This window comes from Amblyomma americanum, chromosome 3 (assembly GCF_052857255.1).
Source record: "Amblyomma americanum isolate KBUSLIRL-KWMA chromosome 3, ASM5285725v1, whole genome shotgun sequence".
In the NCBI taxonomy this organism is placed as follows: Eukaryota; Metazoa; Arthropoda; class Arachnida; order Ixodida; family Ixodidae; genus Amblyomma; species Amblyomma americanum.
Window position 1 is genome coordinate 134,781,416 of NC_135499.1, and position 60,948 is coordinate 134,842,363.

The 60,948-nt window shown below is 46.2% G+C and overlaps 2 protein-coding genes across 2 annotated transcripts in view; both read right to left on the reverse strand.

Moving 5' to 3' along the window:
* The window catches only part of LOC144124146 (chitotriosidase-1-like), a 9,303-nt gene extending 6,115 nt beyond the window's left edge, over positions 1 to 3,188 (reverse strand). Inside the window, exons 1-2 of the mRNA XM_077656804.1 lie at positions 2,936 to 3,188; positions 171 to 424 (exon numbers count right to left, since the gene is read on the reverse strand). Coding sequence (XP_077512930.1) covers positions 171 to 424; positions 2,936 to 3,188 — 507 coding nt within the window. The remainder of the gene's footprint in view (positions 1 to 170; positions 425 to 2,935) is intronic.
* Positions 3,189 to 15,377: 12,189 nt separating this feature from the next.
* Positions 15,378 to 58,341, reverse strand: LOC144124147 (endochitinase-like). Its single transcript, XM_077656805.1, has 9 exons — positions 58,089 to 58,341; positions 51,517 to 51,741; positions 48,467 to 48,763; positions 47,204 to 47,457; positions 43,254 to 43,357; positions 42,288 to 42,405; positions 39,383 to 39,577; positions 30,271 to 30,393; positions 15,378 to 15,527 (listed from the first exon to the last, which is right to left on the reverse strand). The coding sequence occupies exons 2-9, from the start codon at positions 51,734 to 51,736 to the stop codon at positions 15,378 to 15,380; spliced, it is 1,461 nt and encodes a 486-aa protein (XP_077512931.1). The 5' UTR covers positions 51,737 to 51,741; positions 58,089 to 58,341.
* Positions 58,342 to 60,948: the final 2,607 nt, after the last annotated feature.

Genomic DNA, 60,948 nt, shown 5'->3' on the forward strand with positions numbered 1-60,948 from the left:
AAACGTTGCAGATACTATGCATTTACAATTATGCCACGATGCCATAGAGTTAAATAGATTTCGCATCTTAAATGACTCTGTGTCTGGCGTTCCTTAAACGCACCAAGTCATCACCACATTTTCGTCAGACTCATGCTATAAGTGTGAAATTTAATAAATGTCTCGACCACCTTGATGAACTGAAGTATCTTCTCAACGTCCTTTTCAACACTGATAAAAGGACCGGGCCTCTCCAAGTGGAAGTTGACACCGTCGAGGCCCAAAGAGTTGATCCACGAAAAGATGGTGTCCACGAGATGTTTCTCATCCTTGTCATTGCGCAGACATTTCAGCAGGCTCTTCACGTGTGCGCCACCGCCGTAGCTGAAGAGAACCTTCAGCCTTCGGTTGTCGTGCTTAAGGTTTACCAGCTCTCTTATTATATCTAAGAACACCGCAAAGCAATATACGTAGTCTGATCGCATACCGAATAAAATTTGCGTTTTAAAGGTGATATAACATCAACGTTCAACAGAAGCTACAGATAAAACTGTTGTAGCGGCGGGTGCCGCTCAAGTACATGAACTGCTAGCAACCAAAACCATCCCGGTTTGTTTCCACATACATTCATATATATACACATAGCGACACTGGTGCCTCTGGCGGCAGGTGATCCCCAAACCGAAACCGGAACCACATATACAACATATTCCCTTCCTTATAAAAAAAGACAGCTACATGGGTCAGTGATTTAGTAGTGGTAGAACGTTAGTACTCTTTTACAGAATTATATTTACAGTAACAACAATGTGCTTGTCTTATGCACTTAATACAAAAATATAAAACAAAAAGAGGAAAACAAGATACAACTCCATTTATGTCCATATTTCACAACGTCAGCAAACTCAACACTCGTGCAGATTGTGACACGTTCACGTTCACTGCAAAACGTGTCTTTCTGTACTTAGTGTCCATAGCGGTCTGGAGGTCGTCTATTCCTTGATGGCTGTACCCTACGCTGAGGTCCCGATGCTTCTGAGAAACCACTGGCGGCAGGCGAAGTTTCTTCCGGCTCACAGCCGGTCACTGGTGACATAGGCGGCTGCTTCGCAGCAGCCACAGCTGAAGTTCCGGTTGGCGCTTCTGAAACGGGTCTCTCCAAGGTGTGCGGTGAGCTGCTTTCCCTAGCGGTGTCCTTTGTATCACTCCTTTCCCCCCACCCACAGATAGATGCAGAAGCTCGTGGCATCCTTGACAACTTTGAAGCGTTCCACGTTTTTCCATCATCAAGTTGGAAGGACGATTGCCCCTGTTTTCTTATAACTTTTCTTGGACGGCTAAAAGCCAGGTCACCTTTAAAAGCAGTTTGTCTGCGTACTCGTACAAGGTCACCAACATTCACTTTGGTTTCCCTTGCGGCCCTGCGAGCATCTGTGTATAGTTTACTGGATTGCTGCTTTTGCTTCACCCGCTCGCGTAGGCGGTGAAGCTCTGAAGTAGGGTCGGTTGCAAATATTGCGGACGGATACCCAACGACATCGAACCGAGTCCTTGGTAGACGTCCATGCAGGAGAAGTGCTGGAGCAACTGCAGTTGTGGCATGCGGCGTACAACGGCTTTGCCCGCGTGGGTTCGAATCCCATCCTCGTCGCCAATGTTGTAGCGGCGGGTGCCGCTCAAGTACATGAACTGCTAGCAACCAAAACCATCCCGGTTTATTTCCACATGCAGTCATATATATACACATAGCGACACTGGTTCCTCTGGCGGCAGGTGATCCCCAAACCGAAACCGAAACCACATATACAACAAAAACAAAGCGATTTTTCGAGGAATGCCCAATGAACTTAAAAAACAAGCATCAGCTCTTGCTGACGAACAAATGTTGTACCTTGCCTTATTGAAGCCGCGCATTGACTCCAAATGGTATTGTTTCTTCTCAGGCGCTGGCAGCATTATTACTGCAACATGTGTAATACACTGTCAGACACAGTGAAAACAAAACTACTGTTCGGTACATCGCGTGACTTTCAGCGAAATTTTCAACTTCGAATTTCATGAATGTGTTGCACGTTTTTTCCTTCCAGGTGAATATAACATCAGGCGCATTGCTTCTAATAACACAACACAAGTGTTGCATTTTGAATAATTATGAATTCCTTAGGTATCTGGCTACTAACGAATGCGCGAGCTTTGAACAGACAACAAAAAACATGTTATCCTAACGGTTCATGAGAATGGCATAGCACCACTCACCTGTGAAGCTACTGCCTAACGAAACATTGAAGAGTGAAGAAAAACCTTCCCAGTTAAAGCTGTTATAACCTTGTTAGAGGACTTCATTTTTTCTCGCATATGTTCTGCACTTATGCAAGAGCCTCATGCCACGCTACCAAAGTCGAAAACTATTTGGGACAAGGCGTCCCTCATTGCACATTCTGGTGACGCTCTCTTACAGCGGCTGGTTGCTGGTTTTGCTGGTGCGAAGGAGGATAACATAGTGGCCAGTGCGTGACACTCACATGCAGGAGCTGCCCACGTATCCATCTTAAAAAACTCAAGCAGAAAAAACAACTGGCAAAATAGTAGCGAATTTTTCTTGTCAGCCTTCACACATGCTCGTTTCCAAGTTCATTTTCGAGCTGGTCCTTCTTCCTTCTGCAGGATCCCTGCCCGTTAGTGTTAGCGGTGCTGACTAGTGTCATCTCCGCGATGTGGGAGGTAAGGGAGGTTTTCTGTTTTTAGCTCCTTATTTTCTACAGCTGTGGTGCCAGCATGATATGGATAACACCAGAACTCCCACGATATTTTCTGCAATTTTAGCAGAAATACCTATAAAAAACAGCCTGTTTTCTTTCACACACTCATTCTTTTTCTCAGTTCTGGCGTGATTAGCGGCCAATCTGAACTACGGTTCTTTCTGAACACGCAAGGAAGGAAAAAAAAAACCACGCACCCTTCTCGTCCTTGTGTCCCCGCTTGTGGAACACAAACTCGCCGGTCTTGTTGTCCGTCTCCAAGTATGAGTAGACAACGTGGGTGCACTTGTCAGCCGGCACGGCACCCGCCTTGAAGCGCCGCGTCCCAGTGCGCTCGAAGCCGACGGCCCGCACGAAGCACACCAGGGGAGCCTCCTCCTGGCGTCGTGACAGGATACGGCGACGCTCGTCCTCGGCTAGCTTCTCATCCTCACCGTCATTGTCCGCCATCTCTGATGGCCACTCTACATTTGCCCCTTCAGTAGAGTAAGAATGTTGAACTACCAATAACTGTGTACAGAATACATATATAGCGTCTGATACGCTCTTGTCACAACGGTAGCTAATGAATAACATTGTGGCGGTTATAGTTACGGTCAGAGATGCGACCCGGGTCTGTAGTCTGTAAAATGTGATTCCTAGGCAATGAAAATATGCTCTCGGTGGCATTACGATCAAAATTCACTTGCGTCATGTGTGTTTCGCTGGTTGCGGAATGCGTGTTGATTGTTTTGCTATGCATCAGAGGTAGCCCGGAAGTCCGGGAGTTATGTCGGTTGCACATTCAAGCTGCTTTTGGTGGCGTCTGAAGACAACTTATGGAAAAAAATGATGGCTTTTTTACAATGAATCAAAAGAGGAATGTTGCTTGTAAGTTAAAATTTTTAAAAGCATGAAAAGCTTAGTCTTTAATTAAGTTATGGGACCTTAAGAATGCAAAATAAAATTTATCAACGCAAACAATTACTCGCAATCTGCATAAAGAAAATTCGTGAAACGTTAATTTTTTTCCTTCATGCTGAAGTAAATCTGAGCACACTCGATATGAGGCCGTCCACGATTAGTGTGCCTGGCTGTTATATAGAGGTTTTCGCACTAGTTCTCGTAAACAACATTTTAAGAGCAGGAAAATGGACTTACCGTCTTTCTCCATTTCGTCCTCGTTGTCGGCGTAAAGAAGCACTTTCGTGTGCTGCAATTTTTTCTGTATGCCTTTCCGAATGGCACCGTTGTCCATTGCCCCGCCATGATCACCCTTTATTCCGCCTGTTTTGATTTCTTTGCGGTCGTTCCAGCCTTCTACTGAATTTCTCTTGGCCTCCGCAAGGCCCATATGGAGGCCGACGGCAAAAAATGGCTGCTAGCAACAACCATACGAATGGCGCTGATACCATGGTGTCCTGCAGGAGATCGTGTTTAATGCTGGCGTACGAAACAGGAAAACTTCATGCAGAAATTGTTAAACGGCGTATATTGCTTCCGCTAACGAATACTGCTGTGTGTAGTTTGATGCCGTTGTGTTTAGGTTCTTGAACATTAAAGCACTTGCAGGGGAGGCCTCATAAACACCCCATACACTGAATCGGCCCCGCGGATCGCCATTCAATCCCGTACAAATTCCTAGCTACTCTCCCCATTTACACTCTGTTCTTGAACACCCAGGTGAGTATGGTGTCCGGTGTCCGAACGAAGGGAACGAACAGCCGTAGACGGCAACACAGGGTACACGGTACATTTCTAGTAGGAAGTGTGGGTTCCAGAAAAAAAGAGAGCTGCTGATGATGGTAGTGCAGCCAAAAAGGAAAATGAAACTGAAACTTGGATGAGATGGAACGTAAATTCCTGCTTGAAAGAAAAACGAAACAGACGTAAAGCCACAGTACTTATGTGGGGTGTCTGTCAGGTGGACGGCGCTCTCTTGCCATTTGGCGCAGCGCTTGTCCTTTGTCGTTGTACTAAGTAGGAGTTAAAGTGCTTGCCTCAAATGCTGGAGGAGGAGAACTTAGTATATATGTCGTCGTTTCGGCTGGTGCAGGTTCGGTGTGATCTCCAGAAGCATTTTAATTATTGTTTGGGGTCAGTGCCCAGGGCAGTGTAGTCAGACCTGTTTTATGGTGCGTTAACTAAATTGGGTGAATTCCAACAGTGGCCATCACTTAACAGAAAGGAATTCAAGGCACTCTTTCTATTTTTTATGGACGCATGCGTGAAAGCATTGCCTTGGTTGCAGCTGTGGGAATTCTCACCAGAACTAGGAGGAGGAGGAGGAAGAGGATGACGAAAGGCCGGGAGGTTAACCGGTAGATGTGACCAGTTTGCTGCCATGCACGGGGGTAGGGGATGAGGGGATAAAAAGGTGACGGAGAAAAGGAAGTGATGAGAAAAAGCCAAAGGCGAAAAGGCATCGGCAAAGTCAGAGCCTGTCGTGCAGGCCCTGAATGCTTTTCTTTTGCCGCTGGTTTTTGCCATAAGCCACGTAGTATGTATATAACACTACAAAAATGTGTTCCCAAAAGCATCAGTTTTCGAATTCCTCATCGTGGAGAATGTCTTCTCAAAATTTAGGCACAATAAAATATTATTAGCTGATCATAAACAAAACCTACATTTGAAGAGAGCCTGACAGAACTTTCGGGGCTAACAAGCAAGCAGACTCATCCAGAAGCCTTGTAGATGTTAATGAACAATGAGTGCTTTTCCTCTCACCGAGCGATGTTCCTACCACGAGTTCATTATGCGCAAGGCCTAGCACCTTGCGACTGCCCCGAAGCCAGTGCAGAAGGAACACGCGCTGCCATATACCTCTCCCTCGAAGGTAGGCATACATAATGAATCGTCTTGTTTCCGAACTTCACGATCTTGCTTCATACGAAGTCCCACTTATGCCAGCATATAAACGGAGCCTTTTCTTGCCCGTTCAGAGCCACGGTCCCAGCTGCCTCCTACATGCTGCCAAAAGAACTATTTTCATCCTGAGAATGAACGTCTTGAGGCAATATTGGCCTTTCATACACTTGCTCCGCTTACCATGTGCATCTGAACAACCGCCGGGAACCTTCGGTAAATAAAACCGGCAGCCTTTTTTCTCGAAAAGCGTTTGTTCGGATCTCGCGTAGATATCCGATAACTTTCATTTTCTTTTGCGCCACTGGAAGAAAACAAAAGCCTCCAATAATTCTCAAGCCACCAATAATTCTCTCAAAACAGATGCGTGTTTCCGTTATATGGAATCAGTCTTGTCGCCGTTGGAAAGTGTTATTTAGTGCAAGAACGTCTGTCAGCAATGGTGTGCGTAAAAAGTCTCCAATTTTATTCTCTGTGCCGTCCTCGAATTTTGTATCTTAAAACGCGCGTTCAGACCAGTGGTATTCGACAATGTTGTGTCATATTATTAAATTATTGTATGTTCTAACCGCTTAATTGCTGACATGGCTATGCCAGCAGCGTAATGCATTTCTGTTAATACACCTTAGGCCTGTAACGGAGCGTTAGTTGGTAAAAGCGCAGAGTTCTGTTATTCCGCAACATCTATGTATTTTTGAATACCATCACCAGCTCGCTCGTTGAAACAAGAAAACATTGCGTTGTGCCTTAATGAAAACAGTTCAGAATAATGCGTAAATTTTATTTCATTGTGGGCATGGAAGCACTGCAATGACGCACGCTGACCAGACGCCTTTTCGCTTTCTCGCGTAGATTACAACAGTACTCGGAATCCTGGACTCATCTTGCGCTGAGCATGAAATATTGCTACGGCAATATTTCCGTTCTTGCCAGGCAACGTCCTCTGGCTCATCCCGTAGCCGTCCTCCGCATGTAGATGCATCCTCATTGGAGTATTTAAAGCATCACCAGTTCGGCAACCCCTTCAGTGGACATAGATGCACAGCAGTTAAGCACATCAACCAGACTCCTATCCGCTTTCTCGTGAAGGTAGACACCGCACCTTCGCTTTACTCGAGAAGGTCGAGCAATGTTTGCATGCTGCTGCTTTCATGCTCGCAACTCTTGTTTTCGTTGAGTCGCGACTGTTTTCAGGTTGCAGACTTGCTAATCATGATTAATGTAAGTACCTACCGCATTTTCCGGAAGTTGCCAGCAGCCGCGTCGGCGGCCGGAGCGGGCTCGTATCCGAGCGGCGACGTTACAGGCTCCGGCGCTGGCCTGCTGCGAGCGTAATCTGGCTGACGTAAGCCTGCGCCCTCGCTCAGGATGAGAGCGCTCCGAAGACTCGAAATATCTTGTCGCAAACGTTACCCGCTTACTTATCATCCAGGGAAAAAGAGCGAGGGCGAAGACTTACGTCAGGCAGTTTACACTCTTAGGGCCGTTGTACGATCGTTTCGGAGCGCCTTCCGCCTCGTCCGCTTCGGGAGCGCAGCTGGCGGATCCGCCTCGTTCGGCGAACGGATGGAAAGTTGGTGAACTTCAACTTTCTGGCGGACGAGCGCATCCGGCCGGGGACCGGAGTGCAGCTATTGGCTGCTTTTCCCGTGACGTCAGTGACGTCCGAGCCCCTCCTCCCTCCGCCTCGGTTCTGCTCTGCCCCGGCCTGCCGGGGCAAGATGGCCATCCGTCGACTGAACTGGGGAGCGCGGCCTGGGCAGTGGCAGCGATGTCGCGAAGCATATTATATTGTACACATCTTGATATTACCAGTGTTCAGAGCGACTGCAAACTTCGCCGCGTTCAGCAGTGGCGAGCGATAGTTCCACTAGTTGAATTCTGTAATCATCTACGTTGACGGAGATGACAGAGCGCCGCTTCAAACCGATGCAAACCTGTGCAGTGGCGGTGTCACGAAGTGTTTATTTCGAGCTGTTTTTGGTTTTTGCATGCGTTTGTAATTCCTGCTGCGGCTCTGCAAACCGACGCAAGACCTGTGCAATGGCGGTGTCACGAAGTGTTTATTTCGAGCTGTTTGTGGTTGTGGCAAGCGTTTTGAATTTCTGCTGCGAGTTATTTTCCTGTGCGTGCGCAAGTTTCACAGCATAGCGACAAGTGTCCGCGTAGTGAAAGTGATTATGGTCGGTGCGAGTGCTTTCCCGTCAAATCAGCGATATGTTCATCTGCGAAAAACTCGCGACGCCCGCCGTTTTCCGAATGTTGAAATGAACTTGGAGCTGTGCAGCTGGTCGCTTCCGTTGCGATGGCTGCAGTGATCGTGACCGAGGTGAGCCCACGACGTTGTTTCTGCTACATAGCAAACTGCTGCGTGTGCGACTTGACACGATCTTGGCTGCACGGCCGTCGCAGTGTTTTTTGCTGCGACAACAGCAGCGTCGCCAGTCTTGTGCGTCTTGGTGCACGATACAGTGGTACGTTTTATGATCATGGGTGCGCAGGTTGAGACAGTGTGCCAGCGGCATTATGTAGCCTGTGTGAAAAAAATCGGTGCGCAGTGCAAATGTCAGTTCGGGGGCACCGTCATTTTGTATGTGTGTGTGTGTGCCACACGTCAAACAAAGGTACCAAAGTGAATTAAGCTGTCTCTATGCTTTTGTTGGAGGCCTGTTTGCCAACATGATTTTGTCAGTGCCGAGCAGTTGTTGAGCAGCAGCGCTTAATGCTATCAGCTGCATTAGTTTATTTGATGAGGCATTATCGAAGCCTTCAAGAGATGTAATCCATGCACATTTGCATGTTCATATGCTGCCTTCATTTGTTTGTGACTGCCTATGAACACGATTATTTGCCTGCAGGGTGATGATAACCCTGGTTGGCCTGCAAGAACTTGTGTCGGCAATGTAGTATGTTCCGGGATTTTCTTAGCCCTCCTCGCATTTTCCACGAGCAGAAATTTATTTGCTCATCAGTAAATTCATAATTGAACATTCCTGACTTATATAAGTTGCCTGCAACACTTATCCGATCCCATCTGTTTCATGGTCATGACAGCACTATTCCTGCACATGTTATCAAACAACAGTTACAAGGCTTTTTTAATGCCTTGAAATGTGCTATGCACTGTTGCGTGGCGGTTGGCTTTGCAATACCAGTCTGCACTCATTCCTGCGAGCCCTGCAGTATTGACGCAACTGTGCATCAGTTGAGGCTGACACCAGATATAAATTGAACCCATTTCTTTTTTGCTTGGATCGGCAGAAATGGTTGTGGTCATTAGCATTCACAGATTCTCCACTTTGCACTGGAACAAAGTTCTGTTTCTGCCTAACGTGCATGCCTGAAACCAGAGCATTGCATTTTTCGTCTCGTAGTGCGCAAAATCTCTACACAAGGGTCGCTGACGAGAGCCGCCGACAAAAGCAGGAACTTAACACGCACACCATTGCGATGCCGAAGCGCAGCCTACTAAGCCTAGGTGCAGGTCGCCGAGGAACGGAAAAAAGTACCACGTGACCACGAAAAGAGGTTATTATTTGGGGGGGGGGGGGGGCGCTCGTACGGGAAGTAGGTAGGGAAGGGGGGGGGAGCGCAGTGTGCAGGGATATCGGGGTTTGGAGAGGGGGGCGGGAAAGGAGGCAAGGGAGAAGGTAGTCGGGCGCATACCGATCTGCCCCTTGGGATGCGGGAGCCCGTTTCGGCGCGTGGAGCGATGCTGGCGGTGCGCTCGCGCCGGCTAGGTTGCCACCAGCCGGAAAAGGCTATTGGACAGACGGATATGCCCGGCGTGCCAATCGGCATGCTGGGACCATCCGCCTCGCTCGCAAGCGCCAAAGTGATCGTACACCTTTCCGCCTCACGTCTGCCTGGCGGCCGAAAACTGGCGGACCGCTCCCGAAGCGGACGAGGCGGAAGGCGCTCCAAAACGATCGTACAACGGCCCTTAGCCGGGGACTAGCGGCGCATCTCGGCTGCGAGCCCACTCCGGCCGTCGATGCGGCTGCTCGGCTAGTTTTGATAAAGACGGTAGAGTCAAACCCCAGCCCTCTTAAAGAAGATCCCAGTAAACAATATCAACAACTTGTTTCGCTGATAACATCACTGCATAAAAAATGAACACAAAACATGGTGAAGTTATTTCCTCCCTGTACAAACTAAGGCAACCGCAGACATCTCTAGAGCAAAAGGTTTCAGACAGCCATTTCAGACTTTCGGTAGTAGAAAAATATGTGCAAAGGTCCTAGGAACATGCTAGCCAAAGTGTTGCCCCTCAAGGTTCAGCACTAACCGATCACCTATACGATTTTAAGGACCACTTCAGAAAAGAAAACTTTCATGGCCTTGCTGATGATGCCTTTGAAACTTGGTAGGAATCCGAAGAACAGATTTGCTCACTTTTTAATAGTATAATGAATTTAGCCTAGGTTCAAGTTGGGAGCGTATTAGACACCCCCATAGGTGAGGGAATTTTGTTTCTGGGAAGAGATCAAGCAATTATTGTGAATTTATTATCCTCTAAGCTCAGGGATACCATTATGGCCTTGAAAAGCAAGTTCAAACATTTTAAAGAGTCCATTAATGGAAACTTTTCTAAGGCGACGAGTTCATCATGTAAAAAGTTGTATGACTTTGCAAACGTCAGCGGAAAAGAATTTTCCCAAACGCTGCGACAAACCTTTTGGGAACAGTAAATGCTATCTCTACTCATCGGCATCTGTTAACGTCTGCAAACTGCCCTCTAGCAAGGACCCCGTTACGGCGCGTGTGCACTCTTATTCCGAATCACCGTCAAACATGTCTTTATTAGTAAGAGACTTGTGCTTGTTTGTTCATATTTCCGAGGCATAGCGCATGAATGAACAAAACACGGTGAACAGGAATTGACACACGTCATTATCCTCAGAAAGCACATACTTCGAATGTAGTGCAATGCAGCTGCTCTTAGGTGAACCGTGAAGATTTATCTGCGTCCTTGATTCACGCTGTGTTAACGTTGCCATTTTTGACCGAAACCTGGCTCTGATCGAGTAGACAGTGCAGAACTGTTTTATTGTGAAAAGCAATACTTTATTCACTGCTATGAGCGCGAATGCAAATGCTGGGGGGGGTTATCGCTGCAAATGCTGAACTTGAGTTGGGTGCGATAGCACTAAACTGCCCCCTAGAACGTGTTTGATTTCAATTTTTTTTCTTTTTTTAATCACTAGAACATGCTGTTTTCCTTGTGCTATCGACGTCGAAACGCCTCTTCACTATTTTTCAACCAGTCGCAGTACGCTTTACATGACAATGTTGAGTTTTCCACCCTATCAGCTATTCCTGCTTAGTGGCTTGACCTTACCGGAAATCCACTGTCAAGAGCAGGTCCGGCGAGAGCGTATCTTTTGTGAATTTATGCCTTGACTTCGGTCCTACACAATATATCTCAGGCTGCCAGAATTGGTCCCACTTCGGCTATAATGCTTGGTTTAAGATTGACAACAAACCTTACCTCGTACATTGCAACTCATAGTTTCCAGGCCTGAGTGGCGGCTGCTTTATCCGCTTTATCATGACAGCTAACCGCACACCACGTCCAATTTACGAATATAAAGCAATCAGAGGCTACGTCAAAGCAAATTATACTGCCAATAATCAAGAACTTAAAATCTTTCTTGACATATATATAGTATACCGTATTTCTTCGACCATACATACAGTTGAAGAAATTGAAGTCCATTCAAAACCAAACTATGACATTAATAAACAAATGCGTACAATAATATAACCTCTCGAAAAAACAATCCCATTGGTTCACAACATCATTGAAGAGGCTACTTATATAAAAAAGGCTCTTCTGGAAAGCCGAATGGAGCACCTCGACCCCAGGGTTGCCCAAGAGACACCCCCTCAACGCCTGCCAGATAAGGGGATCACAAGACGGCAGAGGTCCCTTCTCCTCCGGCTCCGCATCGGATGCTCTTGGACCGAGGCTAGGCTCCATCGCAAGGGTTTGGCCCTCACGGCGGACTGTTCCCGCTGCGGCCATACGGAGGAGACCACCGATCACCTCCTCCTCGATCGCCCTGCCTTTGCCATCCACCAGGCAAAGCTGGCTGCCTGCTACAGGGACCTGAGCCTTCCATCTGACTCGGCCAGTGCCCTGCTCTTTCCCACCGGTCCCAACGCTTCCAAGGCGCTCCGCTCTCTCCTCGCGTTCCTGGAGGAGACAGGCCTGGACGGCTATTGCTAGCCCAAGGCAGCTGTCTGACTGACTGATACGACTCCGTCTCCCACATCTTTATACTCCCCTTTTCCTCCTTCCTCTGAAACTCTACCTAACCTTCTCCTCTCTATCTGCACGCCGGCAGGGGTGGTGGTGCGTTAACATCAATCACAGGCCCGTGCACTTTCCTTTCCTCTTCCCCTTTCGTCCACTTACTAAGCCGAGCACAAGCCAACAACCCATTTCATAGGCTTGCATACCGCGACATTCTTTCACAAGTGTCGCACCGCCCTTAACTAAGCCAAAAAGTCATTCCTCGCGGACACCCTTCCTTCCTTTCTTTTAAATAGCCCTTCAAATCTCTGGTCGTCTATTAAGCCGCTCTTGAAAGATGCCATATCACTTGCTGACTTTAAAGGTCGAGTTATCTCCAATAATGAATGCTGTAATGTACTCAATGATATATTTTCAAAGCCCGTTTCACGTGCCGCAACTGGTCTAATACCGTAATTACGCAATCGCACATTATTTCTTATGGGTCCTTTCAGGCAGAGTGATAAAGTTGATCCGAGGTGTAAAAGGCTAGCATGCGCTCTACATAGTTACCCCCGGCGTTGCGGCTAAGAGAATTCAACTGAGGAATGCCGAGGAGGAAATATTTCCCTGTTAGCGAGTTCCTTCTTGTTTGTCACTATGTTTAATATACTGTACATTTTGAAAATTCGTACATAAACTCCAGTTCATTTTCTCGTTATTTCCCGTCGCTGAAACTCGTCATTACATCATCCCCGACGGGGCACGTCGAGTGCAACAACGCTTCAAGTGAATAAAGCGTATCAAACAGGGCACTCCTGGTGCAAGCAAAAAAACTATTATAACTTTGTTCGAGGTGGGAAGATTTCGCCCTGTTGTGATGTTCTCAGATTAATTTGAAATTTTTAAAAACTCTGAAGTTTATTCATCAGTCATTTAGGCCAACTTTTTACACGGGCCTTTATGGACAGCACAATGCCTCAGGTCTGGTCAATGGTCACGCTTTTCAAATCCGATAACGCTTAATCACATCTTAATTATAGACCAACACTGTGTTCACAAACAATGGCCGCACTTGCCGACGCCGGAGCCAACTGGGGGTGAAAAGTGCATGTTAGCGCTTGCAGGAAGACATGGAAGCCAAAGTTTTTGAAGCAGTTTTCTGATTTCACAATTTCACACCCCACTCTGAAGTACAAATCTGTTTATTTAAGCTCCTTTTTGCCGAAAACTACAACAGATTGGAACCACCTGCCCTGCTAGATTGTCTACTTTCAAGATCCTATAGCAGCTAAAGAGGCGATGAAAAATTTCCTGCGTGCTTAGCCTGGTCACTTCTTTTTTTCATGATGCTCTACCCAGTACGTTTTCCTTAAGTCCTGCGCTATCCTCTTTCTTTATGCCCTTTCTATATTTAGTATCTTCAGATTTTGTTGTGTTCAACCTCTGTACCCAACCCCTCTATAACGCCTCATGGGTCTTGACGGCAAGTAAATAAACAGTGAACTTGTCATCCATCGCAGTGTAGCAACGAGCTCCAGGAAAGGAAGACCAGCTCAGCAGGTTTCAGGTTCGGGCCTGCCAACGTCATGCTTGAGGGCATCTTCCAGGCGCAAAATTGCGTTCTTAAACTTATAAGCGCTGAAACTCTGGTGCCTCACAGACAGATATGTGACGCAAATGGCATCAACAGCGACTAATGTTCTAGCTATTGAGCGCAACATTCGCCGCTCCTGAGCATGTGAGACTGCTGGAAGCCATCGCCACATCTGCGCGGAGTCTCCTCAGGCGTGGTCAACATTTCTTGATCCTTAAGCTTAACTGAAAATTCAAAAATGCTTTTCGCGGCAAACCCCCTACCAGAAGTGGCACTTTTCGTCGCTGGGATGCACTTTTCTGCACAGGAAAGAGGTCACCGTGTTGTGTTACAGTGTATCCTGAGACAAAGCGGGCTGCGCAGAAAAGAGCATACTGGCACAGAAGAAAAGGGCTCCTATGTGATGGCGTACCAAGAGGAGCGCTGTTTTCGAGACCGGACGCCACCTGCCTTCTTTCCGGTGTTATGAGAAGTGCGACAACGATACACTTGACTCAACCATACACACCACAAATTAACGTCTTCAAAGGCTAAATCCCACCATGACTTTCACCATCCAGCGTGTAATCCAGACAAGCCACCTCCACAGACTTAAGATTGGCTATCGCTCTCACGCGGTGATACCTGCTTTTAACTGGGCTCGCAAGCTCTTCAGTCTGCTCCTCTTGTCACGTCATTGACACTGTGGTGATTTACACGTGATACGTCCAGCCTATGTACGCGAAGTACTGGCGCGAAAGGGCAGGCCACTCTTAGAGTATCTTGTATTGGCCGGCAGGCAAAATTTTTGGAAAGATCTCCAGGTAACGAGGGCACTCCTTAGTTTCTTGCGTGACACGCGCATTTCGATTCGTGATTGGAACTATGGACGCGATCGTAACTTGCTTGTATATAACCTCTTCTGCCCACATTGCTACCTATCATATCCTTATTTCTTCTATTCTATCTCTTCTTCTCTTAAGGCCGACTCTGTCTGCTTTTACAATAAAAACTTCTCACTCTGTGTTGTAGTTTTGCCCACTGGAGGAGTCACCTATGCGCTCGGTACTTCTGAATGGCGATACATGCTGCGTTGTTGCTGTATTCGCTTATTCCTTTCTACGAGCGCTTCATACTGAGTTCTTGTACCATGCTTTTGTTTATTCGCAACACTTATCGGTATAGCTAGGGTCGCCCACTGTGAGGAAGTAGCATCTCCAAATTCTAATCAAGTGTTTTCGTACCACTCCACATTCGTCTAACTTATGCACCAAGGATGTTCTCGTTTTGTCCTTGCACATGGCTCTCATCTTCTATGCCAATTTGGTGTTTTATTAGGGTGAATGAAAAGCATTTTTTAGGATTCATCTATGCTTTTCTTTCCCATTTGACACATCGTTTGTGCTGCAAAGACCAGCTTATATTTTGCTTCGGCGTAATGTTCCACACAGGTTTGGTCTTTACTCACGTCGCCTCAGTCACATCTACAACATTGAGCCAGAAATAGTGCCCAGCAGCTACGTGTTAATGTCTATTCCAGGAACAGTGCACCGTATATTTATGAGGGCGCCAACAGCTCAGGAAAGATACGGTTCTTCTCCTTTCGCATTTTGTACTTAGCACATAGTCATAAAACGTTTGATAATAATTCAAATTTAGAATGAGCAGTGCAAACAACGCTCCATTCGTAGGACTGACCGCATTGTCTGGAACAAATTTAAATCGTTATTAACGCATCAAACAAGATATCTCTCATAATCTTAAGCTTTTGTTTTAAGAGCTGGTTTCTCCTTTTCTGCATTACTTTCCGAGAGCTTCGTTCGCTCCATTCGTTGCGAGGCCTGAACGCACACTGCCTTCGCGCTTCGCTTAGTAGGGATCGTGGGACGCGTTTCTTCAATAATCATGACTGCTATATGTTATCACAAAAAACATGTGCCTTAAGTACCAACAAAACTTTTCAGAATGGTTTATTTCCGAATTAGTTGAAGGGACGATAATGGTCCAACGCCTGTCGCGCCGCCTCGACCATCGGGTACCGAACGCTCTGCTCGCAGCTCCCCGAAAAGTCGTCCGCATCGACCGACCAGAGAAATATGCCTCCAAACTTGTTCTCCTTCATCCACAGCACCTGCGTTTGATAAGGAAGCACGGAACGCAAAACCCATGAGATAACTTCTTATTCGAACCTTGAAGGGTCGCAAAGTGTCTATACTCCATGCTCCCCCTCACAAGTAGCTTGCGGCAGTGTAGTACCTACGGCGATCTGAGCCAATCAGAACAGCACGCGCTGCGTAAATATGTTCCTCCGGGCCCCTCATCTCGTGACTGGTGGCTCCATCACTGGGAACGAAAGAGCACTAGTGTGCAGCTGCTCTATGAAGGAGACTTGGCGGTCGTCATGTTTTCCCGTTTCGGCGCACCACATTGTAGCAGGCCTCCACAGTGCTGTTTTCATGTCTTTCCTTCCTTGCTAATTTAAGCACTGAATGAAATGCTCCCTGTGCTTTCCCCAAAAAGAAAGTCAAAACTACCTGTGCAATTACTGCAACAGATGTTTGAAAAATAGTTCCAGCCCTCGCTGGACGAGCGGCTTATTGGTTCCACACTGCTGCACAGCACTTGTCAGATTGTCATTTTTATGTACCAATATCGCTGCGTTGTTAGAGGACCCAATAAAAAAGCTACTTAAAGATTGCCATAAAATTCTTGCAAATTCGTTTGAGTTTTCAAAAGCACTGCAAAGAGGTTAGTCAATTTACTTTTTGCTGTCGCTTGTCCGTCAAAGAAGGAGCAGGCGTCTTTTACGCAATATATTTTTTCTTACTAATTTAATTGATCCATGCATTTTTTTCATATGCACTGCTCTCTACCCCAAAATTTGGGTGCGAAACTACCTACAGTCTACCTCCGGAGCGAAACACTCTCAGCCTTAGAGGTGTTGCCCTGCCCGACGGCGTTTTGCCAAACCATATCACGTCGGCGCACTCTAGCAGACGACGACTAAAAACGCGATCATATGACTTGACGTCACAGCTGCGACAAGCCAACAGTTTCTTGCGGCATTGGAGGGAACCGAGGGTGTGGATGGGAAAAATGTTCTCAACATGTACGTGTGCCCATGGTTTTTTTCACGACGTTGTAAACAAGTGATTCGCGAGATCTGTGCAAGCCGTGCCGTTGGATCCTGGATACTCGCCATTGCACACCGAAAGTGCCTCGGTTCCAAGGGGTTATGCAAAGCGCGCCACTCGATGTATATACGCCGCTCGACGCTGAAAGTCAGTCCTCGTTTGCGCCTATTCTCGCAGTTCACGTGGCTAACCGCTCGGCTCGTACTGTCTGATAATTTCGAACGTTTGCTCTTTCACTGGCTTTCGATGGAGGTTTCACCGACGGAATTGCCCTCGCGACACGCTTTCGAAAAACAACGATGCGCGCGTTTGGCCCTAACAGTGTTGAGTCACTCAGAGAAAATCTGAAAAAATAATATCTAGCCTAAGCGCTTTTGTTCAGGCTCAAATTTCACACACAGCGCATGGCGTTTGGAGGTCAGACTTTTTTTTGCACTACGTTTGAGCGAGATACTTTCCTGATTCGGTCAGCATTAGTCGTTGAACCATCGTCTGCAATGACGACGAACCAAAACAACCACTTTCGCAGCAACGGTACCGATAGCACCACCTCACTATCGTGTGCAGCAACGTTCTTAGGGTCAGACTCGTAGCTCCGCTCTGGACGCGGCTAAAGCAATGGTCGCAGTAACTAGTGGCGCTGCAGTCGAGCTTTTCTACACTGACTTCCGGCACAGAAGTTTCGTTCGCTGCAGTAAGGAACGACTAATCGAATATTCAAGCCGCTTTTTCTGTGGATGGCGCTCGTAACGATTATGAAAACTTCTTTGTGATGAAATCTTTGCATCTTGATGACTTGAAGCGAGTGTTACACATGCTCTGCTGTTTTGCGGCCGGCTGCACAAGTCGCAACATAAACGATGGCACCGATTGTCATTTTTCCCGCCACCTTGCGATGACGCCCAGTCTAACAGATGGGAGGTCTTGCTTCGCAAGAACAGCTGTCTAGCACGTCGAAGGTATGTGAGCGTGAATTTAAATATGACGGAATTATGAACGACTCAAAACACGTTGTAAACTGGAAAACGTGCGAATCCCTCGCGGGAACTCCGCGCTGTATGGTGCTATTTCTGGACTCTTTCCGTGTTTTCTGGGCCGAATCTAAAAACCAAAAAATGTGCAATTCAATTCCGGTGAAATTTGCTCAAGAGGTGCGCATTCATGCAGGCTTATAATAGGATAGTTTTTCAGCCGCAGCATGTTCGTCGTCTTCAAGTGAGACGTTCGTAGGAACTTATTCTGAATGTGTTGGTGCCACGGTCCTGCTATAGATTGCCGCCATTATTTCGTCTACACTGATGTTTGGTGACATGGTAACTCTTACGCTATACTATGCGCACTGCGAATGAAGCTACACTCTATGAAAACAAGGAAGGGGTGCGGAGTTTTCTACTCCAGGTAGAAAGCGGCACGCCGTCTAATAATTCCAAAGTTTGTTGTCAAGAAAATTGCAGTTTCACCCTGAATGCCTCCAAGCGGCACAACCAGCTGTTGAAAACTGCAGCCTCTGTCACCGACCTTGGCAGAATCTTGATGGAAACACATGGGCTAAATATCTTTGCAGGTGTAATGACAAACATTTTAGGAGCAGGCGGCGAAATCGGAAACTGCTCATTACAAACAACTACCGCGTGAGATATAACACGTTGAATGTCCTGTTGACTTTTGTGTTCCTTTTTGCTGTACCCAGGTGTGCGGGATTCGCTATATCTATTTTATCATTTTCTGAGCGTAAATAGTGCGCTTGTTTTTGTTGTATATTTAGTAAATAACATTCTACCGCTGTCCATCCTCACTCCTTGGCGTCACCTCCTTCCCTACCTCCTATGCTAGTAATTTGTGTTGCGCCAGCTGGAGATCGGGTGGGAGGAGAAATCAGCACTGTTATTATGTAACCAAAACTCAAACGAGACACGAAAATCGAGCTCTACGTGAAAGCGAAACCGGAACTTCTCCGGAGTCACTTCACAAATGTTAGGCAGCACAACAGCCAGCGGAAGTAACGCCTTGTCATGTGATTTCATCATGGGCTTCGTCTGCTTGAATGCACCTACGGGATATGGTTTGGCAACAAGCTGCTCGGCGTTATACTCACGGGGATAATAAGAATGGACCTTACCTCGATCTGCATGAAATAAAGCTTGAAGCTATATGCACCACGTTAGTTGAAGAATATACAATACTACATCAGGTACAATCGCGGGCAAAATTAGGAGGCCCCTGCCAGCGCATATTTAACTATGTCATACTGTATGCAGGCGCAACCTGACAAAGACCATCGAGACGATTTCGACACAGGTGTCCTTTGTCAGATGGCGCCCGTGTGCAGTATACGGCATGGTTTGGCATGCGTTGGCGGTGGTCTCTTCATTTTCCCCATAATAGTACATTTGACATTATGGAAAGCAGTATCACAGACGGAAATATATATATCAGCCTACCAGTGGCCTGAGACACACTCTGAACAGAAAAAGTTCTCATCTTCATTTACCGAGCACATTGAAGTTACAAAAGATCTGTTTTCAAAGCGGTACTCTGCGTTCCATGGGCCCTGACTTTTGTATTCCAGTTCAAGTGGAGCCGCTGATATAGGCTTGCAGTGCTTGGTTGCAGCCATTTCAGCGTACAGCCTCGGCGACCCATTTAATTTATTTTCTTTGTGAACACACGCAGTGTTGCGCGTGAACTAAAACCACTCGCCTATTTATTTATTCCAGAAATTTTAACATAAACGACATAATGCCCACATGTCCTGATGTGAATCGTGGGTTTTTTTTTTCAGACATAAATGTCCAACGTTTTTCAATATTTCAACCCTCCAAGGCTTAATCAGCATCTGCAGGGAGGTTCAAATATACAACTATTGTGGAGCACGCCGCCAACGCACTGACTTGGGAGGTAGTAGGATGAACAGAGTTCATGAGCAAGTGTATTTATTAAGACGGGCATTCTTATTAATGTGTTTCATGGCATGGCATATGTAAAGTGTGGGATGGCATGAAATTATGTTCGCAGTTTGAGCTGGCTGCCTGCACTCTGAAAGACCATGATGGTTTTAGTGCCTGTTTGCCGGAAGCCTGCGTTGCGTTGTTAGGCTGCACCCCGGCGCACTGAGATTTGGGAAACCTGCCCAGGTATATATATATATATATATATCCCACCGGCGAAGCGATAGATTAATGTAAGTATTATTAAAACCAGTGATTAGCACTGCACATAAAAAAATTAAATATTCCTCTATGCACCTTGGTTTCGGTGACTGTTGGCTTCCTTCATAGGTATATATATATATATATATATATATATATATATATATATATATATATATATATATATATATATATATATATATATATATATATATATATATATATATATATATATATATATATATATATATATAGTGGAAGCAGTCAGGGTTGCTCAACGGGCCAGTGAAAAGGTCACAACTGGTTCGATTATCTAGGTTTATTCACCAACGGTTTCGGACGGTGGACCGTCCTTCATCAGGGTTAAGTCGAATGAATACAGAGATGTGCGCATTTACGGTCCTAAATGCAGAGGGAGAGGAGGCATTTTCTCTCTCTCTCTCTCTGTGTCGGCTTCCACTAAGGGGAAAGGAGAATGGATGTGAAACAAGTTAAAAAAAGCTAGATAAAATACACAGGTGAAAGACATGCAGCAGAGCTGAGAGGGTTGGATTTTCGCCGAGAAGGCTTAAGCAAGAAAGGTTTCCTTCTGCGGAAGCGAGAACTTCGAGCACAAGGGGAACATAACGAAAACACGGAAAACAAGAAAAGAACAAAAAGGAAAACACCAAAATACACTCAAACAAAACACAAAGGCGCACATAGTATGACCCGCTCCCCAGCGGTGCAGATGTTAAGAACTCTTGTAATGTAATTTACTGTCAGCTGTCAAGACTGCATCATTTCGCCTTGTTCAAAAGGCACTAGTGACCGTTACGAGGGCGCAGTGTCGCCTCAGTGGCGGAAAAGCGGTCGTCCAGACACCGTGTGGAAACCCGATCCCGCAACTAGCCGCTGCCGAAAGCAACCACCGGCCGTTCGTCAGAGGGCGCCTGCGCAGCGCGTCCCACCGCTGACAATTCTGAGAAGGGGGCTAGGAGGGCAAGGAGGAAAAAGGGAAACCAGCATGGAGTAAAGAAGAGGGGGGGGGGGGGGGGGGGGGGCGCATGGTGAGCAGTATAAAAGGAAAAAATGGAAAATAACAGACGGGAGCTTCTTTCTCAATTGGAATGGCTTTTGAGGAAGGCAAAATTGCCCAAGTTCTTATTAATGCCGTGGGTTAATGTCCGAAATTTATGTATGAAATACGATTCCTTTTGTTCTCTTTGGCGGCCGGTTTGAAAACCCGACTGTAGGAGGATGACCCGGATGCTTTCAAATGAGTGCTGTGGCAGACATAGGTGCTTAGAAAAGGGTAGGTTTGGCAGTGTGTGAATGTGGGCCTTGTGGTTGTTGAATCACAACCTGAACGGAGTTTCTGTCTGGCCGATGTACTTCATGCCGCACACGCTGCAGTGAAGCATGTAGACCACATTTGCACTGCCGCAATTTAGAGTTTCTTTGATTGTGAAAGAAACGTCAGAGAAGGTACCTTTTGCAATTCCTGTTGTCAGCATGTGACTGCAAACCTTGCAGCATGGTTTGAGGCAGGGTTGACACCCGGGGTTTGGGTTAGCATTGGGCGATGTTCTGGATTTAACTAAAATGTCATTGAGGTCCTTGCTGCGCCGGTATACCGCTCTTGGTGGCTGGTTAAAAATGCGGGACAGGTGACTGCTTTGCTCGATAATGTTAAAATATTTTTCACGCGTGGCTTGTTTGATGAATGTGTGAGAACGAGGTTGGTTTGCCTTCCACCTTGCTGGAAGTTTTGGAGACTCAGTATTTTATTTCTGTCTAGACCGCGAGCTTTCCGAATAGCGTCTTCCGCGATGGAAGCGGGATATTTTTTCAGTAAGAGATTTGTCTTTAGTTGTACAGCATGGCGGTCAAAGTCATCGAGCTCAGAGCATATCCGTCGGTATCTGTGAGCCTGAGAGTAAGGTATGCTCGTCTTGCAGTGGTGCGGGTGGCTGCTATTAAAATGTAGATACTGCGGTCGGTGGGTGGCCTTTCTGTAGAGCGTTGTCTTAAGTACATTTCTTTTTCTCTGTATTGCCACGTCCAAGAAGTTTATAGATGTTTTGGAGATGCTGTTGGTGAACGATATCGATGAGTGAAATTTGTTGTAGTTTCCTATAAATGTTAATAGTCTAGCTTCATCGTGAGGCCAGATGAGGAAGATATCGTCCAGAAAACGCTTGTAGAGGAGTGGCTTCGAAGGTTGAGTGTTCAGAAATTGTGTTTTGAGTGCAGCCATGAATATATTGGCATAGGCAGGTGCCATCTTGGTCCCCATCGCCATACCGTTCATCTGAAGAATGTGCCTTCCCTCAAATTCAAAGTGGTTGTAATTGAGTACTAAACCCAGAATCGTTGCGAGAGTTTCGCCATCCAGGTGAACCGGAGGATCCGTCCGCAGGTATGCATCCACCGCCGCGCGTATGCCGTCTGAGTGGGGGATATTTGTATATAAAGACGTCACGTCCATTGTGACCAATAAGCTCTCATCGGGAATTTCGATGTTAGACACCACTCTGAGGAAGTGATTAGTGTCTTGAACGTAGGCGGGGATAGTTGGTATAATGTCATTGAGTAAAAAGTCGAGAACGCCAGAAATGTTTTCGGTGAGTGTGCCATTACCTAAGACAATGGGATGACCGGGACGGTTTAGTTTGTGAATTTTCGGGAGGAGGTAGAGCCGCCCGGGGACTGGTTTGACCGGCTTCATTGCTTTAAATATGCCCTGGGATATCTTTTGTTTTTGGAGGAGAGATTTTATCTCACTGTTAATTTCAACTTCGAAGTCTCCTGTGCGGTCGCTGGTGAGTTCGGTGTAAAATTGTTTATTTTCCAATTGTCGGAAACCTTCTTTTAAGTATTCGGTCTTGTCCATAACGACGATAGCGCCACCTTTGTCCGCCGGTTTGATGATGTCGGACCGCCGACTTAAAAAGTTAAGGGCCTGGCGTTCTTCGGACGAGAGGTTGTTGTTGACCGCTCTTGGTTTTGATTTTGAATACGATGATAGGATATCCTTTTTAACGGCAGTGATGTACATATCCAAATGTCTATCCCTGTGTTCGTTCGGAGTCCATGACTTGTCGGATGTCCCTTATATGTTGATTTCCCGGTTCGTTTCGCGGTTTTCAAAATACTCACGCAGATGTAAGTTCCTTGCGAAGTTATCTAGATCCTGATATAATTGAAATTCATTGAATTTTGCAGTCGTGGGGCAGAAGGTTAGACCTTTAGAGAGTAACGCACGTTCCGAGGAAGTGAGAGGCAGGCTCGACACGTTCAACACGTTGTCAGCTCTAATGGAAGGCTCACCAGTAGTAGGCGCACTGTTTTGCTCAGGGGCTAACGTATTTCTAGTAGGGGACGGGCTTATCGAACGGGGCGCTGGTGCCACACCGTCCCGCCGGAGTTTCCTAAGCTTCTCCATGCCTGTTTCTTTGGTCTTTCGTTCTTCGAATTAATTTAGCTCCGTTATTTCTGTCGCCGTTAGATCCGGTTCGAGACGGGTGCATTTTTCAATGTGCTTCAATTCAATAGTTTTGCGTTGACTGCGCCATATAATTAGGTCCACAAGGCGTAGTGAACTCTCGTGTAGAATACCTTTGCACTCAGCCTCCTCGTCAGCATTAAGGGTGGTCATCGCCGGGGTTAGTTGCAACCGCAAACCCTTGGGTACGTTTCCCTCTTCTGAATATCGTGTTAGTGTTGTTCCGTGAGCTTCATACCTGATACGTTTTTCGATACATTTTCGCAGTTTCAGAAATGAGGGTGAGTGAGTTTTTGGGGAGCGGGTCATACCTGTGGCGAGTCAATCGCTGCGCTGTGTCGGGGCGTGGCGTGCCCTCTCGGCGCAGGCCCGTCTCGTCAGTAGCGGCTGCGGTGGGGTACAGGGGGTGACTCGACCTCTTGCACCAGGGGGCGAGTAATAGACGTTGTTTCTGTCCTGTTGCCTGTCCAGCCGCCTCTTGGAGTCTTAGCCACCGGACGCTGACTGGAGCTCCATCTTGTTGCGGGGGCTGTGGCGCAGAGTACGCGTCGGAGGTGATCGCACACGACGGCCACGCCCTCAAATCTCAAATGATATCCATCAGCCGCGAGATCCCTCCACGGTGGCAGCTCATGCAATGCATGGTTGAGGTACGTCACTCCACTGCCAAACTGTCGTAGGTGGCACAGTCGACGCACCTGGTCCACAAAGTTCTGCGTCTGGCCGTTGAACTACGTGACAAATCTTCTGTTCGCTCCACGGCGTCGACGGTTCAGGGCACGCGGGAGAGTCAGGCCCATGCATAGTCTGATCGAGGGTCACTCGCGGCTGACTCTGCCGATGACCGCCTCCATGCTAGACAGGGCGACAGAGGCGCCCGCTTCAGCGATGTCGGCAGCTCCGATGTGAACTATCACTCTGTCGATGGTAGCGGGCAGGTACTCCAGTAGTGCGTGGAGGTCCGAACATTTCGCTGAGTGGTAGATGATGAAGCCGGAGGTGCCCTCTTCCGCCGGATCGAAGTATATATATTTAAGAGAAGTGGCCACTTCTACAGAGCCACATTTATTTGTCAACGTTTCGACCGCGGTGCGGTCTTCCTCAGGACTGTAGTGGTCTCGCGTCAGATGGACGTCGACACTGCCTGTCAACGTCGACACTGTCAACGTCGACACTGCCTCGCAGCTCCTCGAAATGACGCTCACACTACGCGCGTTTTCTCGCTGCGGTTGTCTTGGAATGTAGAGAGAGGAGGCGCTGAGGGAGGACCCGAACGAGCAGAAAGAGAAGGGGATAGTCACGTGACACCAGAGAAGACTGGAAAGCTCGCCCTTTTCTCGCGTCGTCGTCTTGATCATCTGCTAGCTCTCCTCCCGTCGCCCGTTTTGTCTCGAGGATGACTGGTTCGAACGATGACCTGTTGGCAACGGTAATCGTACTTATACTTGTTTGTTCGCTTCTTCTGCACCGTCTCAAGTCGCATGTCGCCGAGTGCCCGGCCGACCGGCCGGCCGGCCGGACGCGCGCAGCCTCCGCCTCCGCCGACGGGTTCACTGAACTGGGACCGACCTCACGGTTCACGGTCGGCGCCCATTGGCTGTTCTCGTCGGACCCTTCGCTGTGCGGGAGGCACAGCAGGCTGTTTGCGGGAGGAAAACCGGCTTGTGTGGGAAGCGGCACGCGGAAAACGTCCTGCGTTGCGCGTTTTCCCGCGTATGTGAGCGCGCTTTAACAAGGAAATAGCAACAACAGTTCAAAAAATTGAACAAAGAATAAAAAAAATAAAGATGGGGGTGCGGGGAGCAGACAGCGACAATATTCGGGGAGGAAGCAAAAAATAGAAAGAAAAGAAAAAAAGGGGGAACTTGTATAGTAAGGAAGGGTGGGGCACAAAAGGAGATGGCGAAACGAGAGAAAGGGGGAGGAGGACGGTGCGAGGGACATAGGCAGCGCAGCAACCACAGGCGTACGAAAGCAAAACGTGCAAACAAAACAGACTAACAAATGCACAAACACAAAGAAGGGCGCCGCTGCAGATGCGTGGCCAAAGAGCCGCCGCTGCGCAAATGACACTGGCAGTGACGAACAGGTCAAACCAGGCGCCTTTTGGGGGGGTCTCACCAATTTCCTGTGAGCCGAGGGCTAGAACGTTAAAGAAGGAGTGGGCTACGTTAACGAGCACATGTGTAAGAACTTACTCAGGGGGTCTGGGTTTCACTGAACGGTGCACCCCTCTCCCTAGGCAGGTCGTTGAACCGACTTCGTCGGGAATACTTGTTTGTAGGGAAGGAGGGCTGGGCTAGCTGTGTACAAAGATTTCAAATTGTCGGAAAATGTAAGGAAAGAACGGCAAAGCTTATCGATACTGCACGAAGAAGGATAGTGCAAGTAAGGAGGGGAATGGTTGCCTGGGATATACACTAGGAGTTATAACGGGTATATCTGAGTTAGCCAATTAACGAGAAGTGTAGTATTATTTTGTTTGGAGTTCGTGAATAAAAGTAAGGGTACCAGGCTTTTCGTTAAGACCTTCTTGAATAGTATTAAACTTGTGGATAAAGTAGGGTTCACGTTGTTCACGTTCTCGCCTGTTTTTGAAGCCCCCTTGAATAATTGTTACTTTAAGTTGGTCAAATGGGTGTACTTCTGGGTTTACATGCTTGGATAGGGGAAGATTTGGGAGAGACTTGGTGTGTGCGCGGTGATTGTTAAATCGAATGCGCAATGCAGTGTTTGTCCTATGTTTTGCTGGTTACACACAGTGCATTCAGGAAGGTAAATAATGTTTGATGAGTCGCAGTCAAAGTTACCGTTGATTGAATGCTGGAAAACTGACCTCGTACTAGTTGCGGAACACGTAGTCTGCTTGTGCTTGCGAACTTTGCAGCGACCCTTACCACAGGGCTCGCATCCGTATTTTGGGTTTTTGTGTTCCTTGGAGTGGACTAGATGGTTCTGAATGTTTTTGGCACGCCTGTAAATCACGCGGGGTGCGCATGTAAATATTTTCGATAGTCGTTGACTTTGCTGGAGAATATTAAAGTGCTTATTAAGAATTCTGTTTATGTTCGGTGCGTTACTGTTAAATGTGAGAATAAGGTTTGTAGTGTAATCATTTCGGTTATCTATTCGTTGCCCCTGGAGTATTTGACTACTGTTCAGATTTGAAGCTCTGCTTATGGCGTCATCACTAAGGGAACGTAGATAGCGCTGTATTAAGAGCACGTTGCGCATGTGTTCGGAGTTTTCATGAAAGTCTAGGTCCTTAGAGCAGATTCTTCGAAAACGATGGGCCTGCGAATAAGGGATGCTGATTTTGCAGTGACGGGGATGGGCGCTTTGAAAATGTAGATATTTTTGAGAGTCGGTTGGTTTTCTATATACGGTTGTACGAACTCACCCCTTGTCCACCAGAATGTTAACATCAAGAAAATTTATTGGACTGGCAGATTAGGTGTGCGTAAACTTTATGTTTGGGTGTACGGAGTTGAAACTGCCAATGAAATGGATAAGTTGTTGTTCTGTGTTTGTCCATATTATAAAAATATCATCCAGATAACGCTTCTATAAGTACGGCTGAATTGGACAAGAAGAAAGAAATTTTGACTCTATATGATGCATGAAGACGTTGGCATAATTTGGGGCCATTCTTGTTCCCATAGCGGCGCCACTTACTTGTAGATAATATTGAATATCAAATTCGAAGCTATTATATTCTAACACAATTTTGGCTAGTGTTCCTAAGACGTTTGGGCTTGGAGATTCATGAGGTCTCCGCTGTTCATCAGATTCTAAAAGGGCTGCAATGCCGTCGGCATGGGGAATGTTTGTGTATAAGGATGTTACATCCATGGTCACAAGAAAGGCTCCTTCAGATAATGTTATATTGTCTATCTGGCAGAGAAAGTGGTTTGTATCTTTGATGTAGGATGGATGTGTGGCTGTAATGTGGCTAATTAGAGTGTCAATGTACTTTGATATTGGTTCCGTGATGGTGCCGATTCCTGAAATTATTGGCCGTCCAGGAATACCGGCTTTATGTATTTAGGGAGCATATAAAAACGCCCGGGAGAAGGATGGGTAGCCGTGAGTGCATTGCATAGTTTCGGGGAGATTTCATTGTGTTTTGTGAGGTGGAGGAGAATGTCAGATATAGCTTTTGAGTGCTCGTCGGTGGGGTCGCCATGAAGTTGTTTATAAAAATTATTGTCAGAAAGCTGTCGGATGCCTTCTGCTATATAGTCATCCCTGTTCAAGATAACAATGCCTTCGCCCTTATCAGCTGGCCTTATGACGATGTCGGTACGGTTGTGAGCGCCTCTAGAGCAGTACGTTCTCTTTTAGGAAGATTGTCTGGTCCTAACCTGTGGTTCTTAAAATTTTAATAATGTCATTTTGAACTGCCTTAATCTAGATATCCAAAATGTTTTCCCCGCCCGATGTTGGGAGTCCAATTTTGGTTTGCTGGGTTTAAGTCAAATACTCCAGCGGCAACGAATAGATAACCGAAATGATTACACTACAAACCTTATTCTCACATTTAACATTTACGCACCGAATATAAACAGAATTCTTAATGAGCACTTTAATATTCTCCAGCAAAGTCAACGACTATAGAAAATATTTACATGCGCACCCCGCGTCAGTTACAGGCGTGCCAAAAACATTCAGAACCATCTAGTCCACTCCAAGGAACACAAAACCCCAAAATATGGATGCGAGCCCTGTGGTAAAGGTCGCTGCAAAGTTTGCAAGCGCATGCAGACTACGTGTTCCGCAACTAGTACGAGGTCCGTTTTCCAGCATTCAATCAACGGTAACTTTGACTGCGACTCATCAAACATTATTTACGTTCCTGAATGCACTGTGTGTAACCAGCAAAACATAGGACCGACAAACACTGCATTCCGCATTCGATTTAACAATCACCGCGCACACACCAAGTCTCTCCCAAATCTTCACCTATCCAAGCATATAAACCCAGAAGTACACCCATTTGACCAACTAAAAGTAACAATTATTCAAGGGGGCTTCAAAAACAGGCGAGAACGTGAACAACATGAACCCTATTTTATCCACAAGTTTAATACTATTCAAGAAGGTCTTAACGAAAATCCTGGTGCCCTTTCTTTTATTCACGAACTCCAAACAAAATAATACTACACTTCTCGTTAATTGGCTAACTCAGATATACGCTTTATAACTCCTAGTGTGTATCCCAGGCAATCATACCCCCCCCCCCCCCCCTTACTTAAACTACACTGCCTGGTGCAGTATTGATAAGCTTTGACGTTCTTTCCTTACATTTTCCGACAATTTGAAATCTTTGTACACAGCTAGCCCAGCCCTCCTCCCCTACAAACAAGTATTCCCGACGAAGTCGGTTCAACGACCCGCCCAGGGAGAGGGGTGAACTGTTCAGTGAAACCCAGACCCCGTGAGTAAGTCCTTACACATGTGCTCGTTAACGTAGCCCACTCCTTCCTTAACGTTCTAGCCCTCGGCTCACCGGAAATGAGTGAGACCCCCCAAAAAGCGCCTGGTTTGGCCTGTTCGTCGCTGCCAGTGTCATTTGCGCAGCGACGCCTCTTTGGCCACGCATCTGCAGCGGCGCCCTTCTTTGTGTTTGTGCATTTTGTTTGTGTGTTTTGTTTGCACATTTTGCTTTCGTTCGCCTGTGGTTGCTGCGCTGCCCATGTCCCCCGCACCGTCTTCCTCTCCCTTTCTCTCGTTTCGCCATCTCCTTTTGTGCCCCATCCTTCCTTACTATACCAGTTCCCCCCCTTTTTTTCTTTTCTTTCTATTTTTTGCTTCCTCCCCGAATATTGTCGCTGTCTGCTCTCCGCACCACCATCTTTATTTTTTTATTTTTTGTTCAATTTTTTTAACTGTTGTTGCTATTTGCTTGTTACACTCCTTTCTTCCTCCTCTGCAGCTCACAAACTTAAAACATTCATCTGACGCGAGACCACTACAGTCCTGAAGAGGACCGCACCGCGGTCGAAACGTTGATAAATAAATGTGTCTCTGTAGAAGTGCCCACTTCTCTTAAATTTTTATTCTGCGGAGCCAACGCAACCTACGTTCGTAACACACACACACACACACACACACACACACACACACACACACACACACACACACACACACACACACACACACACACACACACACACACACACACACACACACACACACACACACACACACACACACACACACACACGTATATATATATACATATTAAGGAAGCCAACAGTCACCGAAACCAAGGTGCATAGGGGAATGTTTGTAATTTTTTTAATTTGTACTGCCAATCAGTTGGTTTAAAGAAAATTACTTATAAAGCAGCAGAAAAAACCACCATGCCGCCGGTGGGATGCGAACCCACGATTTCCGAATATCGCGTCCGGTGCCATTCTCCCAACAGCAGGCACTACAAAACATATCAATCATGGAAACACTGTATATTTCCGCGTTCGTATTGAATTTCAAAAAGGGTCCTATTCTGTTCATATAATCAAAAAAGCGCGAATATTGCTTCTTTAGGGGATACATCTGCGACAGAAATTGCGGGTCGATCAGAAATCTCATGCGACATTTCTGCGAAAGCAGTTGGATCTTTAACTTCGATGATTAATCCTTTTCCTGCGCTGAGTACTTTAGCTCAAGGCCGATGTTTCACACTCATGACAGAATATTTCTGGAAGGTGAAGGTGGTCGGATATGAGTGGAGAGTCGAGGGTGGCGGTGGGCGGGTAGAAGTTCCCTACACAGTGGGGTGGCGTTGGGAGGTGACTATCGCGTGGCGCTTGTGGAGAATAGCTTGCTTCCCTACTGCGTCTGTGAATTCTATTTCGCCGTCACTTTTTGGTTCCGCTGCTGCGTTGGTTTCTGTGGGTGGGTCGGTGGTTAATGGAGTTTCTGGAGGGGTAATGGGTGCGGGGGGGGGGGGGGGGGGGTTGGAGCGGTGGACGAGAGTGGCTGAATGTGGATGGGCTTAGGGGTATTTCTTCTCTCACTATGATTATACGGTCAGCCCTAGCTCGCCTATGATTACTGACAAAGGAAAGTTCGGAATATCGCTTCGCGCACAAAACGTACCTTGGAGTAGGCGCTGTGCTTGTCTTCGTAGCTGATCCACTGGTCCTGGTAGTGGATGTAAGGCATTTTCGCTGGGTCCACCCACACTCGGGTCCATTTGTAGTAATGGACGCGCCGACACGTCTGCAAACGCGGGTGCAGGGAATATGTAACTTCGTCTTGGTAGCTACTCTGCCCGCAACCAAGATAATGCACAGCCATCAGATATACGGATTGCTGTAAGTCTAGCAAAATTACACGCTCCCTCGCTACTTACGCACTCTACTTACGCTACTTGCTCTCTTTGCAAGATACCAAGGTGAGGGCGTAGCCTTATTTTACGTTGGTTCCTCATGAGGCTGTGTTCATGTTTCAACCTCTTTCTGATGAGGCTAATGTCTGCATGCAGTAAATTTGCTCATCTAATCAGCGATCAGTATTTATTTTGTGGACCGCCATTTAACGCAATGATATAGCCTTTCGTTAAATGACTAATAAGCCCCTTTCAGTCAATCACACTTCTTAATACAATGCGTTGAAGCGCCCTCATGCACCTTTGTATCTTTTCTTTCAGAATTAATGCTCCTTCGAATGTACTTATGATTTAAAGTAAAATTAAAACGTAAAAGGATTACAGAGATTGAAAAGTTTAGTGAATAAAGAGCGACGCGCGAAATCTATTAGTGTTGGAAGCCCTGCTGTGCTGTTCTGTTGACGTGGCTCAGCTACCCAGGCTGCGGGGCAGTGGCTAAGTACCTGGCGGTGTTGCTCTAGCTTGCTAAATTTCTCCTTTTTGTCTGTGCCTGTTTGCTCCTGTTCTTGGGTGATTGGGTGCGGGACGAAAGCTTAATGTCTACTTCTTCTCCTGGCCAGGGGTTTTCCCCTTGGTCGGCACCTCTTCCTAAAGACCAGCTCCCAATCGATCTCTTTTTCCGCAGCGGTGTTTCAAGCATTCCAGTCGCATTAGTGCCTTCCGATGGAGGCGCTATCCGACTGAACAACCCCGAGGCCGTGCAGGCGGCTCTTAGGTCAACATCGCAGCATTTCATGCACATTACCGACGTCCGGCAGTTCGGCAGGGGTGGCATTTTGTGCAGGTCGCCGGATAAAGCCTGTATTGAAGACCTGCTGAAGTGTACTTCATTCGCCAACCACCTGGTGAGCGCATTCATTCCACCTCATCTAGCATGTTCCAAGGGCTTGGTCCGAGGGGTCGACTCTCGATTGAGCCCTGCGGAAACGCTTGAGAACCTCTAGCCTGCGGGAGTGATTGCTGTCCATCGATGCAGCAGGATGGTTGACGGAGAAAAAATTCCTACGGAGTCCGTAATTGCCACATTTGCAGGAATATTTTGCCCGTCAGAGATTAAGGTGTGGCCATTGGTTTTTCGAGTAGATGCCTTTAACTCTCGGCCCCTTCAGTGTCAAAACTGCTGGCGATTTGGCCACAGCGGCAAAGCCTGCAAATCGGCCTTACGCTGCTGTGCCTGTGGAGAACGTCATTGCAGAGAGGAATGTCCTGAACAGCAAGAGAAATGTTGTTTGTGTAGCGGTGCTCACTCTGCTGATTCGCCTGACTGTCCTGCACGAGCACAAGAAGTTCAGGTGCTCGAGCTTATAGACAAGCGCAGATGCACGCGGAGAGAGGCTTTTGCCGCAGTCATGGAGAGAACCTCAGCCTACTCTAGTGTGGCCGCCAAATGTCCACCCATAATGGATTCTAGTTGGTCCCAGGCTATTACAGCGGCAGTTGAGAAAGCTGTGGCAAATGCAATGGATCGCATTATGGAAACCGTGTCCACGTGCATTTCGCAGGTCATAGCTGCTCAGATGACCAATCTTCTGCAGGCTTCCACCGCTCCGATCTTGTCTTGTTTGGCTTCGGAAGCTACCCCTCCTTCTGTAATTATTGATTCCGCTCCACAGGGCCAAAAACAATGTGAGCAACAAAAGACCTCTCAGGCCTCTCCTTCGCATAGCGTTATGGACGCATCCTCTATGGATTGTATGGATATTGAGTCTGATCTCCGCGCCCAGAAACGAAGTGGGTCTCCTCTGAATATTGCAGGTCCATCTTGCCCCCAGTCAAAGACAAAGAGAAGTAACGCAAGTCAAAACGCTAAGACCAGTATTCTAGAAAAGGCAGTCGCGGCTGCGGCACTTCCGCCAAGATAGGGTTCTTAAGTGTACTCCAGTGGAATTGTCGATCTATATTCTCAGCTTCAACAGATTTAAATTGCCTATGCACTCAGCTTCTACCGGATTTAGTTGCTTTACAGGAAACATGGCTAACTTCAAATTTCAATTATCATCTCAAGGATTACCATCCGTTCCGGCTTGACCGGTCATCACGAGGGGGAGGGTTGTTAGTGCTCATATCTACAAAGTTTTGCCACAGGGCATGCATTCCTTTTCAATATGCGGACAATGAATGTGAAATCCTTGCGGTTGACCTTAGTGTCCCAGGTCAACAGCCCTTTACGGTAGCTAATGCATATTTCCCTTCTGGTGTGCGTGATACTCGGCCCCTTGACTCACTCATGTCTAGTAGCCGATCTCAGGTTCTTTTACTTGGCGACTTCAATTCGCACCATGTGACTTGGGGGTTTAAAACAGATAGCTTTGGTTCTAGACTATTTGATTGGGCTTCTGGCAATAACTTGATCTGCAACAATTCCGGATTGCCTACGTTTGTCCGCAGTCAATGCCGCTCTGCCTTGGATTTAACTTTTTCCTCCCCAGGAGTCTCTGTTATGTCTTGGGCGCCTGTTGACTGTGCAACAAACAGTGATCATCTACCGATTAGTTTCAAGTTTGCGTGTAAATTAACTCTTCCTGAGCGACATCAGCGCACGCTAATAAATTACAATTGCTTTAAAGACACGCTAAAATCAGCCCTCCAAATCACTTCAGACACTCGCGCTCAGAGAAGTGCCGAAAGCAAGGCTGCACATCTATGCTCGGTACTGGACCATGCAAGGCAAAAGTCTGAATTTTTGCTTAAGAACACAAAGAGTGCAATCGCGAACAATTGGTGGAATGCTGAGTGCACGCGTGAATATAGACGACGAAAAGCAGCTTGGAAGAAACTTCTCATCAATCAATGCCCAAAAAATTGGCTGGATTATAAGTATGTTGCAGCAACATTTAAGCGCACTGTCGCCCGTGCAAAGGAGGAGTATAATACAAATCATTATGATTTCCTTTCCCAATCAGAAAATAAACGAGCTTTATTTAATTTCCTGAGGCGCAACAAGGTGATTCCTCCGGCTGCCAACATTGAATCCTTTGTTCAGTCCCCTGCTGACATCGCAAATGCCTTAGAGGATATTGCGTGTGGCCTAGAGCTTCGCTTTACATCGGCTTTACCTTCTCCTACTATATTCACATGCACCTCAAGTGATTTCACTGAGGTCTCTATGCCTGAGCTGTCGCAAATTGTTCTGCGCTTATCCCCAGCGGCTCCTGGCCCCGATAGGGTCACTTCATCTATGATCAAAATATTGTTCAATGAATCTCCTGCAGACCTGTTGGCTCTAATAAACCATTCTATTAAAGGTCCTTGGATACCGCATGAGTGGCGTCTTGCTGAAATAGTTCCATTGCTTAAAAAGCAAGGGGAGGGCTTAACTTTAGACAATATACGCCCTATTTCGTTAACATCGAACCTTGTGAAATTGGTGGAAAGGGTCCTTCTCAGCCGTGTCATGCCATTCATTTCAGAAAATGCTGTATTGAATCCATGCCAAATTGGTTTCAGGCCGGGTTTCAGCTCGCAATAGAAAAAAGTTTGCTGCGCTTGTCACCTTGGATGTCAGTAAAGCATACGACAGCGTGGAGCACTCGACTCTATTACTAAGATTACAGGAACTCAACTTCCCAAGCTATTTTGTAGCCTGGATATCTGTTTTTTTGGAAAATAGAGAATTTTACTGCTCCCAAAATGGTGTTTCCTCAAGGAGATTTCCACAGACAAGAGGTGTTCCGCAAGGATCAGTTCTCTCACCTGTTCTTTTTAACATTTTTCTAAGCTCAATTCCATGCATTCAAAATGTGAAAACTTATGTGTACGCCGACGATATTGCATTTTTTGCATCAGCAAGTGACATTCACACTCTTTATCAAACCCTACAAAATTACCTCAATGTTCTTGACAACTGGCTAGGAAGAATTCATCTGTCCCTTAATGTGAAGAAATGCGCATTGTTAGTATTTCCAGTTTCTGTTCCAGTAAATATCTGCCTGGTCTATAGAAATAACATAATACCTCAAGTTCAGACGATGAAGTATTTCGGTGTAATATACGACCCTACTCTCTCCTGGTGGCCCCACATTGAGTAAGTTTCTGCAAAAGGAGTTCGGGCCATTGGCATCCTGCGCAGGCTTTGTAGTGCTAGGTCAGGCATGAGAAGGCATACGCTTCTGATGATTTATAAAATGTACGTCCGCCCAATTTTGGAGTTCGGGTGTGTTTTATTCTCAGGAGCTCCTGCCTATAAACTTCGCCCTCTTGTGCTTTTGGAGCGTGAGGCGTTGCGCCTTTGTCTGGGGCTTCCAAAATATGTCGCCAATGCTGTTCTGCACCTTGAGGCGCGAATGCCTTCGTTATCAGCTAGGTTTCGCCTTTTAACAGTTCAAACATTTTTAAAATTGTGCGACTCACCTCTTCACGCTTCCAGTATAATATTTCTTAGTCAACCTTCCGCCTTTTTTAGTGCTGCCTGGTCTCGATTTCATACCCCGCAGATATGTTACGTGCAGTCCCTCCTTGATCGCATAAATATTCATTTCACAGATGTCCGCCAAATATTTAACAACTCCTCATCTGTCCAGATTGAATTCGATGATATTTTCCCATCGAATGCAAAGCTGCAGCCCTTCCCACTTCTTCAGGGTCTATTGCAGGACCACCTAAGGTCCTTTCCCTCTTATGTTCTTATTGCTACTGATGCCTCGCAGGATCGCGAAAAGGCAGGTGTGGGAATTTTTTCGCCTTCACTGGATTGGTCTTTTTCTCTCCGTCTTCCTGACTTCACTCCAATTTTTCTCGCTGAATTATTAGCAGTAATCTTAGCCTTACGAAAATTAGAATCTACAGTTTCCCAGGTCGTGGTTATGACAGACTCTCTGTCCATTTGCTCTTCCTTATCCTCACCCACTTACTCTCGGCCGTTACGCCTCTTTAAGTTCCTGATTCCGCTCCACCTAAATTCGGTAAGGTTGCTTTGGGTACCCGGTCACATGGGCTTTCACTTAAATGAGGTTGCAGATTCCTTAGCAAGAGCCTCTCTCAGCGGCCCAATTGTTGCTGTCCTGCCATCATGTGCATATACAGCTGCGGTGAGGTTTCGCAGCTACACAATATTTCAGGAATTTGCTGCCTCGGCTCTTACATCACCTCCCGAATATCAGCATCTTCTGCATCCTTGGAGTAGCAAAGACTGGCGCTCACGCAGACTAGAGGTCTCTTTCACGCGCTTGCGTTGCCGGGTTCCCCTTCTAAATTTCTACCTTCACAGATCTGGCCTGGCAGCTTCCCCACTGTGCCCTTTTTGTGCCGAACCTGAGACAATAGATCACTTCCTGCTGTTCTGCCGCCGCTTTTCTCATTTGAGGAAGAGTATTTTGCAGATTCCATTTCATCAACTGGGGCTTGCCTGTGTCTTCCGCGGTTGTTCTTTCCATTGGCGCTTCTTTGCTTGGACGAAGCGACAGGAGTGTGCGCTCTGCTGTGCAAAATTTTCTTCAAGAAACGCAGCGACTCCCATTCTAATTTCTTTTTCCCGCCCTCAATCAGTACGACATTGCAACATTACAGGCATTGTGTACTATTATGCACATTAAGCAATTGTCCCGTCTTTGATCTCCAAGTTAACTGGACCCCTTTCCTTCCCTTTTCCAATCTCTTAGACTACATACTATTACCACTCCTTTTCCCGTCAAAACTTTCCTGTATCCAGTAAGTAACCGCCTGTGTCTTGGCCACTCCCCCGTAGTGGGTATGTGCCAGCAACGTCTGAGGCCTTCCTTCCTTCCTTCCTTCTGGTGGTATGAAAGGGCTACGTCCGTAGGCCTGCGATGGGATGCCATTGTGGGAAAGCTACTAATGGGGCTAGATGGGGTTTCATAATCAACTTCCGCTGTGCACTACTCCGTATACAAAAGGGCTGGAACAGGGCAGCATAGAAACGACGCGAACAAGCAGAGTGCGGACTGTCAACTGTCTTGCTTTAGCGGAAATTCGCTTTATTTTTTGTTGAAAAAACTTTCATCAAAAATTAAACAAAAGCAAGAAAGGTACCAAGGGCTTGAGTGCGCTCATTTCAACCACTGATTTTAGGCATGCGCGGATGGTCAGGTCACCATGGTGATTTTTCTCAACTATTTCCTTTATCGCTGAAAACGGGCAGTTTCCGAATGGTGTGCGTAAAAAATTCATTCACCTCAAAATTTTGAAAATTTTCCTTTTTGCAGAGTCATAGTGTAGGTAAAGGAGTTGTCTTTTTAATGACGTAAAGAAAATGCAAGATATATGTTTCTTAAGAAGAAAAAATCTGTTGGCGATATTTGAGAGACTCTCACAAAAAATGACAAAATTCTTAGATAAATTCATTCAGGAAACAGAAGAATCATTCTAAAGTATATGCTTGTCAAAAACGAGTATTGCAAGTAACGAAACTGTTCATGCTAACATTTTCGATCGCGCGAGGTGCTTCGGGCTACCGCGCCGAGCAGTGCCAAGGTGAATCCTGGGCCGTCTTGGAGAAAACTCGATCCGCTACACTGCTGGTCGCATCGAATCGTTTTGAACACGCCCACAGAGGCTCAGAAAGCAGCGAATTGCCTCGGAAGCAACAAAAACGAAAGTCACGAGCGGGCACCTATCGAAAGCCAGGGCTGGACCGAGCAGTCGACGGTGTCCGAACTAAAATGGGACATATTTGGACGTCATCTTTTCAGGCAACGCTGTCACTTGTACCTGCAAAGACAAATGTCGATGCGGGGGAATCGCGAGCACACCGCAATTGCCGAGCAGCGCCGGCGAAATGCGAAGACGCCACCTTGAACGCCGTGCTTGCTGTATTCGCTCCGCGTTGATAGGTTTGGCTCGAAATTCAAAAATGCTCCCTGATATGGCTGATGAACAAACTGTATTCTAAACTCAAGTGCAGTTCTTTAGCAACATGCTGGAAACCCTCATTGGTCCAGACCATGCGTTTTGCATGGTCCGCGGATTATGCAAAATGGGCCATTTAGGGATATCACAAAAGTTAACTTCGACGTAACTGCAGCGTCAGTGTCGTGTCGAGAGTGTTTTCCTTCCATTGTGCTCGTCTTTTCTTGCGCTGCAGTTATGTCGACGCTAAGCAGCCAACTTGCCCAAAAGATCATCTTACTAAATCATAAAAGTTAAGAAGACAAGTTCTTTCGACGTCAAATTTAATAAGAGTTCACATTCGCATGCGCCTTTGAATCCGGACAACATGCGAAAAACTTCGCACAGCTCTCGCCTCAAGTCATCTTAGGACCCAAGAAGGATTGTGATCTTAAAGGGGCGCAGTTGCACATGCACCAATGTGTAGCAAAGGGCTAATGTTGTCAACAAACTTCACGAGTTGAGCCCTCCACTACGGCACCTCCTTCTTCCCTTCTTCTTTCACTCCCTCCCTTGTCCCTTCCCTTTCGGCGCGGTTCAGGTGTCCAACGATATATGAGACAGATACTGCGCCATTTCCTTTCCCCCAAAACAAATTATTATTATTATTATTATTATTATTATTATTATTATTATTATTATTATTATTATTATTATTATTATTATTATTATTATTATTATTATTATTATTATTATTATTATTATTATTATTATTATTATTATTATGCTCTCATAGCCTGACGTTCAAATATAGTCGTGTGAGGCGACATAAGCCTGGACACATGACAGCAATATCTTTTATACACTGCACGTTATTCTGTGACTTTAACGAACGCTGACTTTTCCTAGTGAGTCTTCCTTCTATTTCATTTTTTATCTCCTCACCCTTTCCCCTGTGTAGTACGGTAGCAAACCAATTATTCTTCCGGTTAACCTCCCTGCCTTTCCACTGCTTCCTCCTCCTCCTCCTCCTCTCAAGAGGAAGGCGTAAACTGGTACACATGCCTTATGCGGCATATGTTGGCATCACTACCGAGGTAAGAATTATTAAAAATTACGCAAAGGTTCTTAAATGCTGCATGACGTCCTAGTGCGCTTCTCTTCTCCAAACAAATTTCAGCCCGCCTTTTGAAACTGGCAGCGGACAGTTTCTGTTGATAAGTTCGAAAAGACCGTTTCTATGATAACGTGTTAAACGGAATATTTCTGTGCGAATGAAGGCAACGTTTTTTTTAATTTTCCACTCTGTGTCCCACCTGATACGCCTGACATTGCAGGGTACATTTCGGAACGTTAACTACTCGCAACTTGCTTTTGTCTTTTTATGCCATGTGTTCAAGAAAGAACTAAGTCACTTTCAAAAATGCGCTTTTTTCGGTAAATATATGGCTTTTGCGTCATAAAATTATCAGTGTGGCCGGACACCGAAAACCGGTTAATCGTCTTAAGTAGCAAACTGGTTAACTAATTTCTGATAATTATTTTTTACTGTTACAGTTAGCCAACCGGTTGCAATTTAGGATTTGCAGCCGGTCGTTAGTAATAGCCATGTCTTTTTTTACAATTTCCAAAACGCGGTAACCCTTGGCGCTGGGGACGAACCAATTTCGAAAAGCACGCAGGCAAGGGAACCATTCCAGTGCTCGTAACTAGTAAGAAAAAAAACAAATTGCGTCCAGCCACAGCGCCAAAGGTAACCGCGTTTTCTAAATTATGAAAAAGAGATATGCCTGTTACTATCGATCGGCTACAAATTTCTAATTGCAACAAGGCATCTAACTCTACAAGTTAAGAATTTAATTATTAAAAATTAGTTAACCAGCTTGTTACTTAAGACGATTCACCGGTTTCTGTTGTACGCCAACATTAGTAATACTATGCTGAAAAAGCGGTACCTTTACCTCAAGAGACCTATTTTTGAGAACTACTTAGCCTTCCCTGAAACACCTAGTGTAATGCGCAGGAAGTTCGGCTCACCTCAAGGTAATTCATGTAGCCTGCCGTCTTGGTAAAGTTGGCGCCGTAGCCGAGTGGGTGGTCTTTCTTGAGCCTTGCGTCGATGCCGTTCTGTCGTTGGTTTTCAAGAGTGTACGTACGTCCGTGAGTGGCGATCCCCATCACGATCTGGTCTTTCGGCACTTTTGCATTGACCCACTGATTGAGGCAGCCATCCTGCGAGCGAAAGCAGAGGAAGTGTCTGTGTCTTGGGTGCCGCAGTTTTTGTTGTTGTTTTGTGCAGGCTTCCATTAGGCGCGCCCTGAGACAACCGGCTGATCAGAGCAGGAGGAAAAAACCAACTTATTTCATCGGCAGCCTCTGCGACTACGTCAGCGCAACGGGTCGTCACTCCTTCTCTTACCTTTCAGTCTCCCGCATTCCTTCCCCTTTTTTCAACTTATGCCTCATGGCACACTTTTCGAATAAAAAAAATCAACTTGTTCAGACATGAATACAGGCTACACTCCATGTGCGTTTAACTTGCGGGATATCTTATTTTCACATGTTTGATGCATTTTGCATAACTTTTACCTCTCAGAATTAAATGGGCACTTTTGAAGTTCCGATATTAGCAAGTAGAGAACAGCAGCTCAAATAAATACTGCAATCTCGCGAAGTTAAGCACGTCTTTAATTTCTGAGTAGCGATCTTTAATCAGAAAATTATTTAAAAATTCAAGCCAATTTAAGGACTTTTTTTCTGAATGGGGTCTGGAATTACGGCTACATATTTACTTCGTGCGGATAGTCGATGCGTGTTTTTATTCAATACTGTTTTGTGGCACTTTAACAATATTCAAATGCTATGTTTACATTTGCACAATGTGTCTTGGAATAGCACAGGTGTATGCCTCCTACAAAACAACGCTTCGAGCTCGGAGCAATGAGTAATGTCGGCCTGTATTTTAGAATTGATCAATCATATTCCATTCTAGAAATGTTCCGGTTGCCTTCCTCACAGTTTCAGAAAGAAAAACTGCTTGGTGCTGTGAAAGGGTATGCTGATAGCCTGTTTCTCACCATTCGGGAAACATCAAGCATCAAGACGACTTCGTAAAGCTCGACTCCAAAAATGAAGATCATTACCTTGGGATTAGGCAGGAGACGGCGCTCAATTCTTGGTCGTGATACCAGCAGTGAGTATACGCCGTAAAAGGCCTAGATAATAACAACCTGCACCAACTCTGAAGACGCGATTCAAGAAGTTTATGAAGCTATGACTTCAGAAAAGAGCTTGTAAGCATCAAACATTTTCAGCTTAAAAGACAGCTCGCATATTTTCGTGCTAACATTATGCGAAGGATAGCATTGCAGCCCATTGGAACCAGGCTGTAAGTACATCATGACTGCTCACTTGCTTCCTGTTTTCTTTAAAACATACAGCTTTTGACTCTTTCGGGAAGGCACCACCAAATTTCAAGATGCACTCGACTGATTGAGCGAAATGGTTGGTTTCTTTCACTCATCGCAATGAAATAAATATACTTGTGTCATATTCTCGGCAAAGGATTCTGCAGATCATTCTTTGCGCTTTTGTTGTTTATGACTGCATTTTTATTACTGCGCTTCCAAGTTCATAGGGAGCCGATTTTACAATACACGGTATCAGGTACTTACTTTTCTGGTAATATATTTTTATGCGTTGCATATCGCAATCACTCAGTTCAGCCCTTGGGCGCGGCCGGGCAGCCACCAAACCACGTGACGTGACGTCACGACAGCCGGAGGAAAAGCTGGGCCCCAACTCGCGCGGTCGCGCGCTGCCGCAGCCACCACCTGACTCCCGCTCCTCCCGCTAGGGGCGCTGCGCCGGCGCGTGACGTCACGGAGGAAAAGCTGGGCCCCAACTGGCGCGGTCGCGCGCGGCCGCAGCCACCACCTGACTCCCGCTCCTCCCGCTAAGGGCGCTGCGCTGTGATTGACGTCACGGCATATGTATAAAAGAGCTGCGCTCCTTCGCCGGGACAGTCTTATACCCCTGTCACACGGGCATTTCGAGGGCCCTCGAACCGACAGTCTATCGACTCAAAGGCGATCGAGCGCTGCTACACGGGCAGTTTCAATGGCGATCGAGTCAATAGCCTATCGAGTCAACGGAGCAGCACGGAACTCCGTCGAGATATGCAACGCATTCTTGGCTTAACCAAGCTAAGCCTGGCCATTTTTTCTTATTTGATTGCATCTGCATATCTACAAAACTATTACATGTGCGGAATACCAAATAGCAACGTTTTTGTTGGACTCACAACTTTATGAACTTAAAACATAAACAAAATATACACATTGCGGTCTTCAACTGCAAACATTTTACACGCATGTGATGCCAAGAATAATAGATGCGGCTTCACATCCAAAATTATCGTCGCTGACTGCTAAACTTGCTTTGTCCTAGGCTGAGATAAAGGAAGCAAATCTTCCTATACGCAGTACTTTAAGGGCGTCCTCAAATGCGAGACAAAAAAGTCATGTACAAGCTCTGAAACTTTTCGAACGCAGTGAAAAGAAGGGCAGCGTCGAAGATTAGAAATGCAAGTTGTCGGCTGTTTCTTGCAATTGACGGCAGTGGAGGGAAGGAGCGGAGTTAGTTTACTTCTTTCTGTCGTGTGTCAGATACGAAAAACTGAAATCATTCTACAGTTCCTTTGTTAATAGCCAGCTTAGGCACCTTGTGTTGAAAAATTGAGAACATATTTCGGGACAATACAAAAATTCTGCTCTTCTGTCACATGCTCCATAGCTAAGCAATAACCTATTCTGGTCACGCATGCGCCTAGTACAGCAGTTCAGCTCTTCTGCGACTCATGTGCATAAGATTAATGGGGTATTTCTTCTATTTGCCTACACAGAAAAATACCAACAGAATCTAAGCTGTGCAGTTATTTTACCGTGTCGACGTGGGTGCGTTTCCCGTTTTCGAACAACTGGATTCCGCTTGTCAATCTCGTTTTGGACAGATCGTCCAATCTGTAGTCGAACGCCATCAAGAAGTAGTAGTCCAGGTACCTGCGTCAATGTCACAGTTGGCATCGCCAAAAAATCTGATCACTTAACAAAGTAAATCTTTTTCGACGTTTGTTTTCCTGTTGTTGAGCTAAAAGCATGTACGCCAATTCTTCTATCCGGAAAAGGAGGGAAAGCCTGAGTTTTACCGTGATAGGTGCAGAAAAGCAGCCTGACTCTTTACAGAACGCTGCGTTTAACCAGAAACATCCCGTTTCACTGCGGGTCAAAGCGAGTGTTCAACCCAAAGGCCTGAGCCATAAGAAAGATCTGACTGGGAAGTGAACAAGAAAAGAGGGAAGGGGGAGTTTAGCACTCTCTATAGATTAGTTCTGTGAAAAGGAGGAAATTTTTCGAGATCAATTTTAATTTAATTCCTTTGCTCTCTTCTAAGAACTCCAGAAATGAGTGTTTTGAGGATGTCAACATGAAAATCTGCCGTCGGTCAGAAACCCTTCATCCGCCCTAAAGACATTTTCAGGTTGGTATGGTAGAATAACGGCAATGCGGTCCCGTCACCAAACATTACAACAGAGAAACGTTTCGTGTCTGAGAACGGGATTTATGAGCGCGCGTATACAGCTGTGGCAATTAACGCAGCAACCCTGCAGTTTGCTGATAAGATGAATAAAGAAAGGACGAGAATAAAGGATAATAGCTTGGTTACTGTGCCTTTGTGTGTCGTTTTACAAACGCCATCTTTACCCGTGACAAGTATTACAACACCGTGTCGTGCACCATGAAATGCTGAAATACTGCTCCTTAATACTACGGACGTACTTACATACTGCGTACTTGCGTTCCTAAGCATGGTAGGGCTAGTAACGTAACAATGCCATAATTCTAATTACTTGGCCAATTCACTCTTTGGCAGCTGGTCGCACTTGGAGTCGCGGCAAGCTGGAAGCTGGACCGTTATTAGAATGCCGCTGTAGATTTCTTTCAGCCGAAGTTTCTGGGAAGAACAATGTAAACACAGAGTGCGGCACATAAAAATCAAAGCTTGTGAGCGTCAAGAAATTCTCTTTCATACTATGCCCTTTTCAGAACCCGACGTTTTAATAGCTTTGAAGTTCGCCTGTTCAATTCAATTGAATTCAATTCTTTTGTTTTCGTTTTTACATGAGCAGACAGGACCAAAAGCTGTAACAACAGCTTGACGCGGGTCCCGCCCCCTTACAAATTGACATTCATAGAGATAAGGCTAAGACACAAATGAGTCACAGGTAAAAAAAAAAAAAACGAAAGAACGCAGAAGTATTACCAACATTTTAAACAATTATTGAGGACGTACAAACCAAGCTTCAGAAATCAGTGCGAGTGTACATGAAAAACGGTTGTCATCGAAACAAATTATGTGGGAACGTTGAGCTCTAGATGACAGGATCGAATCCAGACCACGGCGGCATTAATACGATGGAGGCGAAATGTGTGCTCTGAGGTGTTAGTGCACATTTAATAACGCCCACTGGTCTAAATTAATACGGAGCCTTCCACCATGCCGTCCCTCCAAGCCAATGTGCAGCTTCGGGACGTTATACCCCACACACTCTACCGTACCATTTTCGATTCTAGCTATGTAGGAGGAAAGTTTCCCTAGAACAGGAGCTGAAAAAATTTAGGGGCGATTTATTGGACTGATGCCGTTGAAATGCGATAGCATTCTTCTTTTACTCTCAAATCTATTCCAATTCTGGTTCTATCTGAATTCCGATTATTAAATACGCAAAATGTGTTCCGTTCATAAAGAGCGGCGAGTCCTCATACCACTACTGGCGCAGTGGTGCAGCAGTTGAGCAATGCACTACTGTACCGGCCGGTGGGTGTTTCAAACACAGCCACCGGTGGGGCTTTTGAGACCCCGGTTGCTCTTCCCGAACAATGAGAGAAGGAGTAGCTTCCACAAAGGCTCCTTTTCGCAGTTTTTCGGGTGGCTGTCTATTTGGCACATAGGCCCGCTGTTGTCCGAGTCACTTTCTTTTTAGTCATTTTCATTTTTGTTTAGTCATTATTTGTCCAGCAACTCCCTCCTGTTCACCGCAAGTAAGAGAGATAGGGGAGAGGAGGCGGTTGACAAGTGGCTGGTGGAGAGAGGGATATCTTCCTAAACACTACCTGCCACCGTTGGCAGATGGCGGCTTCACACAGACGCTGACGCCGCCGAAGGACATTTTTCGTTTTCATTTGGTCTTCCTAATGCTATGGCTCTAAAACGGAGCTCAGATACCACCTCTCTGCGTACACCGCATCGCCAGCAGCGCTACGTTGAAGCGCTGTATGACACACGAGCAGAAATAATCACGAGAAGACATAACCCCCTACCTTCCGAAAAAGCACTCATATGCTCTCAACGAGCGCCCAAATCCTTGTATCTTTTCACATGAGCATACTTCGCTTCACATGCCTGACCCGCCACTTGCGTGACCTGGGTCACTGACCTTCTCATCGATCAAACGCTCTAATCTGCTCGAAACGCCCTTTCCTATCAAATCAAACGTCGTGCTTTACGTGGGGCAATATAAATGTATACAGAAATGCCTTGTTAAAATGTACGCTTTGGTTCCTGACCAAGGCTGTCCTTAAAACGAGTTATCCTTGACAACTAATCATGAAGAAAAGCAATAAAAGCTACATAGGAAAAACGTGTTGGCAAAAACCGACCTCTCATAGCAAGCTGCAGTTGAGTCAATAAATGATATATTTTTGGTTGGCAATTTGACGGGCAATATTATGGTCGTCCTTCAAAAGATTGAGTGTGGCTTGAAGCGCCTCGTGGGTCACGACATGGACGGTGAAAAGTTTCGCGCTGTCCTAACTTCTGGCTTCTTGGCTAATGAACTGTGCTTAATGAATGGGTGTCATTCCGTATTTTCTTTTGCTTTTATAATGGTACAGTTTTTGAGCTGTTCGTCGAGCTTGACCGCTATTCCGGCGTCGAGCAGTTGATCAACAATGGTTCCTCCGCCGACTGCATCAGCTTGCTTGTGGCATTCTCAAAGCCATTTACGAGAGACATAATCGGCGTGCATACGCATGTTCATCTTCGGCATTAATGCTTATGTGAGCGCCTGCGAAGAACGTGATTTCTTGAATCATGAGTGACACCGCAGTGGGCCTATGCCCACCAACATCCTGTTAGTGATTTAGAATGCTTAACACATTTCCATCGTTCGTATAAAATTTGTCATGTGCCAAGACTTGTTTGCGCCGACGTGCATTTACACGTTTCGCATAATAAGCTAGGATTCCTCGGGCACGCATCTCTTCACACTTGCTGTCATGCTCGCGAGAGTAACATTCCCCAACCATATTGTCGAGGCTGATTTAAGTTTTTCGAAATGTGCTGCGCCTGTTACTTGATGATTCTTTCAGGAATGCCAAGAATGAGTCATCCCACAGCCCCATTATGTATCGACGCAACGTTGCGAGCTGACGCCTAGTTTAATTTCCACTCATTGCCTCACCGCTTGTATCGACTAAAATGGTTACTGCCGCTGGAATTTACAAATTTCTCGTTTCTGCACTTGCCATAGGCAATTTGCACACCTTAGAAAAGGCGCGTCAATTATTTCAATATAGCCGCAATATAGAGCGCTGCTTCTTGGGTGAGCCTTGCTTGAATCGCACTTGTTGAAAAATTTTACGGTAAAGTTGCGCTTATTTGTGTATGGTGCTATTAATGTGGGAGGCACTGAGCCAATCAATTTTTTTTTTGTTTCTCCAATGAACGAGCGGCAGGGAAGACATTCCTGGGTGTGTGTGCTTGTTAGGCGGAGGGGGATGGGTGGGTTTCAAAACATCTTGCATGGAAGCAAAGTGGTTGACGCACGATATGAAAATAATTCGAAATCGATTGCATGGAGGATGAGGTAAGCAAGACCCAGCGAATGTCATTCTGACTGCGCAGAAAACAAGTAAGCTTGCCAGGCACTGTTGCATGAATTTTAACTAATAAAGGTTGGCATTTTTTTAGTTTTTTCAAACTCATAATCTTTATTCATAACGTGACATTAAATTATGTTTACATATTTCTACTCCTATGCACAAATGAAAAAGAAAAACAGTCAGGCCGCCCTTTTTTGCGCGCTGTATTCTCAGAGAAACTAACTGCGCCATATGCCCACAGTTTCTCTTTAAGCCGTAGATGGTAGCCATCTATGAATATAAGGCCGCCATGACACAATTCTTGTAGTCCGATCTATTAGACTTTCACCATCCGCCCGTCTTCACACTGATTCCAGTGACACCGGAAACACGGGGCAACAGCGAATATCCAAGTGCTATAAAAATCAGAGGGAAATAGAATTCGAATGAAGTCGCTATATCATGTCTGCTCCCTTCTTTTAGGATAACAAAGCAACGTATCACTACATACGCGTGCCGTAATAAGGCCTGCCATTATAGAAGCAGTCAACCCGTAACTGTCCGTGCTTTAAATGTGCCTATTAGTTACGTATTGTCATCAATGTTTGTTAACTAATAGTGCCTCGAATTTAGATACGCCCTTCGAAATCAAGATAATCATTTTTTTAGAATTATATTATTGCTGCTTGATGACAACTGCGCTAAAGCGGTCCCGCAAGCGTTGTGCTACAACGTGGAAACTTCTTTCCTATCTCTCTCTGTATTCCTGGCACAAAAGAACTCACTAAAACACAGTTGGGGGCTCGTTTATCCCTATAGTGAGCATTAATGTCCTTTATATAGCTCCTGCACAAGAGCATGACACCATGCCAAGTGTTCTATCAATCCCAAGTTTCATTGCAGCTGCGATAGAAAGGCCTTTTTGAGCACGGATCACCTTGATGAACTGGAGGAACTTGTCGACGTCGTCCCCTTTGCAAATCGAAGGGCCAGGTCCCTCTAGGTGAAAGTTGACACCGTCCAGGTCGTTCGACCGGATTAGCGAGTTCACGGCCTCTACCATCTTGTCTATGTCTTGCTTGGAGCGCAGCCGGTTCAGCAGGCTGTTCACGTGCGCCCCTCCACCGTAGCTGAACAGCACCTTCAGGTCCGGATTGCTCTTTTTTAGCGCGGCCAGTTTCCGCAGTACCTCTGCAAGCAAAATGGAGACATTACTTTTCCAGGGTTATTTTTCCCGTCATAAAGACATATGCCGTGAGGGTGTTTTGAAGCAGCAGTTGGTATTCGAAAGCCCGCGTCATTGACGTAGACATCCCGAAAGCGTGGGGGCTGTGAGTTGGGCCGTAAAGTATTAGGATTAGAACGGCAAAAGAAGAGAGGACGGGTGCAGCGTCACCCTAATGCTGTGCACCCCTCCCCCCCCCCCCCCCTTTCTGCACTTTTCAATTCATCTCCCTCGTCAGGGTAAGGGCTTAGGGGTGCCATAAATAGGGAGGATGAGGGCAGGAGAGAACGAAGCGTGGCTACGTATCAGAGGGTGAAGCGCCAGATCCTAGAGCAACGAGAGCGAGACGAAATGCTGCATTGTAGAGGCGCAACGTGGAGGGTGAGGGGCCCCAGCCACAACACACTCCCGTTAGAGGGGGGTTGAAGCGCCGCTGTACGACCACGGTTTAAGAACGTGAGCACAATGCAACAGACACAATGCAACAGAATGTAACCGCTATCGCTCTATCCTCCCATCAACGCGACATAGGGTAGCTTATTCTTCTGGATTGGGGCACAATGTTGCCACCGCACCTTCTGTGCAGGTGCAAGAGTGATTGAGCAGTTAACCCTGCTACATATGAGCACGGCGACAAAACAATAAATTGGTCTGGCTAAAAAACGTCTAAGGCCACCAACTGCGGCATCAGAAAGTGCATACACCATAGATTTCCGTTTCGTTTCGATCAGTCCGTTGTATACAAAGCAGCTTTTTCTCCTGTCATCTTTTTGCTCATGCAAAATAAAAACTGATTCGATCGATCTACCGATTGATTGATTGATTGATTGATTGATTGATTGATTGATTGATTGATTGATTGATTGATTGAGTGAGTGAGTGAGTGAGTGATTGATTGATTCCTAAATTCTATTGCCAGGTCCCCTGATCAGGGACTGCTTATGTCAGCGGTTTAAAGGGTGAACAATTTCGCACCTCTCTCCTGCTGCGTGCCCCTCTTGCGGAAGATGAACTCTCCAGTCTTGTTGTCCGTCTCCAGGTAGGAGAAGATAACGTGCGTGCACTTCTGGATCGGCACGGTGCGAATGCGGAAGCGCATCAAGCCCGGCACCATGAGTCCATCGCCGCGCACGAAGCATACCAGGGGAGCCTGGTTCCTTTTGCGCCGACTTTCGTACCGCTGTTTCGTGTCTCTATCCAGCTGTTCCTGATCCCGCTCCCTTTCTTCGTCGCCGTTATAGCCCATATGCACCAGCTCGCCAGCGCCGCCAACTGGTTGCAATAGAGAAGAGAGAGAAAAAAGTTCTGAAAGGAACGAAAACTAGAACCAGAGAGTTTTTCGTAAAAACAGGTTTCTACTACAGTATCGTATGTGATGTTTTCTCTCATATTGCATCCGCTGCGGTGTTTCAGAAGTAACGGTGGTCGGCTGCTGATCTGGAGAACGCAGGTTCGATCCCGGCTGCGGCGGTCGCATTTCGATGTAGGCGAAATTCTAGGGGCCCGTGTGCTGTGCGATGTCAGTGCACGTTAGAGAACCCCAGGTGGTCGAAATTTCCGCAGCCCTCAATTATGGCGTCCCTCATAGCCTGAGTCGCTTCGGGACGTTAAACTTCATTAATCTAAATCAAACATTTGTGCTGCTGCGTTAAAAAAGCACCATTACATGCCGGACAGAAGCGAGACTGGATAATGCTATCGTACACACCTAACTTCCCGCGATATAAAAATAGAGAAATTGAGATAAGCACATAGTGAATCATTAGCTCACTCATTGCAGATATAAAAACGACTTTTTACCGTATCCTGCAAAAGACCGTTGAGATAAGCACATAGTGAATCATTAGCTCACTCATTGCAGATAGGAAAACGACTCCTTACCGTATCCTGCAAACGACCGGTGACAACAGCCCAGCTCTGAACATTACGCGGCGCAGTCGAGAAACACAATCACACTGTCCTAACGCACCCTGTAGTACGATTCAATATTTTCTACAGTACAACACACAAGTATCAGGAGAAAATCGGTCTCTAGGTCTAGACGATCAAAACCATCATAAATATCAGTATCCTGTTATTGAATGGGGTACAGCATCGTAAGGTGTGGTACGGAACGATATGGTACGCTATGGTATGGTATAGCCCGGTACGCTAAGATATAGAATGGAAGGGTTCAGTTGGCATGGTATGGTATGGTGTGGTATGGTTCATTGTCACGGTGTGGTATACTATGGTATGGTATGACACGGCTTCGTATGGTACGGTACGGTTGGTATGGTATGGTATGATATGACATGTTGCTTCTAACTTGAGAGAAGCTATACTTGTGCTATGAGGGACGCATTAGCTGAGGCTTGATGACTAATTTCACCCACCTGGAGTTGTTCAGCCCAAAGGCAAACAGTGAGCCACTCTGGCGAGGGCGTTCAGTACTTTGCTTCTGTTTGTGTTGACTTTGTACAACATTCGATCCGCTTGGATCCCCTTATTCATAAAGCAGGCATGCACGCTCTCATGGTCTCGGCAACTGTCCCTCTATACGGTCGTCAGTTTTCTGCGAGCGTCGATTTGCTCTTCCTTCTGGTCAGTTTGCCTGGCTACCAAAGGCGGATTTCTTCGGCCGGCTTTCGTTTGAGGGAGACCTTTTGCTCGGCAGCCAAGGTTAGCTTATGTGATGGCAAGTCGACTGCAGCTGCCCGCTCTGTTTTGACCGCCCGCAAAGACAAATCCTGCATCCAACTCCACGCTAGCCTGCCTATATTCATTAAGTCCAACGCAGTCAAGCACGCACATGGATAGGATTTTAAAAAATTAACAGACGCTCTGATGTTCGGAAGCGATGAGCTGCGTAAGCAAAATGGGGTTCTAGGGTGAAGATGCTTCCATTGATGATTTCCTATTTCGTATTTTTCATTTTACAGCATCATATTGATAAATGTCGCGGCAGTGAATTTCCCTTTACTTTCCCGGCTTTTTATGGATCTCTAAAATTTGGTCTTAAATTTACTGATTTTACACTTCGATTTAGTTTGGCTCCCCTTATAGCTCGGTATTTATGCTTTCATGGTTTTACATTAGTTCAATTATACACATTTCGCATCTGTTGGCCCAGCGTTGGATCAGCCGATGACGCGCCGCTGTTCCTCTTTCCGCACTTCCCGCTCGCTTATGGACGTCGCTTCGCCCGCCCCTCCTTCTCGCCTCCCGTAAAGCGGTGGTTCTCACGCTCGGCTCGCTTCAGGCGCCAGAGGCTTCACTCTGTGGCCACGCAGAGACACACGCTGGCCTTTCTTCCTAATGGCACACACACACTGCTTACGCAGTAAAACTAGGCGCGATCTAACCACATTGCTCTTGCTGCTGGTGCACTTGCTGCTCTTTGCCTCTCGTTCTCCAGCAAACCCTGTTATCTACACCCTGCCTGTTCTCAATCTGCGGACTAATCCCTGCTACTTATATTTCTTTCTCGCCGCCTCTAGTTGTTGTCTTGATGCCTAGGTGATCTAAATTATCCCGCAGCCCTCCACTACAGCACCTCTTCTTCTCTTCGTCCTTTCGCTCTCTACTTTATACCTTCCATTACAGCGTTGCCGAGGTGTCCATCGAGACGTGAGACAGTAACTGTGCCTTTTTCTTCCCATAAAACCTTTTTTTTAACACAAGTGTCAGTCCTCTTCGTTTCTTGTTAAAGAAAGAAATTACGTTACTATGTTGTAGATTTTTACAGAAAATACTACTCCTGCACGTTTCATGAATTCACTCCACTTATATGTAGCACCTTCGTAGCAGCTCTGCATCTGGCACAAAATTCTCACTTTTTCTTCGTTTCACCTAACACATCTGATTAACTTTTCATCGGCAAATCACTCATGATAATATGCATCGCTTTGTTTCATTGTTCGTGTGCTTCTGGCTCTGCCTATCTCTATCTCTTTCTTTCTGCATGTTTGCTCTATCACACCTTGTAATGCCCTTGAGATGAATGCCGACTATTAAAAAAGAACCTTGCGTCAAAAAAACCTCACCGCCTCCGCCTGTGTTCCCGACGTTATCGCCGTCGTGTGAAGAATTGTGATTTTGATCATGGTGGTCTTTACGGCAGCCGCAACCACCGTGATTTGGACGATCGTGGTTGGAGTGATGACCCTTTCTGTTCCCTTTACATTTCGCCTGTGCGTATCCGGTGTGGAGCACGAAAACCACAGCAGCGAGGAGTGCGCAGCGAATCAGCGTCGGTGATTCCATGTCACCTGCAGCGAAAATCTGTTGCACCATTATAATGCTCAAACTAAGCATTCGGCAGCTGTATCAAGTTGTTTAACGGTAGATTTTTAAAACGTAATCAGCATTCCCGCGTGCAATATTCCGGGTGTTCTAGGTAAAAGTATACAAGGTTTTAGAAAAAGTAACTGCCGTAGTCCCGTGATACCAACTGAGAGCTGTTGAATGTCGCGCGGCCAAGTGCGCGATGCTCTTTTCATTCTAAAGAATTAATTCATTTATGAAGACTAGTATTGTCTTCTGAAATAAAGTGCGAATTCATAAGTTGCGCATTGTCTTGAAGACAGCTTGCTGAAGTGTTTGCGCATCGGTATCATTTGTGCAGGTTTATTCACCGCTCTTAAAAGAAAGCCTACTAAAAACCAAAGCTCCCAAGTGACAGCTGCGTCGCATATCTCTGCCAGTGTACACGCAAAACCCTACAGGTGCGCGATGCTCTTTTCGTTCTAAAGAATTAATTCATTTATGAAGACTAGTATTGTCTTCTGAAATAAAGTGCGAATTCATAAGTTGCGCATCGTCTTGAAGACAGCTTGCTGAAGTGTTTGCGCATCGGTATCATTTGTGCAGGTTTATTCACCGCCCTTAAATGAAAGCCTACTAAAAACCAAAGCTCCCAAGTGACAGCTGCGTCGCATATCTCTGCCAGTGTACACGCAAAACCCTACAGAGGACAGCGCTTCAGAGAAAATCAGATGTGCTTCTGGACGCTATGTGGGACGCTGAAGAAGCACCGCAGTCACGTAGTAGCTTTTGTATGTTGCGTTTTTTTAGGCCGTAAAGAAGAGAGGTCGTAAAGAAAAAAGAGAGGAGAGAGGCCGGTAGTGGACTTCGAGCAGAGTTGCACGCACAAGTGACATAAAAAAGGATGAGGTCCCTATTCGAGTTTTTGAAACCGACGTACATAGACAGCACATCTCTGACGGTGCGGTTAAATCGCTCGATGAGGCCGGTGGTTTGCAGAAGATAGACGGAGGTGGTTCGATGAATTATGTTACACTGGGTGAGCAGAGCTTTGACGACATCGAACAAGAAGATGCGGCCTCTGTCACTGAGCAGTTCCCGAGATGCACCGTGACGAATGACGAACTGCCGCTGACGAGCAGTTGACGAGCAGCAAAACAGCATTTTTTTTTAATTCAGTATGTGACTTCTGTAGCTGTGGCAGACGGAATGCCCGTGGTTTCTGCATACCTGATCAGACGTTCAACCGCCACGATAGCTCAGCGGTTGGCGGCCGCCGACTACGGAAGCGAGCCATGGAAATAAATGCGGATTGGGTCAAAAGGGCGTGGTGGGCAAGAGAGCGGTTGCAACTCTCCAGCAGATCGTTGAGGAGACGTCGTGCGATGTTTACAGGAGCGGCAGGAGTGCACGTATTCAAGGACGAAGGTAAACATGCCGCGCCAGTACTAGCGCAGCCGGATGTGGGCGTAAGTATTGAAAACTCCTGTGTGTCCGGATTGTAGATCAGCGTGGAAATAGGCGCATATTTACGTGCGGAATTGACGAGGAATAACGAGGAACCACTTGCGGCCGTCTGAGCTTAAAGTTGTGGCGTTAGAGGAGATGATCACGAATTGCGAAGTGGGAAGCATGGCGGCGGAGAGCACGTGACGGGGAAGCAACCATTTAGAAGCTAGCCAGGGGTTTGTACGTTGCTCTGAGGGCATGCCACTGATGTGAAGCGGCGACGCTGTCAGAAGTTGAAAGGATGGCGATATTAGCTGGAAGCGCGCAACAAGACAAGGCATCAGCGTCTTGATGCTTGCGGTCGGAGAGATAGACGACGCGGATGTCATATTCCTGCAGACGACGAGCGCATCTGAAAAGGCGGCCGGATGGGTCTTTCAAAGAGGGAAGCCAAAAAAGCGCATAGTGGCCAGACACAACGTCAAAAGAGCGGCCATAAAGGTACAGACAGAATTTTACAAGATGGTATACGATGCCCAAAATTATTTTTCAATGACAGAATAATTGGATTCAGCCTTCATAACTGTGCGCATTGAGTAGACAACGGCGTATTCATCGGAGCCTGATATTTGCTGGGCGAGTACGACGCCGAGGCTACCACCACTGGCTGCCATAAGGACCTTGGTATGACCGGTAGATTCAAATGGGGCAGTGTGGGAAGGGCTTTGATGAGGCGGCGCAAGGTGTTGTAGGCATCGTCGCACTCTGGTGTCCTTAGCGATAAATTGTAACTGCCGGATAGAAGTTGTGTTAAAGGCGCAGCAATCCATGCAAAGTTGCGAGTAAACCGTCGAAAGTAAGAGCACAGATCTAGGAAGCTGCGCAGGTCTTTGATGGAGATAGGTATGGGAAAAGCAGCCACAGCACGAAGTTTGCCCGGGTAAGACAAAAGCCTTACTTGGAGGCAACGTGGCCTACAATGGTCAGTTGACGAGCAGCAAAACAGCATTTTTTTTACATTCAGTTGCAGGCCGGTGTCAGAGAAGCAGGTGAAGACGTGATTGAGGCGGGATAGATAGGCGTCAAAGTCGGAGGAAAAAATGACCATGTCGTCGCGGTAGCATAGGCACATTTTCCACTTAAGACCACGCAAATTGATATCCGTCGTCTTTTCGAAGCTGGCAGGGACATTGCAAAGAGAGAAATGCAGCCCAGTAAATTCATACAAGCCGTCGGAAGTCACAAAAGCTGCCTTGGAATGATCGGGGAACATAAACCGGGGGACATAAGCCTAAGAAAGAAAAAGACCTGCCCCCGACAAACAGTCCAGAGCGTCATCTACGCACATACGCGGGATGAGATAGGCGTTCTTGCGCGTGATCTTATTAAGGCGGCGGTAACCCACTGGGAAGCATTTGGAGCCATCTTTCTTTTTCATAAGCACAACGGGAGATACCTAAGGGCCGCTTGAGGGCTGAATGACGCCGTTTCGAAGCATTTGTTTCACTTGCTGTTCAATAGTCTGGCGCTCGGTGGCAGATACACAATAAGGCCGCAGAGGCGCGTGGCCACCAGTGTCGATGCAATAGGCGACAGTGAACGTTTGCCCCATGAAACGTTGCTGAGAGTCGAAGGAAGAGCCCAACAGATGAAGGAAGGTGAGAAGCTGTGTCCTTTGTGGCAGGTAAAGACGGGGGTCACTGGAGCGAAGGAACACTTCGGTAGAAGAGGGATCTGGCGCATGAGGTGGGCTGAGCGCGTTCATGGCAGTTGCGGCGTATCATCAGTCTCCTCGTGGAGGACAGATTCAATGGGTTAGACACTTCGCAGACATTCATCGAGGCGCAATGCGGCAGTGGAATAAAATGGGCTAGACAGAAAACTAGCAATGGTTTAACTATGTTACTCCTAATTGTCGAGAGATAGCTGTTCTTTCACGCCAGTGTCGTTAAACGACATGTTTTGGATTTAGATTAAGTGTCAAGTCCTCTCAAAGGTCAAACCAAGGAATGACTGAGGAAAAATTATGGTGGAAATGTTTTGGTCAAAATCTAAGGTCAAGTTTCGGGGAGATGAGTGGGCCAAATTTTGGAATTGGTCAGGGTAAAATTTGGAGATTACCATCGTGATTCCCATGCTCAAATTGGTCTGTACATCAGTTTTAGTTTCAATAAAACGTCAAATTATACAGCTGGGTAAAATTTAGGAGCGGCCGGGGCCAAATAGACTACCATTGTATCCAGCGGACTGAAATTGGCCTCAACATCATTTTGTCCAAATCGATTAAGGTCAAATTTCAGGTGTGGGGTGGGACAAATTTGGGAGTGGCCCAGGTAGAATGTGGAGACTACCATTGTATCGAGCACATTCAAATTAGCCTGGACATTTTGCTCTACATCGATGAAGGTCAAATTTTTAAGGTCCGGTGGGCCAAATTTGGCGGGTGGAATGGGCAGCATTTTGGAAATGACCCGGGTCTAATTTGGAAACACCATCACATTGTACATTGTCAAGGCGTGCTTCAGCGTCTCACTTGAGGCTGTTGCTATGAATGGCCAAGTCCTAAGATCACTTCAATGAGATCCGGATCCCACGGACTGAAACTCGAGTTTTTCCTTGAGTAGAGGTATCGCTCTAAAATTACTCAGAGGCCAGCGGATACAGTCAGTACGGCGTATGACAATGGAGGACACTTGCGGTGCAGAAAAGTAAAGGCTGGTGTGAATAGGATCGTGTCGTCGCTAAGAGAGTCGCAAGGGAGGTGAAGGAAAATCGATGTCTTCGGTGGCCAAGGGTTTAACACAGGAAACAGAAGAAGTAGCTTCCGGCAAAAACTTAGGCAGAGCAGAGAACCCATCTCAAGCTCAAGCACAATCGTTGATAGCGTCATGACGCAATAGAAAATAGCAACAGGTGCCATGAGAAGACGAAGGCGGCACGATTAACTCTGTAAACGAAGTCCTGAATGAAGACTCGAGCGGTACACGTTGCAGACGATCTGAAGGGCTGAGCGCTGGCCGCGCGCAACGATAGTCCGGCAATTGGCATCTTTACTTTCCTTAAGGAGCGACAAAACTTTTCGTTCATTCCAGAAGTCAAGCACCGGTGTCCACAAGCGCCATGGTGGTGACTCGGGAGGGCTTAGCAGAAGCGAGAGCTGACGCACCACTTCTTCATGAACAATGTCTTTGATCTGTTGCAGCAGCTAGGAGGTGTCAGCTGCAGGCGTCAACTCAGCAAGTGATTCAAACGTCCCGGGGTGCTGGCGATTCAGGGTCCTCTGCTTGCGCAGCTCATTGGAGCTTTGGGAGAGGGTGTCAACTTCAACAACGGGGCGCAGGTGACGCGTTAACAGCACCTGAAAGGCGGTTTAGTGGATGCCATTCAAGATGTGTTTAATCTTGTCAGCCTCCGACATGTTGAAGGTTTACACGTTTGTATAAGTCTCAGAAATCTTCGATGTAGCTTGTGAAGCTAAATCAACCTGGTGCGACTGTTTGCGCAAGCGGTGTTCCGCGTGGAATGTCCTGACAGCTTCACTACTAAACACTTCGGCGATGTTCGTCTTGAAGGCAGGCAAAGCTCGGATGTCCACCTTGTAGTTATCATACCACAGGTGAGCTCTCCGGGGATGTAAATAATAACGTTCTTTAGTTTAGTCGCATCGTCCCATTTGTTGTACACGCACACCCGTTCACAAGACACGAGCCAATCTTCGACATCCTTCACTGTTGAAGAAGGCCGATTTCGTTGAAGAATGCGGGTACCGTGGGCGAATGGAGCTGGAACAGATAACAGCTGGGCCCATTTGTACGGCTTGAACGTCGATTCAGGCATCTCAGGCGTCGGAAGAGTATGGCTGCAGAGTTACAGGGCTGGTACCCGCATGTCCGCCAAATTTAAGACGAGGGTTTATAGAAAGGAACTGGGCAAAAACAGTCAGAGGTCAACCCTGTCGAACAGATACACGCGGCGATAGCAATGCTGCTGAATCTTATGCTCGTCTTCGTCTTTGTCATTAATGTGCGCCGTCTTCTTTAGACTTAATAACATTGGTCTTATTAGGAAAACCTTAAAACCGAGGCGCGTTCCTTTTTTATGACCTTGACTAAAATTCACGCCCAAATACCATATGCATGAAGGTTCCCAAAGCGCTGTGTAGCATAAGACGCAGTATGTAGAGTGCAAAACCTGAAATGTCTTTTTTATAAAAGTCTAGCAGACGAATTCTCGAATATGAAAAAATTGTCTGGGGTCGACCCATATATTTGATTTTTTCTAAGTTAGAAAGAATTCATTGTCTCGGAGCAAGGCTCATGTTCAGTGGGTGCTACACGTATAGCCACTCACCTACTTCCTTCTGTACACGTGCTGACCAGCAAACACTCGTGTTCACAATCAAAAGTGACAAGCTTCAGTTTCAATTCCAGATTGCTAACCACAAGGTGAAAATAAATAAATAAAAATATTGAAATCAAAAGAGGTGAAAGATTGTGGCATCGTCGCAGTTCGTACATTCTAAATCCGGGCTGTCCGAAACGATTACTTTAAATTTAGTTTTTTTTTCGGAAAGCACAACGGAATAGACCATGCCACTAAACTCCGCTACCACATCTCAATCGATTAGAGAATGCTTATACAACCTGCACAGTTATCTTCCAGTTGATTCCTAACACAGTGTTTTATTCTTATAAGTTGCGGACATCGTTTACTTGAAATTTATTGGCGGTTTCAGTGTTATTTTGTTGTTGTTGCTTTTTGTACCAGGTTTGCACATCCGCTCTTGTAACAGCCCTTCATCAGTTCTAACAGCACGTATAAGTGAGATGAAATGAAAGTGTTCTCAGCCATCGAAACATTTTGATCACATGACAATGCGTACAGATGGCTCATGCGGACTTACGGTAATATTGCTTGAACTTTTTAAATCAACAGTGGTCCGGTAGAGGCGACGGTGGTGCTACAACGGAGGTGGTAACAGGGCTCTACGACTCCAGCCCAAGTGTTATTTGGCTACCTCGAGAAAAAATAAGGCCGCCACATACCTTCGTATCGAACAGCGCTTCTTCAAAAGAATAGCGCACGAAGATGCACTAGCCCAGCTGTCTCGAAAGCACCTTAAGGCAGGAACTAACGAGTCCTTGACGGCAGCACGGGTAGCGTTCCACTGCCGCCGCAAAACGGCCTCCACAAGGACCGTAAACGTCGATGCGGGCGAGCGTTTCACTCTGAAGCATTCATTTCGGCTCCAATCTTCGAAGGCGCGCTTTTGCATTTTCCTTGTCACCTTCGCGAGAATAGGGAGAAATGAGCGTTCAGTCCTAACGTCGCTTTCCCTTTCGAAGGAAGAATTGCGACCACGGTTTGTTCCATCTGCGTCGACTCATCGTGCTTTTCGTGGGCTCGTCCGTGACGTGAAGCGCCTGTGAGACTTGAGACTCTCTCTCGGCCCAGAAAGGAAAAGAACACAGAAAAGTAGTATTTCCTGAGTTATCGGTAAACCAACCACTGCAAAGACAGAGAAGAAGGGAGTATGGTGTCGTCGCCGGGTCAGGAAGGGGGAGGGGGGGCAGTATGCCTTTACCAGAAACAATCAGCATGCTGCTCTGAAGAAACAGGCTGCTCTAGGGGTTCTTGCTAGCGTATCTAAGATTCAATTTTTTTTTTTTAGGCAGGAAGACTGCAGAGCTGGTCGTTGAATGCCTTTGTATCTTGTCAAACACATAGTTCGATTGTGCGTCTAAAATGAAGACCTAAAGCTCTTAGTGTTACCAGGGGCGGTAATATAACTATTCGCGCCGAGCGTTTCTGGAACGGTCTTGTGTATACCTAACTTATCATCATCTAAGGCCTGGCTTAGTCCAATGCAGGACAAAGGTGTATTTCTTCTTCTCCAGCATCTGCAGCCATGCTAGTGGCGCAACTTTCCTGATCTCATCTGCCCACCTGACTGCCTCCCCCTCCCTCTCCTGCATGTCCTTCTTCCGAGCTTCTTTTCCTGGTTTCATTTCAAAATCTAGGTTGATTACAGCACCTTCATCATCCTAAGGTCACTGCATCTCACCTTGATTCGCCCCGGTGCCCATACGATACCGGGACCATGTTATGGAGTATATTTTATTTTTACTCCAAATTCGGGTTATTCTGTGTTCATTTTCTGTCCTCGCTTTGCGGAAAATGAGTATTCCCAATTTTAATATTATTTCTTTCTGCAAATTTCGCGATTGGTTCGTCTCTGCTATTCGTGGCACCTGTTCCATCGATTCCTAGTGCCTGCTTACTTGCCTGCAGACATAGAAATAATAAAGGAGTGCTGGGAACAGATTTGGATAGTGTGTACACTTCTTCCATATATATTCCAGTCGTTTTTCTCGAATCGCCGAACGCCTGCAAAGCGCATGCCCTCTGCAGTAGTGGATATGATCCGTCTATTCGGAAACTTCTGGGGAAAAAATGTTATACCGGAGCAAGGAATCGAGTCGCTGAACTACGTGTCATGAACCGGGTGCGTTTCCTTCTGACTACCGCTGGAAGGAACGTTATTGCTTTTGAACAAATATACGCGTATATGGCTCATTTCGAGACCGCCGGTAGCTTCTTGCGTACATTTCGCGAACTTCTGTTGTTCAGCTCCACAAATCGCTGCCACGTAATAGTGGGCACAGCTCAGTAAATAGTGGGACAATCCAAGCAACAACTGCACACTGCAGAAAATCTTCGCTCGCAAGTGATTTCATTGTCTACGGTATGTCGAAGATTATGCCTTCTCGAACGAGATAACTGAAGTCCTTTTGCATAATTCTTTGCGTTAAAAATGATGTGTAGCTTCACGTGCACTCTCGTCGAACATACGCACCGTAATAGCACTGCATTATGAAATGTTCATACTTATGTTCCGCGGCGAATCGCGAAGGTTTGAGAGGATCTGACCGAAGTGTTTTGCTTGAACCGAAGCGCCGCTGTTCCTGCGAAGCGTTTATCATTGAGAGGTCGCTGTAATGCAGCATATGAACGAAAATGTGAGTGATACCTTCGGAGGGCATAAAACATTTTCACTTAGCGATGGAGCTATAATTTTTTTCGGAGAAATTTCGACAGTTACAAGACAATCTATTCTCATACTCGTATACGGAAGTGCATGCCTTCGCTGAATGATATTTATTTAGAAGCTTTGCTCAGGCATATCGTTTCTTTCCTGGCACTCACAGGAGAGCTATCTGTTCGCATTCAATGAAATAATAATAATAATAATAATAATAATAATAATAATAATAATAATAATAATAATAATAATAATAATAATAATAATAATAATAATAATAATAATAATAATAATAATAATAATAATAATAATAATAATAATAACAATAATAATAATAACAGCCGAGATTTATTCTTCGCAAGGTTGTAGAGGGCCGAGGAAAAAAACCTCAAAGGATTGACGAGCCTTCGAACCCTATATGTAAAAAGGCATCACGGTAACATTATGAACATATCAAGCGACAACATCACAGTAACATCAAAACACGGTTAAAAAGACTTGTGATACACGCATTGCAAAAATAATAATAGTTATAAAGAATATGCAACCAAACTATTATTTCAAAAGCCGAAAATATTTGAAAAGATCCATTATCGGCGTACCAATTGCAACAACATTTTTATGAGGTACCTTATTTAGGTGTTTCGGTAGCTGGTAAGCGATCATTTGTGGTTCATAATTTGTCGTAGGAGTTTTAATCTTCCACAGGGTGTAATGTATC

Coding starts and splice junctions, on each gene's coding strand:
- LOC144124147 (XM_077656805.1), bottom strand. CDS start 51,736: ATGGAATCACCGACGCTGATTCGCTGCGCACTCCTCGCTGCTGTGGTT. Junction 39,578..42,287: donor AACGCACCCACGTCGACACG/GTAAAATAACTG, acceptor TTTCGCTCGCAG/GATGGCTGCCTCAATCAGTG. Junction 15,528..30,270: donor AGCACAGCGCCTACTCCAAG/GTACGTTTTGTG, acceptor TATCAAACGCAG/GTGCTGTGGATGAAGGAGAA.